The 60,948-nt window shown below is 46.4% G+C and overlaps 1 protein-coding gene and 1 non-coding gene across 4 annotated transcripts; both read left to right on the forward strand.

Moving 5' to 3' along the window:
- Positions 1-12,160: 12,160 nt before the first annotated feature.
- Positions 12,161-12,233, forward strand: TRNAK-CUU. Its single transcript has one exon. It is a non-coding gene; the product is annotated as a tRNA-Lys (tRNA).
- Positions 12,234-21,048: 8,815 nt separating this feature from the next.
- MORF4L1 (mortality factor 4 like 1) lies at positions 21,049-48,497 on the forward strand. 3 transcript variants are annotated; one of them, XM_040970114.1, is made up of 13 exons: positions 21,049-21,336; positions 28,593-28,639; positions 30,506-30,573; positions 34,503-34,619; positions 35,884-35,970; positions 36,924-37,004; positions 38,918-38,943; positions 39,316-39,404; positions 41,007-41,108; positions 41,904-41,992; positions 42,503-42,675; positions 42,891-42,975; positions 47,706-48,497. In XM_040970114.1, the coding sequence occupies exons 1-13, from the start codon at positions 21,297-21,299 to the stop codon at positions 47,788-47,790; spliced, it is 1,089 nt and encodes a 362-aa protein (XP_040826048.1). In that variant the 5' UTR covers positions 21,049-21,296; the 3' UTR covers positions 47,791-48,497. The 3 variants fall into 3 exon arrangements, with proteins under 3 accessions (XP_040826048.1, XP_040826049.1, XP_040826050.1); XM_040970115.1 differs by having other exon boundaries at positions 34,506-34,619; XM_040970116.1 differs by lacking the exon at positions 34,503-34,619.
- Positions 48,498-60,948: the final 12,451 nt, after the last annotated feature.

The following is a 60,948-nucleotide window of genomic DNA, read 5'->3' on the forward strand; positions in this document are numbered from 1 at the left end:
GATAGGAAATGGAATAGCTGGAACACAAATCGACATTCATATAGGATGCTGGTACTTTCAGGTAGAGGATTGGCCAACTGGGCCATTGTGCCAGCCTCTGGCTTCCTGATGTGTCAAGTGTGCAGGCATCTTTATGCCAACTCCCCTGGGTGTGGAGTAGAGTCATGTTTTCAACACCTTTCTGTTGTGATTGAGTTGACTAATCAGCTCTTACTTACTGTGTGAATGTAGTGAGTAAGGCAGGGAGAGGAGATGTCCCTTCTGCAGGGGTCTGGTTGACACTCTTCCTTCTCAACATTGCCCCAGGGGCGCAACAGAGTCAGCACGAAAGTTAGCAGGATGGATGTAGATTCAGAACCTGCATGATGTCTCAAACAGAACCCCGGGCAGGTGTTTGACACAAAGACTAAAACATTATCTAGGGAGCTGGCTTCCAGCAGTCACAGAGTAAACTTCTGCTTGTGGCATATCACAACTTCTGCACTGGCATATCACATGGGTGCCAGTTTGCGTCCTAGCTATTCCACTTCCAATCATGCTCCCTGCTAATATGCATGGAAAAAACCGCGGAGGATGGCTCAAGTCCTTGGTCCCTGCACCCATTTAGGAGACCCAGAGGAATCTCCTGGTTCCTGGCTTTGGATTGGCCCAGTTCCAATCACTGTGACATAGGAGCGTTCACGGGAAACTGGATCAGAAGTGGAGCAGTGAAGATTTGAACTATCATGCAACATGGGATCCACTAGAGCAGGTGGTGGCTTATGCTTATGAGCCATAGTTCCAGGCTAAAACCAAATGTTTTTTTTTTTAATTATATGTTTGACAATCTTTACATAGTTAATTAGGGTAAAACAGTTCAAGGGCTACAGGAAAGTGGATAAGACTATTATTTGCACATTGTTTTTTTCATGTATCTGAGGTAAAGGGGGATATTAAGGGAGAAGCCCCACCCAGTCTCCCACCCACCCCAGGTCCCTGATGTGGGGCATGCTCCGAGGCAAAACCAAATGTTTTGAATGAAACTAGAGAGAATATCACGATGGCTCAATTGACTAATCCCTGCCTGTAAGCACCAAGATCTCTTATGGGCATCAATTCATGCCCCAGCCATTCCACTTCCCATCCAGCTCTCTGCCTGTGGCTTGGGAAGACAGCAACGGATGGCCCAAGTCCGTGGGCCCCTGCATTCATGAAGGAGACCCAGAAGAAGCTCTTGGCTTCGGATAAGTTGAACTATGGCCATTGTAGCTGTCTGGGGAGTGAACTGAAAGAATTTTCTGTCATTTTTTCTCTGTGTAAATCTGCCTTTCCAAGAAAAAACAATAAATCTTTAAAAAATATTAAACTAGAAGTACCTCAGGGATCCTATGCAATGCCCCTACAGGGAGCTGGATCAGAAGTGGAGCAACCAGGACTAGAAACAGCTGGAGCTTGAAGGTGGAGGATTAGCCTGTTGAACCACAGCAATGCCCCCCACCCCCATGCCTCTGTTTTAGAGATACAGACATTGATGTTCAAGGAGAGGAAGCTGTTGAGATTACATGGGGAGGACCTGGTGTGGTGGCCTAGCAGCTAAAGTCCTCGTCTTGAACGTGCCAGGATCCCATATGAGTGCTGGTTCTAATCCCGGCAGCTCACTGCTTGTGGCCTGGGAAAGCAGTCAAAGATGGCCCAACACCTTAGGACCCTGCACCCGTGTGAGAGACCTGGAGGAAGTTCCTGGCTCCTGGCTTCGGATCTACACAGCACTGCCATTGTGCTCACTTAGGGAGTGAATCATCGGACAGAAGATCTTCCTCTCTGTCTCTCCTTTCTCTATATCTGTCTTTGCAATAAAAATAAATAAATCTTAAAAAAAAAAAAAGAGTACATAGGGAGCTGATGTCAAACTTGCCTCTCTCAGTCTGGCGGGTCCTCAGGGGAAAGCAGGGTGATCTGCCCAGGGTGATGAACCATCTGATCTGCCCAGCACTGGAGGAGGAGAACACGGTGCTTGGCACCCAGAACTTTAAAAACTGAAGCTGAATCCACCCAGCAAACCTGGGAGTTATGGCTTGTCACCGGTCCCCAGCTTCACATCTCTAAGACAGTTGCCAGAAAAAAAAAAAAAAATTAGAGAGAGGGAGAGAAAGAAAGAAAAGACAGAAGCATGGGAGGCGCCACAGCACCCAGTGGCTTGGCTGGGCATCAGGATGGGTTGGCATGGGAATGCTGCCTACACTGCCCTATCATGGGCACTCCCCGTGGAGTACTAGCTCTGCCAGCCTTGGACCTTTTGGCTCTGTTTGTATAAAGCACACAATTTTAAACAGCTCCCTTGGGGCTCTTTCACTGTGGTCTCTGCAAACATTGCTCGTGATACATGCCGGGATCCACGTGGCGTGTATTCATAAAAAAAGATTAATTTATTTTTATTTGAAAAGCAAAGTTATATATAGAGAAGGAGAGACAGAGAAGCCTTCCATCCACTGGTTCATTCCCTAAATGACCACAACGACCAGAGCTGAGCCAATCTGAAGCCAGGAGCTTCTTCCAGGTTTCCCATGTGGGTACAGGGTTCCAAGGCTCTGGACCATCCTTCTCTGCTTTCCCAGGCCACAAGCAGGGAGCTAGATGGGACGTGGAGCAGCCAGGACATGAACCAGTTGACATATGGGGTGCCAGTACCACAGGCAGAGAATTAGCTTGTAATGCTACCATGTGGACCCCATGACATGCATTTTGAGAGATTGTTTAGCAGTGTACTGGTCTGTATTTCCACAGTTTTGCACTTTGCAGATACAGGCAGCTCTGGTCCCAACTCCATGTGACCTTGAGCAGACCCCTTCCTCTCCCTAGGGCTGCAGTTCCCCATGGCTGGAGTTAGGAAATGCCAGGGTGTGCTTTACTGAGTTGCTTGGAGAAGTAAGGGAGAAAGGCTGAAGATTGCCTGTCTTGGGGCCTGGTATATATCCATACACGTCACCATCTCCAGTCCCCTGGTGCCTTGGATCCTGGTTGTCCATTCCAGCCAAGGGCTGGTAAAGACACTGGGGTTTCAGGCCTGGCACCGTGGCCTAGCAGTTAGAGTTCTCGCCTCAAGCGCCCCCAGGATCCCATATGAGCGACAGTTCTAATTCCGGTAGCCTCACTTCCCATCCAGCTCCCTGCTTGTGGCCTGGGAAAGCAGTACAGGGCAGCTCAAATCCTTGGGACCCTGCACCAACATGGGTGCAGTCCTGCCATTGCGGTCACTTGGAGAGTGAATCATCAGACAGAAGATCTTCCTCTCTGTCTCTCCTCCTCCTCTGTATGTATAAATATTTAACTTTGCAATAAAAATAAAATCTTCACCATGCATGGGAGCAAGGGTTTCTCCTCTTGGTCCCTGCAAATTCAGAACTACTGCGGTGGGGGACACTTTGACCATCCATTCCCATTCTCTTCCAGGGCAAAGGTTCCAGCATGAGACACTCTGCCCCAGGAGCACAGACCTCAGGACAAGAAGGATTGAGGGCAGGATGTGTGGTCCTCTCCCTGGAGTCCCAACCCTGACTTCCTCCTTCCAGCGGGACAAATTTGCTTCTGACTTAGCTCCTCTGGAAAGCAGCCAAGCAACTGAAACCCTATATGAATTGTTGATTTGTTTGAAAGGTAGAGTGACAGAGAGAAAAGAAGAGACAGAGATCTTTCAAAGGATTCACCAGTTCATACCCCTCAATGGCCAAAACAACCAAGGTTAGACCAGGCTGAAGCGGGGAGACTGGAACTCCACCTGGGTCTCCCTCAGGGGTAATAGGAGCCATCAGCCCCTGCCTCTCCAAGAGCCTTAGCAAGCAAGAGAGTGGCTTGGAAGACCAGCAGCCTGGACTCAAACCAAATCAGCATTCTGATGCTGGAGGCTGGCGACATAAATGTCCATGTAATCCACTGAACCACAGCAAGGGCCCCTCCAAGGCCTATTATGAACACCACATGGCCACAGCTGCCCCACCTGATGGGGTAAATGCTGATGAGCTGGGTCTTGGTGCCCAGATGCTTGAGGCCACAAATAGCAAGGGTGTGTTGGAGGAGAGACCAGCTCTGGCATCCCTTCTCCAGGGCCAGCTTCTCTCCATGACCTGCCCCTCACATGTATGGTGGTTTAACTCCCAGCTACTGGCCGGCAGGAAGAGGCTTTCGGGTCACAGGATAGCAGAAGGGCGATGACGACAGCCAGTGTTTCTCCTGGGACACGTCCTCACTCATGCGCTATGGCCACATCCGCCTTCTTTCCTGCAGTGACTCACTCCTGTAGCTCCCTTGCCCTCCCCGGGACATCCCGACCCTGTCCTGGGACTGCAGTGGACGCCTGCAGGTCTTGGCTGCAACCAGACCTTGTCAGAGCCAGGTGGTGCTTGGTCATCCCCTAGGATTTTCCAGTTCAGTGCTCTTTGTCGTTGTTCTTGCTTTCTGTCTGTGTGTCTGGTGCACCCCTCCCGTTCATGGATTTCAGGTCTTTTCCATCACTATGTTCCTGACATCCGGTCATCTTTCAATTTCTCGTTTGCCCCTCACCCCGAAACTAGCATAACCTCCCCAGGTTTATTTTTGGTGACTCTTTGCCAGGTATACCTTCTTCTGTGTTTCTCTTATATACAACATACGGTTTAATTTTTTCGGTTTACTTGTCATCTGTGTCTCTTATCTTCCAAATTTAGTTCATTTATGTTTATTATGGCTTCTGTAGTAATTAGATATATTTCAGGGCTGGCACAACGTCTCAATATGTTGACCCTCCACATTGTAGCACACCCTGTGGGCATTGATTCTGGTTCCAGCTGCTCCACTTCCCACCTAGCTCCCTGCTAATGTGCAGGGGAAGCCAGTACAGGATGGCTCAAGTGCTCGTGAGCTCCTGCACCCACGTGGGAGACCTGGAAGAAGCTCCTGGCTTCTAGTTTTGGATCGCCTCAGCTCCAGTCATTGTGATCATTTGGGGAGTGAACCAACGAATGGAAGAGCTTTTCTGTGCATTTCTCCTTCTCTCTGTAAACTTGCCTTTCAAATAAAAATAAGTAAATAAACATCTAAAAATGAATTTGAATATAGTTTCTATCTATCTCATCTTACTTTTTTCTTGTTTCAGTATCCTCTCTTTTCCTTTAGATTTAGTCATTTTTTGCAGCACATTTTCCCCCCACTAGCAGCTTGAAAGTAGCTATTCTATAATGTTGAGCATTTTTCCTTGTATCTTAGCCTAATAAAAGGATACCTTTTTTCTTTTTCTAATTACTTACTTACGAGGTTCTCTCAAAGAAAGTTTGCTGGTGTATACCTATCTCAAAACACCTGATTTTATTACTATCTTTGATAAAGAGTTGCACTGGTTCTTTTCTCCCTCAGCTCTTTGAAGGCACCATTTCGCCCTCTTCTGGCTTTGCAATGTTGCTGCAACAACATTGCAACAGTGAAATGTTGATTTCATTACTGATTCCTTATCAGTCATCAGTTCCTCCTCCCCGCCTTTAAGACTTCCCATTTGCACTTTTTTTTTTTTTAATGAAACAGTTCTGTAGGCTCAGGGATTTCCCCTTTCACTTTCCCCATTCCTCCTCCTGTCTTCACTGTTTTCACTTCCCACCTTTGGGGAGACTGCATAGGCCAGCACATCCGGAGTGCAAGTGCAGAGCCTTGCCCTGCAAAAGCCATCTTCATGATCACAGTTTCCCCCTGCCAGGTAAGTATCCCCTTGGCTTTCAATGTTCCATATTTTTAATGCAATGTAGTTAGGTGTGGATTTCTTTTATTCATCCTCCTTGTTACTCATTCTCTCCTCAATGTGAGAAAGCACATCTGCGAGACCTTCTGAAAATTTCCCAGGACTTCTCTTGTCACATCTTGCTTCTCTTCCATTTTCTCTTTGCATCTTCTCTGATCAGTTCAAGCTCACATCTTTTCACACTATTTCATAAGCTTGCATTTTCTACTGTGAACTATGTTCTGAATAATTCAGATTTACCTTCTAGTTCACTAGTTTACTGTTTAGCTGTACTTAAGCTGTTTTTGAAAATTTTATTTATTTGTTTTTATTGGAAAGACAGATCATATTTATGGAGAAGAGTAGAGACAGAGAGAAATATCTTCCATCTTCTGGTTTACTCCCCAAGTTGCTGCAATGGCTGGAGCTGAGTTGATCTGAAGCTAAGAGCCAGGAGCTTCTTCCAGGTTTCCCATGAAGATTCAGCATTCCAAGGCTTTGGGTCATTCTCTACTGCTTTCCTAGGCCACAAGTGGAAAACTGAATAGGAAGTGGAGTAGCTGGGACATGAATCAATGCCCATATGGGATCCTGGTGCTTGCAAGGTAAGGATTTAGTCATTGAGTTATCATTTCAGGTGTTTTTTTTTTTTTTTGAAGATTTATTTATTTTCTTTGAAAGGCAGATTTACAGAGAGAAGAGACAGAGTGGAAGAAAGAAGAAAGATCTTCCATCTACTGGTTCACTTCTAAAATGGTGACAACAGCCAAATCTGAGCAATCTGAAACCAGAAGCCAGAAGCTTCTTCTGGGTCTCCCATTCTGGTTTAGGATCCTGAGGCTTTGGGTCAGGCACTACTGCTTTTTCAGGCCACAAGCAGGGAGCTGGATGGGAAGTGGAGCAGCCAGAATACACCTGTGCCCATATGAGAATCTGGCGCATTGAAGGCAAGAATTTAGCCACTGAGGCTTCATGCCAGGCCCGAAGCTCCAACTCTTCTGTACTTCAGCTGTGTGGCCTTCCACAAGTTCCTTAACCACTCTGGGCTGGCCTTGCGATGCTAATAACCATTCATCTCTCCCTTCCTCCCAGAATCCTCATGAGATTCTGGTGTGGGCCACAGGAGGCACTGACAATGCTATAGTGCTAGCATCGAACCCTGTGCCCAGGGTTTTGTAGGGCTTGAAGCGCCCATGGCCGCCTGGGTATGGCAGGACCAGCAGCTGCTTGTTACTAGACACATGCTCAGGGGCCTCGGTGTTCCTTGTGGAATTCCCTGGCGCCCTACTGCCTGCTGGAGCTGGGCAGTGGGTATGGATATGGAAGACAAAGAGACTGTGCCAGCACAATAGCCCCTTTGTGTATACATGGGGGACTCACAATTTCCTTTCTGTCTGTTCAACCTGAAGGGATGCCTCTGGGGTCTGGGTGGGAATGGCATGCTATGGTGGGGGAGCTGGAGCCCGAGGTCTCAGGGCGGGTCAAAGTGCACAAAGCCAGCAGAGGCCCAGCCCTGCGGTTGGCAAAAGAAGTTATGCAAATGAAGTATCCCTCACAAATGGAATGGTGAATGGAAGATGGGGTGTGGAGTAGGGGCTGGAGTTGGACCCTCCTACAGAGGATTCCTCCCCAGTTCCTCCAGGACTTGCACCCTAAAAGAACACCATAGGCATGGAAATTTTAGACAGTTGACCTCTCCGAACCAAGTTGTATATTCTAGCATTAAACACGCTGATAGGTTGAGAAGGCAGACAGCTGTTTTGCAACTTAAATATTTAGAATCCATCGAGACTCTGACAATCTTGCACTGGCGGTTCTTGTCCTCTTTGGAGTAACAGCCTATTGGGATGGAATGTATGTCCCACAGAGTTAAGCCCTCAAGGCTAGACAGAGCGGGAGCTCCAGTGTGCAGACATGCAATCACCACCACTATCTAATTTTAGAATGTTTCATCAGCCTGTCTCGCAGTCCCTGGCAGCCATCCAGCCACCTCTATCTCCTCCCAGCATTTCATCCCAACAGAGTTGTACAGTGCGTGGTCCCTGGAGACTGGCTTTGCCCCTGAGCACATATTCTTCAAGATCCTTGCGCGCTGCAGTATTAGGACTTGGTTCTTTGGATGGCTAAATGATATCTCATTTACACGCAACAGAATCCTGGTAGAGCACCTTTTGTTTCTACTCATTGATGGACAGAATATTTGTCCCTCCACCCCCCACCTTTTTTTTTTTTTTGCGATTATATGTAACACTGCTACAAACACCCATGTGCCGTGAACCTGGATTCTCTTTCCCCCTGCGTGTACACCCAGGAGCAGAATTGCTGCATCTTAGGATGACTGCTCAAGCCTCCGAGGCACTGGGGAGCTGCCAGCGGCATCTGTGACATTCCCAAGAAGCAAGAGCCCATTATTCCTGCTCTGTCCCCTTGTAGGATCTGCATTAGCAGGAAACTGGAGTTGGAAACTAAAGCAGGATATTGAAGCCAGGTTCCATAACGTGGGCAGTGAGCGGTGTTGGGAGATGAAGAGGTCTAAGTGCTTGGGGCCTGTGCTGTGGCACATAGTGATGAAGGAGCCTGCTGAAGGCACACAGCTGGTGCACAACATGGTTGGAGCATGGATAAGACAGACTGATACCCACCCCAAGCTCCTGCTGGGATGTCCCACTCACCTTGGGAGGGGCCTATGAAGCATTTCCTGATTGTTAGAAAAGGTGTTTAAGCAGAGATGTGGATGAACCACGAGGCTAGGCAGATAGATGAGGCCAACGGGTACTCATGAGGTGAACTGGAAGATGTAGCTACTACTGGACACACCCACCCAGGGCCACCAAAATTCTTCTGACAGTATTTAGAAAGGAGTCAGAAGTTGGCATCATAAGTGAACATCTAAAAAACCCAAACCAAACCAAACCAAAACAAAACAAAAAAGTAAGTATCTCTGATTTGAATCTGGACTGTCAGGCCAGTCTCTCTGAGTCAACAGGAAGTATGTTAGGTCATGGGTGCACAGGAAATGCATGCAAGCAGAAAACCTTCCCAGAGAAGGTGCCTCCTGATGGAGTCTTCTGAGATGGAGCCAAGAAAAGTGGTTGGAAAGTTCTCTAAGCTAAGGGATTGCCAAGGCTTGAAAATGCCTGGCTGTGCTCTTTCTGGGGAAGAACACCCCCCAGCTGACTGGAGGAATTCCTATGGAACCCCAAAGTTCATGCCAAGTACTCTGGCTGGCCCACCATGTTCATGGCTTCCCCTGGATTGGTCAGTGATGGGATGCCAGGGTGTTCATCTAAAGATGTGGTCTTGATAATCTAGGCTCTGGCCTGTCTAAGCTGGCCCATCAGATTGGTCACCACCATGTTTGATGAAGACCTAAAGTTTCCTGTGAAATAGCTGCAGGTAAAGGTTAGCATTATGATGCCAGCCATAGAGGTGATACTTGAATTATGAGTCTCAGGACTCATGGAGAACATTTGAGGTTCTCCAGGGGTGGCCCCATCATTGTATCACTGCCTCAACAGAGCCAGTTAATCTTTTAAAGAAATCTGTTTTTATTTATTTATTTGAAAGGCTGAGAGAGAGAGAGAGAGAGAGAGAGAGAGAGAGAGAGCTAGTTCATGCTGGCCTGGAATTCCATCTGGATCTCCTGCACAGTTGTCAAGGGCCCAGGCAGTTGGGCTATCCTCTGCTACTTTCCCAAGTATATGAGCAGAGAGCTGGATCCAAAATGAAGCAGGCGGAACTTGAACCGGTGCTCTTAGGGGATGTCACTCAGGCCCTGTGTGTGAATGAGTCATTTGGAAGTTGTTGACTTCTCATCATCACAGGGAAGCCAGAGGAGCTGTCAGCCAAAGGACAGAGTGCCCACATCCACATCAAAGCCATGAGAAGTTGGCGGGAGGAGTGGGAGGCGTCTGTACTTCATTTCCAATGGTTCAGTGGTTGGCAGAGCGTGGGCGATGCATGAGGCTGCACAAGTCGGCTGGAGCAAGATCACACGTAACTGCCAGGCTGGAGTTAAGGAGTTTGGACTTGGGACTTGGTCCTGTGGCTGCGGACAGAGTTTTGGGAGGAATGGCAAAGATTGCAACAGCTGCAGAGGGTCCCCGGATGGCTGAGGCACTGAGGTTAACTGCAGGGAAGATTCTAGGAGGTGAGAAGGGGGCACAGCTCAAGCTTCTGCCCCAGCTTCACTGTCTCCATGGTGATGCTGGGAGCCAATAACAGCTCCTTTGAATGCGATCTCCTTGCTGACATTGTTAGGCTTTCAATAGATTTTTGCACAGCAGTGCTCACAAACATGTGGAAACAGATGTCCATCAACAGCTGAGTGGATAAGCAAAATTAGCTGTCTCTAGCAGTGATACACAACACAGAATGATCCTTGAAAAGGCAATGTTAGGAAAAATCAGAAAGACACAGAAAAGCAACTGTTATAAGGGTTTGTTTATATGTTATAAGAGGGAAATTCTGTCCAATGATTCACTCCCTTACTCCCTAAATTGCCACAATGCCGGGAGCTGAGCTGATCTGAATCCAGGAGCTCTTCTTAGTCTTCCACACAGGTGCAGGCTCCCAGGCCACAAGCAGGGAGCTGGATGGGAAGCGGGGCTGCTGGGAATAGAACTGGAGCCCATATGGGATCCCAGAGGAGGACTTTAGCCTTTAGGTTATCACACTGGCCCAAGGAATTGGTTACTTTCAATGATGTCATCTCAGCCACACAGTGACCCAAAGAACTGATGTTTATGGGAAAAGACAAGGAAGGAGATCTCGGTTCTGGTCTGAGGTTTAAGAGAATCTCACGTGGTCAAGGCAGATTTATTTACGTCTGCCACAGCAGCCACAGAAAGACCCTGGCCACAGGCTTTGGTGGGGTCTTCTAAACACAATGGGATGAGCAGTATAATTGTCAGCAATCTGAGGAGAGACAAAACCCATCACAGGATCGGATTGTAATCCTGTTTTAGCAGGCTCAAGATAAAACAGTCATCAGAAGGGTGGGGTAGGTCACTTCTTTCCAATCTCATGATAAAAACTAGAAGCTCAGAAGGGTGGACTGACCCTTTTGTCTTGCTGTAAGAGCTTTCTGGGCAGAAGAAGCGTGTTGTCCATTCATCAAGGGACTTCTCTTTCTCACCCCAACAGGGACCTGAGCTAATTGTTTACTCATTCATCTTGCTCCCACTGTCTCACAGGAGTATCTAACACTTGGAATCTCACTTCACCAGACTTGGCTGTTAGCCATAGCTTTTATCCTTGCTGATCTACTTTGAAATACTATTATTATTATCAGAAAGGTTATACACATGCAATGGAGGGAAAAAAAAAAAGGTCAACAAGTATCAAGACAGTAAAAGCTTTGCATTTCCGTAACCTGGTGCCAACCGTTCATAGTTAAAGCCGTGACTATTGTTTCACTAAAATGAAAGTTTACATTTCTGTAACTTGCCTTTTTTTTTTTTTTTCTGAGCAATAACTCCCTTAGTCCGTTCCAGTACGCGTCCACCTGGTGAACCACCAACAACCTCAGAGAAGTCTGGGGCGGGGAAGGCAGCCTGACTGTCAGATACTGGGACTTCAGGAGGCAGCGAGGGCTGCCCTGGCTTGCTGTGTGAATATCTGGTCAGTGTTAAGGTTAACCACAACTCGCATTCCCGTTAAGAAGGGTTTGGCGAAGAAGGCTTTTTCGAATCCTGCATGGTTTTTGTTTTTGTTTTTCTTCTTTCCAAGCAGAGACTTCATCCGCTGGGAGTATTTGGTTACTGTGAAACCCATTTCCTCTAGCAAAAGCAGAATAAATCTTTGTTTCTTGTCTGGGGAAGAGAGGTGGAAGGTTCTGTCCGACTCGGCCTTTCAAACACATAGGATGTAAGTTCACTTGCTAGTTACGTGTTTCTTGTGTTCAGTTTGTTTCTAAGATTGCTGCAGCTTTCTCATCTACTTTTTTTTGTGAACGATACGGCCTGGGGTGGTTGTACAACTGGGGCGGGGGAGTGGGGGGAGAGAAGGGAGAATCCCAGAAATCTCGAAGCCAGGAGGGGCTGGACAGCCCCTGCAGCCATCGCACCCCTGGATGGGCTGGTCATTCTCGCGCCCGAGGGGTGTCCCGGAGACCCGCGAACTCGGGATCAAGCTGGGGCGCCCCGGGCTTGCTGCAGCAGCCAGGGGATCGCCTGCCTCGGCCGCCTGGCTCGGGAGGCGGCTGGAAGATACTAGCCGCTAGAGGGCCGATCGCAGGGGTTTTTTTGTTTTGTTTGTTTTTCCATTTTCGGCAGAAGTTTGGATGCAAGGGGTCAAAAAAGCAAGACGATCTCGAGATTGTCGAAGAACTTCACCGTCAAAAGTTAGAAAAAGATCATTAACTGTTTCCTAGCGTTTTTGTAACAAAGTAAGATGGTCTAGTTGCTTTGAAAATATCTGGGAGAAACTCAAACTTCAGCTGCCCGGCTAGCTCAGTCGGTAGAGCATGGGACTCTTAATCCCAGGGTCGTGGGTTCGAGCCCCACGTTGGGCGGTGTAGTGATATTTTTTTGTCAGCTTTCAGATTAGCGACAAATTTCAGTAATAATAATGTATCGTATCTCCGATCTTGCGCTTCGTATTTTCCAACACCCCAATGTAAGAAAACTTACCAAGGCTAAGTAAGGTGGAAAGTTTAATCTTGCAAAGGCATACAATTAAACGTTACCTGATATTGAAAAACAATTCTTTTTGCCGAGTTGTGTATCACAAGCGGCCAAATACCAACAATAAGGGGGAAAAGAAGACATTAAACTGAAAAGTTCCTAACTATTGCTAAAATGATTTCTGTCCAAATGTTGGACACGTTCACTTTTCACTTTCAAGGACATTTGGAGGTAGCCTGGTCACGTTCTTAAACCATGGTAAGGTTGCGTTAATGATGACTTCTTAAGGTATGTATTGTGAACCCAATCTTAGGAACAATTTTATTTTTTTTTAAAGAAAGATTTATTTTATTTGAGAATAAGATACACAGAGAGGAGAAGACACAAAAAGGAAGATCTTCTGTCCAATGGCTTACTCCCCAAGCGCCTGCAACAGCTGGAGCTGAGCCGATCTGAAGCCAGGAGCCTCTTCCGGGTCTCTGATGCTGGTGCAGGGTCCCAAGGCTTTGGGCCATCCTTGGCTGACTGCTTTCCCAGGTTACAAGCAGGGAGCTGGATGGGAAACGATGCCCATACAGGATTAGAACTGGGGCTCATATGGGATCCTGACGCACTCAAGGTGAGGACTTCAGCTGCTAGACTACCGCATAAAGCTTAAAAAAAAAAAAAATCAAGTTGTAGAATTTCCAAGAGCCATTTTGGGGCTTCAAAAGAAATAATTCTTTCCCTTCATATGTTTTCCTGAAAGAACCCACTTTCTTTGGGCCATACTTTGCTTTTGGGTTGATTGCCGTAAATTGTCACTTTTTTTTTTTTTTTTTTTGCGATTCTATTTTTGCCATATGCTATCATCTAAATATCAATTTAAAATACAATGTCAGCTGTTTGAGGAAGATTGTGGACTGTATCCACTGGGCAAAATAAAAGTTCAGGGGACTCAGTGACACTCAGACATCCATTTGAAATAAACCAGCGTCCTAGGTTGAATGTGTCCCCTCCCTGCCCCAGCTGTGGAATTTGATTATGGCAGTCCCAGCAGATCAGCATGCTAGCTAGCAGGTGATTTTGTTTTCACCTTTAGGATCCCTCCTGCTCCAAGTGATTGTTGTCTTTGTCTTGATTCTGGAAAAAAAAACAAAAACAAAAACAAAACAGGTTCATTGGGATGTCAAGTGGGGAAGTCAGGCTGATGTCTGCTTCAGAAGGAAGATGGGAAACTGTTTGCTTGTAAGGGATATTTTCTCCTTGCTGGCACCTGATGATTGGTATTGCAGATAACTGGATGGATTACTGTCTAGTAAAAAAAAAAAAAAAACGCCAAGCCAAGACACACCAGATTAATTGCATCTTATTCTTCATGGAATGCATATCTGAATACCTTATGTGCAATAACTAAACCACTGAAAGGAAAGGTTTTAAAGAAGTGGACCAGCTTGTTCAACAAGCACAAGACAAAGAGAAGAGAATTGAGGACTCATAGTCATAAGAAATGCGTAGACTTGGTCTGGATCCTGTTGGAAACCAATCACCCCCACCCCACCCACACAGACACCCCTACACACAGAAGGGGAGACCGCCAAGCAGTCAGCACATTGACTGGTTCCTTCACAACACCATGGATCACTTGTTTTTCAATCTTTAGAGACACATGTGAAATTGTTTATAATGAAATAGACCACACATCTGGGAGTTGTGGGTTTGTACCTTTTTGTGAGAAAGGAGGAGGAGGAACCAATGAAGTAAGATGGGACACTTGTGCATAACCGTGGAAGCTAGTTGACACACACAGCAGAATTCGCAATACATCACCCTCCCTACTTCTCTACAGGCTTAAAAATGCCCACAAAGTCAGGAACCCTTTGATCATGCAGAAACAAAATGCTCTTAATCCCCTTTAGCCCAGTGGCCTCACTAAGCTTTACTTATAAAACATTTTTGGGGGTCTCAGGACGGGGCGTCTCATGCCTGGATTCCGGACGGCCGCCATGGGCACATGGTGAGCCGTCCTCCCCGGGCCTGCTGGGTTTCGGGGGCCGCTTCCTTCGGGGTGAGTAGACCGAGGGGGGGAGGCCTCCGGGACTGGGCAGGTCCGGCACCCAGCCACCGCCCTCATTGGGCGGTGAAGGGGATTTGGGAGGGGCGCGACCTTGGGCCTGGGAATTTTAAACCTCCAGCAGCCTCCCGGCAGCTGGTGGGTCTCAGGACGGGGCGTCTCATGCCTGGATTCCGGACGGCCGCCATGGGCACATGGTGAGCCGTCCTCCCCGGGCCTGCTGGGTTTCGGGGGCCGCTTCCTTCGGGGTGAGTAGACCGAGGGGGGGAGGCCTCCGGGACTGGGCAGGTCCGGCACCCAGCCACCGCCCTCATTGGGCGGTGAAGGGGATTTGGGAGGGGCGCGACCTTGGGCCTGGGAATTTTAAACCTCCAGCAGCCTCCCGGCAGCTGGTGGGTCTCAGGACGGGGCGTCTCATGCCTGGATTCCGGACGGCCGCCATGGGCACATGGTGAGCCGTCCTCCCCGGGCCTGCTGGGTTTCGGGGGCCGCTTCCTTCGGGGTGAGTAGACCGAGGGGGGGAGGCCTCCGGGACTGGGCAGGTCCGGCACCCAGCCACCGCCCTCATTGGGCGGTGAAGGGGATTTGGGAGGGGCGCGACCTTGGGCCTGGGAATTTTAAACCTCCAGCAGCCTCCCGGCAGCTGGTGGGTCTCAGGACGGGGCGTCTCATGCCTGGATTCCGGACGGCCGCCATGGGCACATGGTGAGCCGTTCTCGGGCGGCCAGTGCGCCATTGGTGCCAGGCTCCGCCTGCTGGCCGCCCGGCTGGGGAGCTCTGGGGATTTGGTTCTTTGAGTTGCTGCTTAATTAGCTCCAGGTTGAACCCATTGTGCTTCTTGGACCTGAAAGAGGCAGTAACTCTTCCTTAGCAAAACTTGTAATCACTAATAATTCTGAGCACCAAATACCAGTCATGCAGAAGCTATGGCTTGGGGCTTGCCCTGCACAAGTAGCTCCAACAGTTGGCCAATGTGTCAACTGGTAATGGAACAGAGTAGATTAGGCACGACTGAGCAAACCTTAGCCCACAAGTAAAACTAGAAACCAGGAGGGAGCAGAGGTCATGCCGAGCTAGGCTCTTGTACCTGCTGGTCTGTGGGAGCCTGGGACGCTGAGTCACAGTGTCTAAGGCAGAGTTCGGGACAGGGGAGGGGTTGTGCCAAGCTGAGTCAGAGCATCCATTGGCAGGCATGTGATCTATGCCTGGGAACGGACCCGGTTGGGGAGCAAAGGGGACAACCCTAGCTGGGCTGAGGTTCCCACCAAGAGGCGCGTGGCCTGGAAGGGGGCTGCGTTCTGATCTGGAAACAGTTGTAGTCTCCCTTGGCACAAGTGTGGACTGGGATTGGATGCACCGAACTGGGCCGGACCCCGACTCCCCCTGGTGTTCTGGAGGACCAGGGCAGATGTGGGATGGACTAGGCAGGGTCTCAAACCCCTACTGAGCCATGTGTGAGCCATACGTGGGTATGGACAAACCATGGCTGGGCTGGAACATCCAACAGCAAGCACCAGATTGGGTTGAAGGCCAGTCAGGAAAAGCCACAGTTCCTGCTATGACAGGAGGTGGACTGAGTAGGGTTGGCTCATGGACCCACTGGTAAGCGTGAAACCTGGCATTGGGAGAGGTTCTGATGGAGGAGCCTGGGCAACTCCTCTGGCAGGACACAGACCCAGCAGGTAAACGCAAGAAACATGATAGGAAACAGCCCAGAAAAGGCCATGGAAACCTACCCACTGGCATACAGTTGGCAGACGTGGGGGCAAGACCAGGCTGAATCTGTCCACATCATCCACTGGCAAATCCAGGCACCAGTGTGGGTCGACCCAGGGTCGGTCGCAACAAAGACTAGTGCACATTATGGAATGCCGAGGTGAGGTTGCCTGTACCAGAAGGGACCGCAGCGCCCAACCAGCCTGAGAACAAGAAAGGAAGTGGGCAGAGCTGGCAGGGGAATAAGGGAGGGTTCCTTTGCTGGACAGCTACTTCCGCAGGAGAGCATGGGCTGGGATGGGGGCAGACCAGACTAGGCAGAGCTACCACACCTGTGCGCCTCATGTGGACTAGATCAGGGAAAAGCCAGGCTGGGCGGATTATTCCTACTGGTGCAAACAAAATTAAAGTGGGCGAGGTTTGTTTGGGCAGCATCAACTGGAATCTGGGAGTGGGAGAGGCCTGGGAGGGAAATAGTGGGCTCATCCCTCTTGGGTTACCACTTCCACGGGAGGACATAAAACTAAGACAGCGGCTGGGGTGGAATGGGATGTGGGACAGACTGGATTACTGCTACACTTACTGGCAAACCAGGGTAGGGGGTGGGCCTGGTTGGGGTTATTGTGGGTCGCTCCAACCTAGGCTACAGCTCCCGCTGGTTTATGTGAGGGCCAAGTATGTGCTGGGCAGAACCAGACTGGACTGCAACACCCATTGGCTCCAGTGGAAGACGGGAGTGAACACAGAACCAACCCAGGAATTGCAACCACCAGCTGATTGGAGCGATGGACGGTGCCAGGCCCTGTACTTGTTAGCACATACAAGAAGTTTCTTTGGAGATCTTCCTAATCTAAATGCTGGACTCAGAACCATAACAAAGAAAAGAGCGAAGACAGACCGGGTCAACCAACCATCTAAGCTATGATGGACTATGTCAATCAGTGGATTTTTCAAAGACCTCATAGTGCTTGGAGCGGCAAGATTGACAGCGATTCATAACTGTTGCAATATCAAAACCACTTGAGCAAGAACCTCAGAGCATGCCCTACACCCGGGACTTGGGGAGGGTGGGAAATTGGGTGGGCCTTCTCCCTTAAAACCCCCCTTTTAAACATGAAGGTAACAATATGGAAAACATATTAGTATTATCCACTTTCCTGTAGCCCTTGAAAAAACATTTTTGGTAAGAACATTCAATTTGCACTTCAGCAAGTCTGTAGACTTAATTTGACATTTCTAAAAATACAAGGGAAAGGAAAACCGATGAAGAAACACAAATCCAGAATACCCAGCATTCGAAAAGTCTCTGACTCTTCAGAAAGCAAATGTCAGAAGCGAAGTCCAACACCACTACTACGAAAGTGTGTGTGTGTGTGTGTGTGTGTGTGTGTGTGTGTGGCTGTTGTTCATATCCAGGGCTCCCACTCCAACCCCAGTGGATCTGTTTGTGAAGCCCACGAAACCTCTCCATAGAATGTGCTTCAATGCACAAAGTAAGAGACACAGGCTTGGAAGGGAACACGATTCTGTTCAATTGCACTTCTGCAGTTATTTCTGCAGGACAGAATGCTGACATTTGCAACAAAGTCAACCGGAGACCGTTATGCTAAATGAAATAAGCCAGAACCAGGACGACAACTGTCCCATGTCTTCTCTTGTGGAAATGAATGTAGTTAGCAAATACATACTCATGGTATAGGGTGGTGTATTTAGTTGAAAATATTGCTTCATTGAATCGTCACATGTAAATGATAATACACATCCCTTTTCTAATGCTGTGATCTTTTTTTTAAATATAAGATTTATTTATTTTTACTGGAAAGGCAGATATACAGAGAGGAGGAGAGACAGAGAGGAAGATCTTCCATCTGATGATTCACTCCCCAAGTGGCCACAACGGTTGGTGCTGTGCCGATCTGAAGCTAGGAGCCAGCGTGGGTGCAGGGTCCCAACACTCTGGGCCGTCCCTGACTGTTTTCCCAGACCACAAGCAGGGAGCTGGATGGGTTGTGGAGCTGCCGGGATTAGAACCAGTGCCCATGTGGGATCCTGGCGCGTTCAGGGTGAGGACCTTAACCGCTATGTTATCGCGCCAGGCCCAACGCTGTGATCTTTGTCAGGAAATTCTCACTATGTTTTCAGGAAAAAAAAATAATATAAATCAACTATGTAAGATTATTAAAAATTAATTTAAAAAGAAAAAATTATTTATATATATATATTTAATGTCTACATTTGGTGTAAACAGCACTATGTTTACCCAAAGGTAAAATAATAAATAGTTATCCAAACATTTTAAAATGTGATATGGTAATGTAGATGCTTAATTATTATAGCAACAGCAGGTGTAACAGAAGTAATTTCAAAGTGATGATGGATGTCAAAGATATTTCTGAGATAGCTGCAGGAACTGCGTGATTCAAAACACATTATTTGTATTGGTAACAAAGGCATAGTTGCTGCTAATATGATTTCAGTTTGTTACTTTGGTTTGGAGTAAAAGTAAACATGGACTTTCTGTTAGAGATCGGGGAAAATATGGATGTCATTCTTCCCCTAAGTTCCTGAACCTTTTGGATAGCATGCATGGATGTCTAGATTAAGAACATCTGGATTAATTTTAGGGCCAGTAACCCATATGGGCGCCTGCTCATCTCCTAGCTATTCCACCTCCTATCCAGCTCTCTGTTTTGTCCTGAGAAAGTAGTAGAGGATGGCCCAAGTCCTTGGGATCCTACACCTGAATGGGAAACCTAGGAAAGGCTTCTTGCTCCTGCATTTAGATTGGCTGAGGTGTAGCTGTTGTGACCACTTGGGGAGTGACCCAATGAATGGAAGATCTCTCTGTCTCTTCTCTCTGTACATAAGTTTCTCCACTAAAACAATAATTAAAAAAAATATATATATATGTATTTATTTATTTTTATTGGAAAGTCAGATATACAGAGAGAAGAGATGCAGAGAGGAAGATCTTCCATCTGATGATTCACTCCTCAAGTGACCACAATGGCCAGAACTGAGGAGATCAGATGCCAGGAGCCAGGAGCTTCTTTTGGGTCTCCCACGCAGGCGCAGGCACAGGGTCCCAATGCTTTGGGCTGTTCTTGTCTTTCCTATGCCACAAGCAGGGAGCTAGATGAGAAGTGGGCCACCGGGATATGAACTGGTGCCCATATGGGATCCCAGTGTGTGCAAGGTGAGGACTTTAGCTGTTGCTAGGCTTCTGTGATGGACCCAAAAAACAACACAAATAAATAAATAAATAAGAACATCAGCACTAATTTAAAAAGGCTTAAGAGATCTATCAGGGTCAGTGCGCTGGCTCAACAGGCTAATCCTCCACCTTACAGCACTAGTATCCATACAGTCCTCAGTTCTGGTCCTGGCTGTTCCATTTCTGATTTAGTTTTCTGCTTGTGGCCTGGGGCAGTAGAGAAGGCTCAAGTCCTTGGGCACCTGCACCCACATGGGGGACCTGAAGGAGGCTCCCTGCTTCAGATTGGCTCAGCTCTGGTTGTTGGAGCCATTTGGGGAGGTGAGCCAGTGGATGGAATAGCTCTCGTCCTCTGTCTTTCCTCTCTGTAAAATTTGCCTTTTCAATGAAAAGATATCTTTAATTTAAAAAAAGCAGTTTAATTACATTTAATATAGTGCCAATGACTGGATGTTGTTTTTAAAAAAACAAGACTGTACATATAAAAATATTTTTGGGAAACAAATGAAGAAATGGGGCTATAATGATAGGATTTTAGGGAATTGCTGTGTTGGGTATTTGTGGTTTGTAGGAGAAAGTCTATTTTGGAAGCACATACTCAATAAATTAGGTCCTGAACACCTTTGTGACCATTTGTGGAGTGAAACCACAGACAGAACTCTTTCTCTGCACCTCTCTATAATTTTGGTTTTTCAAATAAACAAATATGTAGTGAAAAGCGAAAGAGAAGTCAAGCATGGAAGATCAGAGTCTACATACACACATAACACACGTATTCATAAAGAGAAACACAGGAAACCCTTACAAGATGACACACACATGTGTTTTTAAAAGATGTTTCTTTTTTATTGGAAAGGCAGATCAGATTTATAGAAAGAGAGATAGAAAGATTTTCCAACTGCTGGTTCACTCCCCAAGTGGCCACAACAGCTAGAACTGAGGCGATCAGAAGCCAGGAGCCAGGAGTTATTCTGCGTCTCCCACGCGGGCGTAGGATCCCAAGACTTTAGGCCATTCTCGACTGCTTTCCAGGCCACAAGCAGGCAGCTGGATTAAGTGGAACAACTGGGATTCCATCTGGTGTCCCTACGGGATGCCAGTTCTTGCAGGCAGAGGACTAGCTAGTTGAGCTGGTGAGTTCCACGAAACAAAACAAAATTAAAAGAGGGATAAGGCCTAATTTTGGTGGTTCTGGGATCATAAAAAAGGCTCTTGCTTGTCTTCCATGCTTTAAGTGGAGGGAAGATGAGCTACGTATTCGAGGGAACAAAGAGTTGTTGCAGTTCAAGGGGCTGTATTTAAATGAGGACTGAAGGAGAAATCGCAGTGAACTGAGGCCATGCCAAACCGCCTCAATGAGGGCTTAGGAATGCAAAGAGACCAGGGCGTGCAGATCGGCTGGGGACTATTTGAGGGAGAACTCTGTCCTGGACTCAGTAAGCACTGGGCCATCGTGTTGATTGAGCCTAGGGCCCCACGTCGGCCATGAACCTGCTCAATAAGGAAGCTTCCAGAAGGCGACCCCCAGGCAGCTTCGCACATCTTGGCGGCCAGACTTAGGGGAGTGTCCTCTTCCACATCCATTCCTCCGACCTCTCTAGACCCCGTTTCCAGAACCCACCAAGGTGGACCCGCCGGGCCTTTCGCAGCAGCCCGCGGGGTTGGGGGGAGGGGGTCGGGTGCCCCTCCCCGGCGGCCTTCAGGCCTGCAGCTCGGAACTACCACTCCCGGCGTGCCCCGGGGCGGCGCCGGCGCAGGGGCGCGTGCGCGGCGGCCGGCCGTTGGCTGGCAGGGCGGCTGCGCGGGTCGCCGGGCTGTGAGGTCTGCGGCCGCTGGCAAATCGGGCCCAGGATGTACAGCCGGCGGTGCCTGACGGCGCTTGTGACGCGGACTTGGGTGGCGTAGAGAGTAGGGGGCGGTAGTCGGGGGTGGTGGGAGAAGGAGGTGGCGGCGACGAATCACTTATAAATGGCGCCCAAACAAGACCCGAAGCCTAAATTTCAGGAGGGTAAGCGTGCGTCCTTGGTTGCAGAATACAAACACCTAACGGGCTGGGAGGAAGGCGGCGCGGCATGGCGGAGGCCGGGGGTCGGGTGGGCGGCGGACAGCGCTTTGTGCGGGGCAGCGCATTGCGGAGGCCGACACCCGGGCGGCGTGGGCAGGGAAGGCTTTGTGGAGGCCCCGGCAAGCAGGCGGGCGACTCGCCCGGCGCGTGGCCGCGAGCCTCGGCCGTGCGTTTGTTTTTGTTCGGAGGAGGAGGGCGCGGGGCCCAGGCAGCCTATTGTGGGCAGGCGACGGGCGCGCCATGGCGGCCGTTAGGGGGAAGTGATGTGGCGTGGGATGGGGAGGGAAGGGGCCGGAGCGGACGGCGGGGTGCGGCTCTCCGTCTGCGGCCGTCCCAGTCCCCCTGGGGGTGGACGCCGAGCTGCGGCGGGGTTGGGGGTCCGGGCGGCGGCTGCGGGGGTGGAGGATGGGGCTCGCCGCCCCGGGGCGGGAGAAGTGCGTTGTAAAATGGCCGCCGCAAGATGGCCGCGCCAACATGTCCGCCGGCGTCGTCGTGGGCGACCGAGTTCGTGCGGGAGGAGCCCGGGCGTGGGCTGGACGCTGCCCCGCGTGGGCTGAGCGCTGCCCTCCGTGGGCCTCGGCGCGGTCGGAGCGGGCTGGACCCTTCCCCGCGTGGGCCTCGGCGCGGCGGGCGGACGGGGGCCGCGGGGCCGGGTCGGGATGGTGTGGCCTGCGGGCATCCCTTTTGGCGTCCGGGATGGCGCGGCGGCTCGCTCGCTCCGCGTGCGGTGGTTGGTGTGTGGAAACGACTTTTGGCGTGGGCAGAAGTGTGTCTGGTTGTGATAACACCTGGGTTCGTTCCTGGCGGCTGGAACAGGGCCTTGTAAGTATGTCTGGGTGTGTCGGTGCCTGAGCCATCTACGAGCGTGGTCCACGGAGCCTCCGTTGTGCGTGTGTCTGTGGGGGTCTCGTGTGCGCTCCAGTGTCTTTAGGGATGTGAAGTTGTGCTTGCCTCCCCCACTTTGAGAGGCTGTGGCTGTCTTCTCCGGAGTCGTTATTTTACTAGATGTTTACAGCAAGGCTTCTTAATCCAAAGTCGATGAATAGAACTTAAAGTCTTTGAGCTCGAACGGCGTAAAAAATTTTTTTATGTCAAGGTTGAAATTTACTGTTTCAAGCAAGCATCAATATAAACCGTTTGCCTCTACAGAGAAACACACGGTACAGTAGTGTTTTTTACATCCCAATACTGTGTTGTGTGTATTTGCAGAAACCTAAGAAGTGGGAGTGGCAGACGGGGGTGATGGAGAGAAAAGGGAACAGGGTACCCCAGCTGTGGGCTGTGCACTTCCGGGGGTTTCTCAATTGCTCCAAAACTGAGTGTATAGGCTTCTTCAGGAGACCTTCAGCTGTTCAGGAAATACTGTGGTGAGAGGATACTTGTTCAGTGCTGGCCGAATTGAGACATTAAGGAGTATGATGCAGCCGGGGAAATTGGAAATGGCCGAATTTATCACTTAACCGTGGAGGCAACATCTCAAGGCAGATGAAAATTCAGTAAGCAGTTTTTCTGCAGGATGACTACAGTGGGCTTGGGTCTTCCCACTTAGGATTGTTTTAAATACAGGGCTGAGAAAACTGGGTGTCTTTCCCTCTTTGTCAGTGATGAACTTACTGGCTGATCTGCCCTTGGTATTAGTGAGTACAAAGCAGTGGAATATGGAATGTCAGAATCTACTAATCTTGATTTTGAAAAGGTTGGAGTGCGCTTTAAGAAACCATACCATATGTGGTGGCTTGTATTTTTCAAATGACCATTCTTCCTGGTTCACTGAAAAAAAAAATCAATGTTTTGTTGTCCAAGGTCATTCTGTTCAGCTAACTGTGGTTTTTCCACAGAATAGTACGACCAGGTAGATAGCTAGGATGTAGGTCAGAAGGTGTCAGCCTTCCTGTAGTAGTTTTTGGCAGTAGCCATCAAGATAAGGAAAAAGGAGTAGCCATTTTTATAGGACTTTTAAAATATACTTACAGAGTGGACCAGGAAACATAGCAGTAGCAGTTCTTCGTTTATTAGAAATGTAGGTTTTATTTTTTACCTATAGACTGAGGAATCATTGGTTTGGGCATTCAGTTTCTATAGAGTGGAACTGTGCATGTTTTATGTAGGTGAAAAGAACAGTTACTGAATTCCTGTAGTGAAGGTCTTTGGTGAGGGTTGGAGATGCTTTGTTTTGAAAACCACTCCCAAAGAATTATTGGTCAGATTGTCCTGAATAAACGACATCCAGCTTTGATAACATGGTGTAAATGGCAAGATCTGTTTAACTTTCATTTGTTTTTCCTGTGTTCCAGGGGGTATGCTTTCGTGCGAGCTTTTTTCTTCACCTGGGTCTTCCTTTCCTTGTGACTGATCTGTCATTCTCATAAAAATGACCGTAATATAAAGTCTAGGGAATTTTCACAACTGTGGGTTTTTTTTTTTTTTTTTTTGGTTGTTTTGTCAGTGCCCCTTGTAAATGTGACATTGCTTGACAAATCAAACCCAGGAAAGACATTGATAAATATATTAGAACCAGAAGACTTGGCTGTAGAACTGTTGTAGGCAATTTTGAAGACTTAAGTTTAAAATCAATATTTCCCAATAGTTTACAAATTCAGCTAGTAGGAGTTTTACTTTTAGAGCTAAGAGAGCTGATCGTGTTAACCCCTTTAACTCTGGGTTAGTGGACACTAAGTGAGCTGCATGGATGAGATCTGTTTCTACTGCTTGCTGACAAATGCCTGACTTGCATGCAGGGTTGAGATGGCTTCCAATTCTTACTCTTACTAGATGCTAGCGTATTTTAATTTCTAATTTTCTTTTAAGAATTGTTGACATAGTTGAGAAAGATGATTGACATGCCTGTGAATCTCTGATTAGGGTGGGTTCAAGTATGGAGGAAGGTGTGTGGGACAAATGTTTGCTAGTTTTTTTCTGTGTCATGACGCAGGTGAGGTAAGGTGAGGGGCCACTGCTTGCTGTCAAATTACATCAGCACTTGGGAATGGGGGACAGTCATTTGGTAACACCTTAGAGACCCAGTGTAAGAAGAATGTTCCAAAGATGTGATTGGAATACTTATTTTTATTGGCAAGTCAGATTTACAGAGAGGAGAGACAGAAAGATCTTCCATTGCTGATTTACTCCCGAAGTGACCCCAGTGGGTGGAGCTGAGCTGATCCAAAGCCAGGAACCAGGAGTCCGCTCTGGTCCTCTCATGCAGGTGCAGGGACCCAAGGTCTTGGGCCGTTCTCTGCCACCTTCCCAGGCCACAGGCAGGGACCTGGAAGGGAAGTGGAGCAGCTGGGATGCAAACCAGTGCACATATGGAATCCCAGCATGTGCAAGGCAGGGACTTTAGCCACTAGGCTACCGCTCTGGACCCTGGATTGGTTTTGAGTTCTGAGACATTAGTTTTGTTTTGCACCAGGGCTGAGAAAAATGTTTTAAAGCTCTATTGACTGACCAAGTCCACCTCAGTGCATTCACAGGCCCAGGAACATAACTACAAAGCCTGGTGGGGAGTAGTACAACCTGTTCTGCCTTCCATCCTCTGTCAAGGCACTTGGTGTCCATGAGCTGGCTGCTATGTCCCAGCTTTTCACTAGTGGAAGCAGTGACCCAGTGGGGAAGTCCTGGAGGTTCTCCTACTAGGCCCAACCCCGTTCTTGACATTTACCAGCAGGTGCTGTGGCCTGGCTCAGTCTCAGCTCCCCCGTGGATGCAGCAGCCTAGCCCAGCCTGGCCCACTCCCAGCCGTAGCCCTCATGTGAACTGGTGGGTGTTGCAGTCTGGACTGGTTTGCCCCCAGCCCCAGCTTTGGCAAGTGTCAAGTGGGTTCCTGAAAGTGATTTTTGTTATCCAGCCTGGCTCAGCCCATCACCACCCCCCAGCTCTTGTAAACTAGTGGGTGTTGCAGTCCCGTAGAAGTGAGCCCACACATCCCATACAGAAACTGCCATCATATCCAGTTCTTTTGTGTTTTGGTGTGTGCTTGGCCCAGGCTGACATCACCCACAACCTGCTCCCAGCACGGGGGTGGGGTGGGGGGGTGTTTCTTGGCCTGATCCAGATATGCCACCTGGTTTATCCCCTCTAAACCACTCCATCTCCACTTTTTGCCTGCCTGTGAGTGCAATGGCCAAGTTCATGAAAGCCCCCAGAAATAATTTCCTTCCTTGTCAAACATGCCCTCAGCTGCTTCCACTCCAGTATGTGCTCAGAACCCCTTCCCTGGGCAGTCTGCAGCTCCCCTTTTCCTTGGGGGTCTAGGTGGCACTTCCCTGCCCCTGCCTGGTGTTCCCTGCCTTCCCTACATACCTGTTGTTTTTCTTTTATTATCATTTTATGATACATTTCCATAGGCCCTGGGATTTTTCTTACCCCCTCTCCAAGTGATCCCCCCAGCCCTGAGTTCTCCTTTATTATTACTACAGCATAGTTCTTCATACACAGTCATATGTCCATCATTGTGGACATGGACAATGGCAGAAAGTCCGGCATCCTATTGTCAAGGTATAGTTAACAGTTCATTGGGAGTCCATCTTTGATCTGCAAATAGAGGTGCATACTGCATTGTATCCTCACATCTGGATATGATAGTCTCCATTACACAGTTACTATATATCTCCTTAAATGAAAAGCCACAATATAAAATCAACAGCAGGAAGAAAAACATAGGAATTTACAACACTGTGAAGTTAAATAACATACTACTGGATATGATAGTCTCCATTACACAGTTACTGTACATCCCCTTAAATGAAAGGCCATTATATAAAACTTATTTAATTAAGTTTAATAAAGATATATTCATTTTGATTTTTTTTCCTTTTAGTTGAGGAGGTTTATTCCAGTGGGGCAGGAACAGGACGGGGTAGTGGAAAGGCGAGGGGGAAGGGGGAGGCAGAGGAGAAGAGAGGCATTTTGATTGTAAGGGCAGATTTACAGAGAAGAGAGAAGGCAATGGCCTGAGCTGAGCTGATCCAAAGCCAGGAGCATCTTCTGGGTTCCTGTGTGGGTGCAGGACCCCAAGCCTTTGGGACATCTTGCACTGCTTTCCCAGGCCACAAGCAGGGAGCTGGATGGGAGGTGGAGCAATTGGACTCAAACTAGTGCTCATATAGGACCCAAGTGGTTATGATTTGCTAGTGGAGGATTAGTCAATTGAGCAGTTACCCTGTGAACCTCCCCCCAGTACCTTTAAAAGAGGGGAGGAGAAAAAAAAATAAGCTATGCTGGCTCACTGGTATGGTGGATACAAGTTTCATGTTAACCCGGCTCATAGTTCCCACCAGCTGTTGACTGCTTTTCTCCCAGCAGTGTAACAGCTAGCTACAAGACAACTAGGTAGGTGACTAGCTGGGGTGGTTCCTAACATTTTTAAAAACATATTTAAGGTTGCTTTGGAAGACAGAATTTGAGAGCTTCCATCTGCCAGTTCATTCCCCAAATGGCTGTGATGGTGGCCAGGCCAGAAACCTCATCCTTTTCTCCCGTGGGTGCAGGGGCCCAAGGACTTGAGCCATCTTCTTTCCCATGCACATTAGCAGGGAGCAAATGAGTCTTGAACTGGCTCATATGGGATGTTGGCAGTATCTAGATTGCCCACTATACCACACTGCTGGCCCCTAAGGCATTTTTAAAAAATTATTTGAAAATCAGTGTATCTCCTGTCTGTTGGTTGACTACAGGTATTGCCTGATTTGCCTGTAGAGTGGAGATGATGTCCAAGTTATTTTTGTAGACAGCTGTTTAAATTTTTTTTATTAGTTGGAAGGTAGTAAGAGGTATTATCTACTGGTTGGTTAAAGGGCTGGGATTGGACCAGGTGGAAGCTAGGAGTAGAAACTCAGTTTGGGGGTCCCACATGTGTTCTAGGGACCCAGGTGCTTGAGCCATCACTTACTGCCCCCTGGGGTGTGCATTAGTAGGAATCTGGAATTGGAAGCAGAGCCAGTACTTAAAACAGGCACTTGGCAAGCCAGGTGTCCTTTATATACATAGCCATTTAATTTCAGTCTCGAGTCCTGCTGGTGGACTCCATTGCTAGTGTAAGTTCTGATGGTTGCCAACCCGCACCCAAACATTGAATAGATTTAAGGAATGAGCAGTTGGGTCACTTAAGGAACCAGGAGAGGGTGATGAACCTGGTTAGTGGTCATGAGCCTGTGCTTCATCAGTGCTCTTGCGTAAGCTGAAAGCTTTTTTTTTTTTTTTAAAGATTTATTTTATTTTTATTGGAAAGGCGGATATACAGAGAGGAGAGACAGAGAGGAAGATCTTCCGTCCAATGATTCACTCCCCAAGTGAGCGCAACGGTCGATGCTATGCCGATCCGAAGCCAGGAGCCTCTTCCGGGTCTCCCACGCGGGTGCAGGGTCCCAAAGCTTTGGGCTGTCCTGGACTGCTTTCCCAGGCCACAGGCAGGGAGCTGGAAGAGAAGCGGGGCTGCCGGGATTAGAACCGGCGCCCATATGGGATCCCGGGCGTGCAAGGCGAGGACCTTAACCACTGCGCCACCGCGCCGGGCCCTTTTTTCTTTTTTTAATTAAGATTTTTATTTTTATTGGGAAGGCAGATTTCCAGAGAGAAAGGGAGAGATCTTGCATCTGCTGGTTCAAGTCCCAAATGCCACAGCGGCTGGAGCCAAGCCAATCGGGAGCCACGATCTTCTTCCAGATCTCCAGTGTGGGTACAGGATCCCAAGACTTTGGTCCATCCTCTACTGCTTTCCTAGGTCACAAGCAGGGAGTTGGTTGGGAAGTGGAGCAGCTGAGACACCAATTAGCACTCATGGGATCCTGGCGTGTTCAAGGCGAGGGTTTAGCTACTGCGCTATTACGCTGGGCCTGTGTAATGAAATTTTAGTGTGTAGAATATTGTATTCGGTAAGAGTTGGAAGCAGAGATAAAGGTAAAGTATGAAGTCCTAAACTTGAACCCAAGGGGGAAAGCTTAAAAAAAAATGGCGTTTCCAGATAGTTAAAAACACCCAGTCTGTGTTGTTAAAGGATCTTATTTCCTGTACACATGATAAATTTAAAGAAGCTGGCATTCTAATTTTGTTTGTTGTAGGATAGGGTTGAAGTGTGATCTGAAGTGTTGTTCATATATAGTCTTTGAAGTTTCTCTAGTTTGCTAGGAACAGTGAATTGCCATACATTGATGGTTTCCTTTATGTGAAGAGGAATTACAATGTGCCTTTTGCTTTCACAGGAGAACGGGTATTGTGCTTTCATGGGCCTCTTCTTTATGAAGCAAAGGTATGAGACCTGTTTTGTTTTGAGAATTTGATTAAAATTATAATTCAGTGTGTTTTTTCTGTTTGCTCGTGTTTACTTGAAACCTAATTACGGAAGGAGGAGAAATCAGAGATCTTCCATCTGCTGGTTTACTTCTCAGATGGCCACAGGAACAGCTGGAGCTGAGCCTGTCTCAGACCACCAGCTTCTCCCATGTGCGTGCAGGGGCCCCAGTATTTGCGCCGTCTGCTGCTTTGCCAGGCTGTAAGCAGGGAGCTGGATCGGACTGGAGCATCCAGGACTCCATGGAGTGTTGTGTTGCTGCAGCTGGTGTCCATACGGGATGCCTGTGCTGCGGGTAGGGGCCTAGCCTACCAGTTTGTAAGGTTATAAATTTGTGGGTTTTCCTCTTGATCTCTTTATGTTTATGGGTTTCTTACTGCTTGCTTAAAGGGGCAAAATATTTAAATGTTGCTGATCTATTCTACTTTTTTTTCTTAACTGGCTAAAGGTCCTGTAAGTGTTTGAAGGAAGTGATAGAGGTGGAAGATTGGTTGTGTGGGAGCAAATGTGTTTTATATTGTCAGTTACTTTTACATGCACACAAGCTGAGAAAGCATTGAACCAGTTAGGTTAAAGGTATTGGTAACATTTAAAGTGAATACATTAGATTGCTTGATGTTGCGTCTGGCAAAGCAGAACTCTGAGTTCTGCTTCCTCTTCTCCGATTGTAAGAAACTGATTTCAGTGGAGAACTGACTGTACTTGTAACTCTGAATCATATCTATTTTAATGAATAAAATAAATATGAAGCAGTGTAATTAGAAAAAGCAATTTCTGTGTAAAATATTGATGGATAGTGTATCTGAAAAGGTGGTTGTGAAAATTCTGATTAAAGAATAGCTATTTTCACTACTTTTTACTGTGGTTTAATAGATGTACTCACGTTTTAAAATGGCTGAATTTGGTTTCATGGAAATGTTTGGGAACTATTTAAAGTTTGTAAGTGTCTTGGACTGTGATGGGCTTCGATACATACAGTTTGTAATGTTAGGTTATGAGGCCTGTCTTCAGTGTTACTTTTTAATAGTAAATCTAAACTTGCTGTTTGTTCTCTTGGCAATAGCTAATTTTAGAATGACTTGAAGTAACTTATTTTTTTATTTGCCTCTGGTAGAGCTTTTTTTTTTATTTTTAGATTTACTTATTTTATTGGAAAGGCAGATTTACAGAGAGAAGGAGAGACAAGAGAAAGATCTTCCATCTCCTGTTCTCTCCCCATGTAGCTGCAATGTCGGGAGCTGAGCTGATCTAAAGCCAGGAGCTAGGAAGTTTCTCTGGGTCTCCCATGCAGGTGCAGGGTCCTAAGGCTTCCGGCTGTTCTCTGCTGCTTTCCCAGGCCACAAGTAGGGAGCTGGTTGGGAAGTGGAGTCGGGACATGCAGCATGCCCATATGGGATGCTGGTGCATGCAATGCGAGGACTTAAGCCACTAGGCTGTTGTGCTGGGCCCACAAAACCATTTTTTAAAGAAGTTCTCAATTTGCCATCTAAGTTAATTTTCTGAGACAGATAAGCTTATGAGCTAATGTCTTTTTAAAATGTAATTCAAACGCTTGTTTAAAAATCAGTGTAATTCTCAGCTGTTGTTATCCTTGGGTAGCACATCTAGGGTAAACTTACCCTGTGGCTCTCAGCTTTGCTGATTCTTTAATGACTATATTACAGTTTTATGGCCAGTACTTTACATGATCTTGGCTATAGAAAGTCCAATTTTCCATTTGTTCATTTTGCTACCAAAAAGAGTTTGATTTGTGTCTTTGAACGATTGAGTACTTGAAAGCCGTCGTACCTATTGACAATTGTTTTTCTTTTTTTTTTTTTTCAGTGTGTAAAGATTGCTATAAAGGACAAACAAGTGAAGTATTTTATACATTACAGTGGTTGGAATAAAAAGTGAGTATTAGCCGATACAAGCATTACTGCTGTTAGTGAAGTCTTAGGGGGTGATACAGTGTGCACTGAAATAAGGGTGCACTATTTGTAGTGTGATGCAAGTGTTCGCTGTTGAAAATGTACTTGATTTATGAGAGTATTTATTTCCTGTTATAATCCCTGATCATGGTATTTTTTCTGGTATGGGGTATTCTGAAGTTTTCGGCCTGAGTAGAAATCCAGTGGCATGTTATTTTGGGCAGTTACACTCAAAATGATAAATATTGTGTAAATTGGAAGTACCAGTAACATTTCCCAACCTGTTATCTGAACTTCGGAAGCATAGTTTAATATTGTCAGGGAATGGTTTCATGATCTCACCTTTTAGCATAGCATTTAACAGAGATGAAAGTTCAGTTACAGAATCTAGTTTTCCATGTACCAAACAGAAAATGGGTATAGATTGAACACTTCCTATAATACCCCCGGTGGATTTTTGTCTTTCGGGCCCACAAATAACCCTATCTAGTAATTTATTCAGGTTACCTCTTTGATACATGTTTTTTATTAGGAGAGGTTTTATTAATGATTTTGTCCTACAAAATTGCACTGCTGGTAATTTAGTTAAACACCTTTTTAAACATTTTAAAGATTGCTACATAGTTAAGGGATGCTCGGTGGGCAGGGTCAAGCTATGGAGAAAAGTGGGTGGGGCAGTTGCATCAATTTTTTTCTCCTGTGTTCTTGCTGGGGGAAGAGGCCACTCCTTGCTGTCAAACTATATCAGCACCCTGGGATGGAGGATTTGATGATACCTTAGAGACTTTGATTTGGGAAGAACATTCCAAGGGTGTGATTTGCATGATTTTGAGAGTTCTGAGACATTGTCAGCTTTGTTTTGCACCAGGGTTGAAAAAATTCTTTCCAAGGTCTATTGGCTAAGTCCACTTTAGTGCATCCATAGGCCCAGGAATGTGTTGCAAGGCTTGGCAAGGAGAGTGGGCCAACCTGTTCTGCTTTCTATCCTCTGATAAGGCACTTGGTGTCCCCTGCTGGCCCAGATTTGCTGGCTGTTATGTCTTATGTGTGTGTCTGGGTATGCTGTCCACTACACAGGCATCAGCAACTAAGGCAGCCCAGTAGCAATACATGCACTCCAAGGTTGAACCACAAATCTTGTGATTTTTCCCTGTGGCCAGAGTCTTTGGTCCAGTGGTCTAGTTGGGGAATCCCCTTGACTCTTGTGTGCCAACCATTGCAGTATCAGATTCTGTCATATGCTGGTGAATGCAGCCACCTGTTCAGTTCATCCCCAACTCTGTATCTCATGTGAACCAATGGATGTTGTTGCCTAGCCCAGCCAGCCTGCCACAAACTGGGTGTTGAATCACATCAGCAGGTGCTGTGGACTCATTGGAACAATCCCAATAACCCCTGCCACCTTGGTTTTTGTGTGTGCTAGCATGAGCTGCGGTCTGGACCAGTCTGCCCCATGCCCCATCCAGCTCAGGCGTACTGTTGGGTGCTGCAGTTTAGCTCAGATAGATTCAACTCATGTATAAGCCAGTGGCTGCTGTGTTGACCATCCTGGCCCATCTTGAGCCCTCATGAGAACTGACAGGTATTGTGGTCTGACCTGGCCTGCACCCCATCTTTGATCTTACTTGTACCAGTGTGTGCTGTGGATGTATGCTGCAGCCCAGCCAGACCTGGCTTGTCCTAGGCCTGGCTCTCTCACTCACCAGCTGCAACTGCTTAGCAGGGGAGTTCCTCAAGTTCTCATACTGAGCCCTCTTACAGCCCCAGATTCTGCCTAGCCTCATATGGTGGGCCCCCAGTCTTGTCATTACCCAGTGGGTACTGTGGCCTGCTTGACTGGCCTGTGCCCATTCTGCCTCTTGCAGGTGGGTGATAACAGCCCAGCCCAGCCATCCCATGCCCATTTTAGCTCTTATGAGCACCAGCGGGTGTTGGAGACTAGTACAGTCTGGCCAGCCCCCAAACCCAGCCTACGTGCATGCCAGTAGGTGCTGCAGCCTTGCTGAGCCCTGTCTCTCCAGCCCTGGCTGTTGTGCTTCCCAGTGGAAGCTGTGGTCTAGCAGGGGAGTTCCCAAAGTTCCTCTACTACCAACTCTCTCCCAGGCTTGGATCTGTTTTGCAGGTGGAACTGTGGCTTTGCTTGACTTGATCTTCCCTTAGTCCTGGCCTTTGCATGTGTTGGCATGTGCTGTAGTTGACCTCCAACACTGTGGGAACTATGGGTGCTACAGTTCCATGGAGGTGATCCCACAAGTCCCTACAAAATCTCCCACCATATCTCATTCTCTTGCATTCTGGTGGTTTCTGTGGCCCAACCTGGTGTGAGCCATCTCTTGCTGCACTCACGTGTGGGTACTGTGGACTAGCCGAGCCAGCCAGCATAGCCTCCTAACCCCAGTTTTTGTGTGTACCAGTGGGTGGCACTTAGCGCTATCTGGCCCAGCCAGGTCTTGACTTAGGAAGGTACCTTGACCTGACCCAGACATGACCTTCAGTTTCCCTTCTCTTAACCACTCTGAGCTCCATAGTCTACCTGTGAGTGCAGGGATCTGGTCTGTGGAAGACCCTAGAAGTCATTCCTTCCTTGTCAAACACACGTTCCCAGATATTCCCACTCAGTATGACCCCACACCCCTTCCCTGGGCAGTCTGCAGCCTCTCACTTGGAGCCTCAAGTGACATGTACTGGCCTGGTGTTACCTGCTTTCCCCACATACCTTTATTTTTTTTAAAGGTAAGAGAATAAGCAGCTGTGCTGGCATACTGTAGCACAAATTTGGCATTAGCCAGGCTGTTGGATGCTTTTATTTCAGCAGTGTAACAGTTGCCTACCAACAAGGCATCCTAGGCAGTTGCCCACAACTAGGCAGAGTTGTTTTCTACTTCAACATTTTGTCACCTGGCCTTGGGAGCAGCAGCATCTGGTTTTGATGGTTGCTTGGTGCTTGTGGGAGGAAAGTTTTGTTAGCCTGTAACTGGTCCTAATAGTTTGCTTTACAGGAGACATCCAAATTGCTTGTTAGTCTCATGTTGCCACCTTAAGAGCTCAGAACTGTCAAACCTTGGATATTTCTTCCATTAATATAACTTGGGAGTTTGAAATCTACAATACATAAATATTTATTGTGACAATACTAGGTTTCCTGCTTTTTTTCCCCCGTCATCTGCTGATTCACTCCCCAAATGGCCACAGTGGTGGAACTGAGCTGAGCTGAGGCAGTCTGTTCTGAAGCCAAGAGCTTCTTAGAGGTCTCCCGTGTTGGTGGCAGAAGCCACTTAGACCATCTTTGTTGCTTTTATCAGGCCGTTAATAAGGAGCTGGATTGCAGGTAGAACAGGCAGGATAGAAATTTGTGCCTATATGTGGCATACAGGCAGCAGTTGCCTATGTGGCTTACAATGCTGGCTCCTGAAGAATGAAATTTAAGATACTGTTTTATTAATGTTTTATTTAGCTGTAATTTGCTTAGTGACAGTCTCTGGGTATCTGGATAAAGTTGAGGGAGTTATAATGAGAATTTTAATTCTCTGTAGGGTAAATAGAATATGTTATTGGTGCATGTGTTGAAAAGTTTAAAAATGTTAACTATCAAAGGCAAACAGTACATTCATGGTGCTGGGTTTACTCCTCCACATCTGGCACACTAAGAATGGATTTAGAATTTCACTTCTAAGTTGTAAACACAGCTTTTGTACTTGGCTCCTTTCCATATGTCACGGATGTCTACAGCTCAAATATTGGAACTTGGGTGGTATTTATAAATTAGCAGAAACTGCAAATACTTTAAAATTTCCAAAAGAACTTGATGGCAGGCATTTACGTATTTCTTTTGTGAATGAATCGTAATATAGCTGAAGATGAATTCTGCACCTGGTTACTGAGATTACTTTGTGCTGTGCTGTCTGTATCAGAAGTGCTGGGAGGCCCAGGCGCTCTGAAAAAGCTTTGAAGACCCGTGAGGCTCTTGTAGCCCATTTTCCTGTTGCTGAAGGAGCTCCCTCAGTACACCACCCCCTCCTGACCTCTAGGTAAATGCATGTTTTAAAGTTTTCTCTAGGAAGCGGTACTGAGGATTGCATTAAGGAATGTTTCCTTTTGGCTCTGTAAGAGGTCGGAGAAGGGAAGTCCTGAGACTAGACCTCACTGTGTCACTAAAGGAGCTCCCTCAGCAGGAGAAAAGGGCTCTTCCTCTAAGAGAAGTTGGGGGAAAAGAAAACCAGACTGACAAATCTTAATCTTGACAAACTAGTTCTGATCAGCCTTGGAAGTTAAGTCTGGTTAAGCTGAATCAGTATAGGTGACATTTGAGCATGGTAGACCTGATGATGTTTGGATCTTGACTGCTGTGCCAGGGTTTCCAGGTGGTTTTCAGGTATTTCGCTTGGCTTATCAATTCTGGGAGATGGGTGCTTTTGTATTGTTCTTAGAGGTAATGAGAGGTATGGAGAAGTATGTAAATTTGCTTATAAGCTATTGATATTGATACTTGTTTTCGTGTTTTGAAAAGTTTGAGACTACTTAATGTATATCATCTTTGGCAATTAGAAAATTTTAAGGTAATGCTTTTGTTCTGCAAAACTATCAACTTTGGAACTCAGTGTTTATACTAGTATACTTAAATTCAGTGGAGTAATGGAACAAGGAGATGCATTAAGATGTTGCTTTGTACACATGTGTCCCATATCTGAGTGGTGGTGCAGCTGCTGATCCACTTGGGATTCCAGCTTCCTGCTAGTGGAATTCCTGGGAGCAGCAGGTGGTGGCGTGGCTGCAGGGGTTGAGTTGCTGCTATCCACAGATGGAGTTTCAGGCTCTTGACTTTGTTCAGTTTTCTGGGTGCCTGGGGAATGAACTAGCTGTTGGGAGAGTTCTGCTCTCAAGTAATTAAAACACATTTTTTAATGATTCAGCTAAAAAAAAAGCTTAAAAAATATTTTGGTGAAGAATATAATATACCTAATATATAATAGAATATAATATACCTAGATTTTAAGCTGTTAGCTGTTAATTTATTTTCCCTGAATTTTTGGAAGCACACTGTTTTCCTACACTGCGTCTGTGAAGTTTGCATCAGCTGGGGTTTGACTGGCAGTTTGTGTTTGGAATGCAGCTGAGAATGATACTTTCTCTTTTACAGAGTATGACTTTTCATTTTATTTGAGAATGGACTTTTAGTGCCAATTCATCAAATCCAAAGTTGTGCCTTTTGAATCTGTATTAAAAAAAATTGAGGAATGGATACTAGTTTAATGAGAATGTTTTTTTGAGCATTTTAACTTTGCTTTTTTCCAGTTGGGATGAGTGGGTTCCAGAGAGCAGAGTGCTCAAGTATGTGGACACCAATCTGCAGAAGCAGCGGGAGCTTCAGAAAGCCAACCAGTAAGTGTCTGGAGAGGCGACTTGAGGAATGTGTAGTTTGGTATAGACATGGAATGAATTGTGGAAATCCTGTTGGCTGCCTACCTATAAAGTGATTCTCCTGTGTTGCAGCTTTGATTTCAAGATCAGACAAGTGATAAAGGAGGTAGCATACCTGTACTTGAGTCTGTCCTTAGAGCTTGGTGGAAAACAGCGGAATAATGCTGACATTGCTGTGGGTGTAAACCCTTGGCTAGATTTCATTCCTGGTTGGGCTCTGTGGAAGGTACTGTTGGTGGGGTAAAAATGCCAGGCATCGCTGATGATATCCTGTAACTCTGAAAGTACATTGAATGATAAAGATCCTGAAAGACTTCTCCAATCTGAAAGTTGTAATGTGTATTTAAGAAATGATAAAGTAGGATTAATGAGTAGAACGAACGGGAATGGAATGTTCAGGTTTTTTTGTTGTTATTTTTATTATGGAATGTTCCATTGTATGGAACACAATCTATTTTCTATTTCAGTCAGATTTTATTTCATGGACTTCAAATCTGATAAACTGGTAGCTCTTCCATCTAATGATTCATTTTCCAATACCTCCAACATGTGGGACTGGTGTGACCAGAGCCAGGAACCTGTAACTCAGCCATTTTAGGTATCAGGGACCAAAGTGCTTGACTCATGTCCTGCTGCCTCCCAGGGCTTGCATTATCATGACACTGGAATAAGGGCTGAAACCTACTTGTTAACGTTACATATGGGCAGCTCAGGTGGTGTCTCAACCACTGTGCTGAATGCCTGCCACTTGGAAAAAATTTATTGTCTGTTTTTCCAGCATGTTCTAAACTTGGTGCTAGATTAAGTTTAGGACCCCAGTTGAATATCAATTGCTAATGGAACCAGGGTGGTACAGTATATTTTCTCACAAAGGTACGTGTGTTTTGATGATTTTACTGAACTTGTTTTTGAAGGGAACAGTATGCGGAGGGGAAGATGAGAGGGGCTGCTCCAGGAAAGAAAACCTCTGGTCTGCAACAGAAAAATGTCGATGTGTAAGCAGCTTTAGTTTACATATTGTTCTAGAAGTCTTAATTCCAATCTGTAGTTGGAATGTGGAAGCTTTGACACCGATATTCCCATTCCTTAGGTGTGACTTGTTAGTCATTGGAAATGCATTTAAATGCATTGTCCTTATTTTATGTATAATAGGTGCCTCCTTTCTCTTTTCTTGTGGTAATGCACAAGAGAGATCTTCATCCGTTTATTCACTCCCAGAATGCTGTAATAGCCCAAGCCAGGAATCTGAACATCTGAATTTTCCATGTCGGTGGCAGGGTCCTGAGTGTAGGAGTGATCTTCGGCTTTCCCAGACCCATTAACAGGGAACTTGATAGGAAGTAAAAAAATTTTTTTTTAAGATTTATTTTGTTTTTTATTGGAAAAATCAAATATATTGAAAGAGGAAGATCTGTCTGCTGATTCACTCCCCAAGTGGCCACAACGGCTAGAGCTGAGCCAGTCCAAAACCAGGAGCCAGGAGCCTCTTCCGGATCTCCCATGTGGGTACAGGGTCTCAAGACTTTGGGCCATCCCTGACTGCTTTCCCAGGCCACAAGCAGGGAGCTAGATGGGAAGTGGGACTGCTGGGATTAGAACAGGTGCCCATATGGGATCCTGGTGTGTGCAAGGCGAGGACTTTAGCCACTGGGCTACCACACCGGGCCCAGGAAGCAGAATGTTATTGGCTTTCGCTTTGACTCATTAGGAAACTCATAGGTGATACAGACAATAGATGAGTTGTATGATAACTGTCACATAATTTGAGAAACTTACATGGTTGCTTTGGTCATACTTTGAACAAAAGGTTTAAAAGCAAGAACTTTCAGTAGTTCTCACCATTAGACATGAAAGTATAGTTTACAGATCCTGTACTTCAGAGACCAGATTGGTTGTCAACATTTTAATTTTATAGTATGGGGTGGGTGAAGAATCGAGCCTTCTGCATTTATTAACTGATATGTAGGACTCAGTACTTCTGACTCAGAAGTATTGCATAGCGAATGGTTAAGATAGTGAACTTTAAAGGGGCAGGTATAATCATGTAATTCAGGCTGGCCATATTTTCATGTTGAAAACCAACTAAGTTAATCTGAGTTGTAAATTAACTCCGAGCCAATACGTTGTTTAAATGCTGGAAGGAGGAGACGTTTTTTTCTGCCGAGAGTCATTTGGATGTTTAAAACAGCCGCAGGCGGTATATGAAATGAGCAGTAATTCTGTGGGCCTTGCACATGACCTGGATGGTCTCCACCCCTGGTTTCAGTCTGCCTTTCAAGTGAAAGTAAATAAATCTGTAAAACAAAAAAAGACAAAAACTACAGAACATTCAGATGTTTGGTATGATCCTACAAAAGTAATCCATAATTATGGCTTTCATAAATGTTTTCCTTGTGTTTTAGAAGTAACTATTGATTGGGTAGTTTGGGGTGTAAATAGGCTTGTTGTTAAAGAGGACAGCCAGTATGCAGGAGCTACGTCAGCTCCATGTCCTACATAGGAGAGAAGAGTATATGATATTGAAAAGGAAGTCCTATAGTTTAGAGAAGAAATACATGTTTTGGGAAGAGGAACAAAAATAATAGGGCAAAGTAGACATTTTGAAAGTTCTTGGAGCGGGCAATGTGATTCTTTTGTAATGTAGTGTTACCTTTTCAGTGTAATTAAAAAAAATCATGCTTTTGTTTATAAAAAAGAAGGAAGGAAGTAAATCATGTATTCTTGGGTTATTTATTTTTTTTATGGAGGGAGATACAAATTTAAGTAACAAAAATCTGTGTGTGCAGGAGGCCTTGTACTACCTCATTTCAGCTGAGGCAGTGTACCTTTGCATGTAACAGTGATACGGAAGAATAGAATCAGAAGGCTATGTTACTAGAAATAATTTTTTTCCCCTCCTTCCATTCAGGAAAACAAAGAAGAATAAACAGAAAGGTAAGAATTAACTTTCATAAATTCCACTACGTATGTCTGTTGATAATCTCAAATGAGTCTCACTGCGTGTTAAGAGATTGGGACATAATGGTGACGACACATCCTAATACCAAATGGACACTGGTGAAAAATTAACTTTATAACTTCCTGGGAAAGGTGAATTTTTAAAATATAAATTAATGGAAGATAGCATGATATAGCCTCTACTAAATGCTTGGTGGAGTTGACCCTAGAAAAAATAGTAGGAAAAGAATTCTTTGACTTAGATCCAAGTAGAGTTATGTGATAGTAGAGAATCTGTTGAGTTAATTTTTATAGAATGTTCACTAACTGAATATTTTCATTCGCTCTGCCTGGCCCGTGTTTGGATAGCACCGGGGAATGGAGATGGTGGCAGCACCAGTGAGACTCCTCAGCCTCCTCGGAAGAAAAGGGCCCGCGTAGACCCTACCGTTGAAAATGTGAGTTTTTCTTGCATCATCTGTTAGTTTTTAGTCTCACAAATTCTGGCACATAAGAACAAATAAAACTTTGAATATGAGAAAATCGTTAGCATCTGTAGGTTAACTACTGAAATTAAGCACCACCGAAGCTAAATTGATTTCCTTAGGCCAAGTGTTCATCCTGGGAGAAAACACAGGTTTTGACTGGATTTTGATATTCAGTTGTATATATTACATGATCTCATGGAAAGTTGCACTTTGCATCTGAATCAATCATTTCCAAATTGTACGTTTTTAAAAAGATTTTTAACAGTTCATTAGATTTTACAGAGAGGAGGTAGAAAAGTGAAGGTCTTCCAACTTCTGATTTACTTCCCAGATGGTCACAATGGCTAGAGCTGAGCTGATCTGAAGTGGGTAGCCAGAGCTTTTATGGGTCTCCCATGTGAGTGCAGGGGGCGAGCCATCCTCCACTACCTTACTAGGCTATAATCAGGGAACTGCATCACAAGTGGAGTAGCCAGGAGAGAAAGGAAGATCTTCTGCTGCTGATTCACTCCCTAAGTGTGTGTAATCGTTTGAGCTGAGCCAATCTGAAACAAGGAGCCAGGAGCCTCTTCTAGGTCTCCCATGCAGGTACAGGGTCCAAAGACTTTGGGCCACCCCTGACTGCTTTCCCAGGCCACAAGCAGGGAGCTGGATGGGAAGCGGGCTGCTGGGATTAGAACTGCTTCACAGCCGCAGGATAATTACTGCCTAAGGGACAAGGCTGCTCACTCTGGAATCTACAAGTTTGCTCATCCTGCTTTTGGCATCATGTGTTTAGTGACAATTAAGGAAGGTCCTGAGTGAGCTTCTCCATGGCTGTAGTCTCTTCCCACATCAAATCTATCATATAACTCAGTCAATTAATTAATTAATTAAATGAATCAGGCTCCGGCAGCATGGCCTAGCGGCTAAAGTCCTCGCCTTGCACACACCAGGATCCCATATGGGCGCCGGTTCTAATCCCGGCAGTTCCACTTGGCATCCAGCTCCCTGCTTGTGGCCTGGGAAAGCAGTCGAGGACAGCCCAAAGCTTTGGGACCCTGCACCCTTGTGGGAGACCTGGAAGAAGTTCCTGGATCCTGGCTTTGGATTGGCATAGCATCGGCCATTGCGCTCACTTGGGGAGTGAATCATCGGATGGAAGATCTTCCTCTCTGTTTCTCCTCCTCTCTGTATATCTGACTTTGTAATAAAAATAAATAAATCTTTAAAAAAAAAAAACCCAAAGATGTGCCTGTATCTTTTTACTTGTAGACATTATACTTCCAGAAGGAGAGGAAATATTTTGTCAGAATTTTAATTTCACTTCAAAGTAGAATAGACTTAATTTCAAGATTATATATTTTGCCTACCTCCTTTGTCCCAGGGACTGGGTATGTGGTATCTCTTAATGCTAATTTTAGAAAGAAAACTCTGATTGCACATTTGGCAACTCAAAGCAATCAGTCTATACCTAGGGCTTTTAAAAGTACAAACAAAAACCAAAAATCTTGTGTTTAAGAGTTGCTATTCAGCAAGAAAGGATAGGTTTCTGATAGTTTTTTTTTTTTTTTTTTTTTTTTTTGTATTTAGGAAGAAACATTCATGAACAGAGTGGAAGTTAAAGTGAAGATTCCTGAAGAGCTAAAACCGTGGCTTGTTGATGACTGGGACTTAATTACCAGACAAAAACAGGTAATTTGGAACATCACAGATCGTAAGCTATATGATCAAATTCTTTTCACCGCATAATTTTCTACTTCAAAAAGAAAATGTTATGGTATGACTGATGAATAATATTTTAGAGACTGAACAATTAGTGTAGAATAACTTAGAGGCAGAAAACTTTGTGATAATTTTATGAATTAATGGTTTAGGAAAAGTAGGAGATAATTGGAGGTTAGAGCAGGAAGGCTTCTGAAAGTTGGTAAAAGTTGTATGTGTGTTTATTGTCAGTGAGATTGGACCATCCACAGTCACGTCCCTGCTAATGCAGTAGAAAGCACATAGTGCCACCTCTAAAGGTTTGGTCATGGTCCCACTCCCCAAGAAAACCAGAGACCAGTCATGCTCCTATGTGCAATTACTAACTTACAGATATGGGGATGTTTAATAGAGCAGCAATTGGACATCACAAAAAGACTATTGGTTAAGACATTTTTTAGAACAAAAGAAGCAATTTTAGAGGAATTTGAGAGTGGGGTTGAGAATGCAGGATGATGAACACTTACTCACACTATTTGGATGTGGGGTGAGTCCTGATTGGAGTCCTCTGAGGACTGCTTTCCAGCTGAGCTGCCAGGACTGGTATGGCTCCACCAGTTCCTACCTCTGAGATTAGACAGATGGTAGCTTTAGTCTACATTGGGTTGGATAGTAGTCTCTACTTCATGTTGCTGTTAGAATGAAACTTTCGAATTGAAACTGACATGTGATGTACAGCAAGTGATTTTCTTCTTTAAATATGTTATGTGTTTTTTATTTTCATAGCTCTTTTATCTTCCTGCCAAGAAGAATGTGGATTCCATTCTGGAGGATTATGCGAATTATAAGAAATCCCGTGGAAACACAGATAATAAGTAAATATATTCTTTACAAATTTATTTGTTTTACTGGAAGGTCAGATTTAAAGAAAGAAGGAGAGATAGATCTTTCATCTGCTGGTTTACTTCCCAAGTGGCCACAGTGGTCAGAGTTGAGCCGATCCGAAGCCAGGAGTCAGGAGATTCTTCTGGGTCTCCCACTCAGGTGCAGAGTCCCAAGGCTTTGGATTGTCCTTAACTACTTTCCCAGGCCACAAGCAGGAGATGGAAGGGAAGTGAGGCAGGGGGGACACAAACTGGTGCCCATTGGGATCCCAGGGTTCCCAAGGCAAGGATTTGCCCTTGGGATACCACACTGGACCCAACTCTTTGAAATATTTTTAAAAACCAGGACATTTTGAGAGTTAGTCTGCCATATCCTAGGTTGTACATATTTGACGTTTATTTTACATTACCTTGTTAGTTTTACTGCTTTGCCTACATGTTCGTTGAACTATTTGAGTCTTTTTCCTGTGACCTCTTTTTAACGTTCTTCCTTCTTATCAGGGAATATGCTGTTAATGAAGTTGTGGCAGGGATAAAGGAGTATTTCAATGTCATGCTGGGCACTCAGCTGCTGTACAAGTTCGAGAGGCCACAGTATGCTGAAATCCTTGCCGATCACCCCGACGCACCCATGTCCCAGGTGTATGGGGCACCGCATCTGCTGCGATTATTTGGTAATACTGCTTAGAAAACATAGCTTTTCCCTTTTTTTTTTTCCTTTTTCCTCCTAAAGTAAGAAGTAATATTAACTTTCTAAACTAAACTGAGAATGCATACCATTTAGAATCTTTATGTAAAATATTAAGTAGCAAACTATGAAAATCAACAAAGCTGTATAGTTAAGTGCTGCCTTAAGTGTAATGTAGACCAAATTGTTCTTGTTAAATAGTACGAATTGGAGCGATGTTGGCCTATACGCCTCTGGATGAGAAGAGCCTTGCTTTATTGCTGAATTACCTTCATGATTTCCTGAAGTAAGTCTTATGTATTCTTAAAATTAGAAACTTGAACTAGTATAGTGTGCCAAAAATACTCTATAATAAGAGCTTAGCAATATAAATGCTAGGACTTAGCAGTGGGATTGGTGTGAATGTGTGTGGTTGATGGAACAATGCATGTGTAAACCTGTGAGCATCTTGGACACAATGAGTACAATAGTGGGGAGACTTAAATGCAGATAAGGAACTGGCAGATCCTTTGAAGAGTCTTAATTTCATGTATTAAAATACTAGAAGAATCTAAAGTTAAAACCAGTAAGGTAATTTAGGGTAACTTTTTCATAATAATATATATGTATTACACATTGTAAAGGACTCTGTTTAGTATAGTTCTTAAGATTGAAACCAGGGTAAAGTAGGACATGGGGAATTTATATAATTACAGAATAAAGGACCTCCAGAAATAATGTTCAGTATAAGAAGATAAAAGATTTCTATTTATTTATTTTTTTAGAATTATTTATTTTTATTGGAAAGATTTACAGAGAGGGGGAGAGATAGAAAGACTTCGCATCTGCTGGTTCATGCCCCAAATGGCCACAACAGCTAGAGTTGAGCCAATCTGGGGCCAGCAGCTTCTTCCAGGTCTGTCATATAGGTACAGGGTCCCAAGGGTTTGGTCCATCCTGCTTTCGTAAGTCCTACGCGGGGAACTGGATGGGAAGTAGAGCAACTGAGACACAAATCAGCACCCATATGGTTATAATATACCAGTGCTTGGAGGTTTTTCTGTATTTGAAGTTTTTTTTCGCCTCTCAGATTTATTTGAAAGGCAGAGTTCGAGATCTTCCCTGTTGGCTCTCCTGGTGACCCTATTACCCAGGGATAGGGCCAGCCAAGGGCAGGAGCTTCATTCGTTTCTCCTGCATGGTTATAGGGGTCCAAGCATTTAGAGTGTTTCTGCTACTTTCCCAGGCATATTATCAAGGAGCTGGGTTGAAAGTGGAATGGTCAGTACTCCCAGCTGGTGTCCACATGAGATGACTGGTGTTGAAGGTGTCAGTTTAATTCCCTGTGCCACAACGTCAGCCCCAGTAAAGTATTTTTTTGTTAGATTGGCTCACAATTTAAGTGAAGAAGTGTGGAAAAGGAGTCTGCAATCTTGGCTCCTCAGATTGTTGGTGGCCATTTCTGTCATGTAAGACAGTGTTGCATATTTAATTACAAGAGATTTATGTTAGAATGATAAGTTCATTAATACTAGGGTTACTTAAAAAGGTTTGTAGAAAATGATACTAGAAAATTTTTGTGAAAAAGAAATCCTGAATATTTGTATGGTTTCTTCAAGGTTTTTACCCATAGTTTTTTTTTTCCTTCCTTTTTTAGTTTTTTTTTTTTTTTTTTTTTGGTCATTTTGCAAAATGCTTTAAATTACATTTCCAACTTTTTAAAGTATTCTTTTAGATCAGGAAACACAGTGGTAGTAGGATATGGTATAATCCCCCTCATTTGTAATGAAACTTGTGGTTTTTGAGAATCGCTATAGTTAAGAATCACTATAGTTAATATGGTGGATCCGTTTTTGGACCCAATGTTGGAATTAAAGGTTTTCATTTTCTGCTTTGAACATTCTATATTTGAAACCTTCTTTAATGATGGCATATTTTTTTTTTTTTTTTTAGTTAAAATGTTTATTTATTTATTTATTTATTTTTTAATAATCTTAGTTTATTAGGGTACAAAGGGTCACGGGCTACAGGGTGAAAGTGGGTAATATCATTGTTTCCACACTAATATAATCATTTTGCCCTGTATGTAGGGTTAGGGGAGTAACAAAGGGGAAAGCCCCACCCTACCTCCCACCCATCCCCCATCCCCAACATGAGGCGCGCTCCAAGGGTCCTGCTCATACAGTTTTGATAGTTCATCAGTTCTGGATTGCTGCCAATCTCTCCGTCCCAACCGTAATGAAACCTATTCAGAGTCCACTGGCTCTCTTGATGGTTGGGGTTCCAAGATCAGCAGTTCAGTTGGAGAAATATCCAAAGAAACTTCATCTGAGTTGATCCCAGATCTGATTCTTGAGTGAGTTTGCTAGTACAGACTCCAACACTGTGCGTCACACCAATCAGCTTATGCATATGCTGGTCGTTGCGATTACTGGGTCCGTTCGGCTTCCAGCCCTGTCTTCCTTGTGAACCAATGGGTGTTGCAGTCCAGCTCGATTCTACCCACTTCATACTCGGTCTTCATGCAAACCAGTTGGAGCTGCAGCCTAGTTGAGGCGACTCCCCAAAACCCCTACCAGTTCTGCCCCCTAACCTGGTTCCCATGCTTGCCAGTATGCACTGCAGGCTTGTCCAGTCTGTCCCACATCCCAAGTAGCTCTCGCACACGTCAATGGACATTGAAGCCTGGTTCAACCCAACCAACCTATTATCCAGCCCATACACCCACTGGCAGGTGCCTTTCTGTCAAGCCACCCCTGCTCCTAGCCTGGGTTTCCTGCTGTCCAGTGAGGGTGGTAACCCTGAGGGAGGTGCCCACTATTTCCCTACTAGGCCACACCCACTCCTAGAGTATGCAGTCTCCAGGTAGTTTTGGCATTTGACTTGTCAGAATTGGCTCCTAGTACCAGCCTCTGCCAGCTAATGCTGTGGCTAAGCCCAAACACCCCTCAACCCACTCTAATTTTAACTTGCACCAGTCAGAACAGTCAGCTCACCGTGAGGCCCACAGGTGCTATAGCCCTGCCTAGTCTGAACTGCCCCCATCCGTATTCACACTTTCCAATGGAAGTAGTTATCCAGCAGGGGTGCCCACGTTCCCCTGTTGGCTTTGCCTCCTCCCTGATTGTCACATGTGCTGGTTGTGTGCTGCAGCCACATCTGGTACGGCTCATCTCACCTTGGCATTACTTGTTGTGTACTGGTATGTGTTGCAACCGAACCTGGCTCGACCCACACTCTGTTCTGGTGCTCGGATTCACCAGAAGGTAATGTGAACAGATTCAGGCTGGTCTGCCCCCAACCCATGCCATGTGTATGCCAGTGGGATAATTTTCATTGCCTGTTTTGGGTTGTTCCCTATTGTGCTTGTTGCGCTTACCTGCATGGGACTGTGTCCTGCCAGAGGAGTTGCCCGGGCTCCTCCACCAGAACCTGTCCCAATGCCAGTTTTCGCGCATACCAGTGGGTCCATGAGCCAGCACTACTCAGTTCGCCTGCTATCCTAGGAGGAACAGTGGCTTTTCCTGCCTGGCCTCCGACCCAAGCTGGTTCTTGTTGTTGGATATTTCAACCCAGCCATGGCTCTTCCATACCCCTACCAAGCTCACACATGGTTCAGTAAGGGCTGAGACCTAACCTAGTCTGTCACACAACCCTTCCCCGGTCCTCCAGAGCACCAGATGGTGTTGGAATTTGGCCTGGCTTGGTGCTTCCCAATGATGGCATATTTTATGATGATAATTTTCAGAACTGCTGTGGGTGTTGGGGAATTTAAAGTCCTTGGCTTTACCAATGCCTGAAACCTTTATTTAGACTTGTTAGTGACAGAAATGTACTGTTACTTAATGCTTTAGGACGTCTCCTCCTAAACACTTTTTTTTTCCAAGGGAGATTTATTTATTTGAAATAGCTACAGAGAGAAAGAGGTCTTATATCCATTGGCTCACTTGTCAGATGGCTGTAGTGGCTGGGTAATAAGGCCAGGAGCTAGGATCTGTTTCTGGATCTCTTGTGTGAGTGCAACTATGGCCCCAGCATTTTCCCAGGCGCCTTAGCAAGGAACTAGATCAGAGGGGAGGCAGCCAAGGGTTGAATTGCCTCCCGTAGGGATGCCTGCACTGCAGGTAGTTGCTTAATTCACAATGCCACAGTACCAGCACCCCCTCTCTTATATATATTTTGTATTATTATTTAAAGATGATTTATTCTTACTGGAAAGGCAGATTTACAGAGAGAAGAGACAAAGATCTTCTGTCCACTGATTTACTTCCCAAATGGCCACAGTGGCCAGAGCTGAGCCAGTCTGAAGACAAGAGGTTCCTTAGGGTGTTCCATGTGGGTGCAGGGTCTCCAGTCTTTGGTCCATGCTGTACTGTTTTCTTAGGCCACATGCAAAATTACATGCAAAGTGGAGTACTTGGGACATGGTCAGGTTCCCAGCACTTGCACAGTGAGGATATAGCCATTGTGCCCTTGCACCAGATCCTTTATTTATTTATGTATTTATTTATTAGGATGTGCGTATCTGAACAGCAGAAGCTCACGAGTGAAAGGACATTGCCATCTGTTGGTTGACTAACAGATCTCGTGGCTGGGCTGGGCTGAAGCCAAGGGTCACAATTCCCTCTTGGTCCTGGTGGCAGGATCCCAAGCACTGAGCCGGTCTCTGCCGCCTCCCTAGGACAGTAGGAGAGAGCTGGATAAGAAAAGAGCAGCTGGGACATGAATGAACAGGTGCTCCTATATAGGGTGCTAGTGTTTAAGCTCTTTAACTTGATATGCCATAGCGCCAGCACCCCCTCTCCCCTTTTTCTAAAGTACTGTTCATTTCAAGCTTAAAGTTTTAAGTTCTGAGTTTGTTTCAACCAATTTCAGAGCACTAAAAACATGTAGGTTTTTTTCTTTTTTTTTTTAATTGAAGCATAAAATGTCAAAGAATTGCTCTCCAGTTGGCCTTCTGAAGGAGTACATGTTCTTTGCTGTTTGTGTGACTCGACTTAAGAGAATCCTTATAATGAAAACCATTTTGTTTTCTAGGTACCTGGCAAAGAATTCTGCGACTTTGTTCAGTGCCAGTGACTATGAAGTGGCTCCCCCCGAGTACCACCGGAAAGCCGTGTGAGAGGCTTGCTCAGTCACTCACCCACTCACTCACTTACTCACTAATGTTTGCATCTCTGTAAACACGTTTTTGTTCTAGTCCTCTTGTACAAATGATGTACTTTGAAGATGTTAGTGTATAACAGAATTGATGTTTGTTTTCTGTTTGATTTTAAACAGAAAAATTAAAAAGGGTTGCAGCTCCCTTTTTTTCTTTTCTTACTTTACTCATTTCAAAGTTGCTACCAGTGTATTCAGTGGTGGACAGCAGAGGGACGTGCTGTAGAGTATTCTATTGCCTAGTTGACAAAGCTGCTTTTGAATGCTGGTGGTTCTCGTCCTTTGACACTACGCACTTTTATAATATGTGTTAATGCTCTATGACAAGATGCTCTGACTCCTAGTGCCAAAGGTTCAATTCCGTGTATATAACTGAACACACGCATCCATTTATGCTTTTCTCTCCTTCCCCCCCCTCCTTTTTCTCTTTTTTTATGGTGCTTAAAGTAAAGAGCCCACCCTTGGCAAGTCATCCATGTTGTTCCTTAGGCATTTTATCTTTGCTCAATTGTTGGAGAATGGTGGCTTGTTTCATGGTTTTGTATTTGTGTCTAATGCACGTTTTAACACAATAGACGCAATGCATTGTGTAGTTACAGTTTTCTGGAAAAGTTGATCTTTTAGGAATTGTTTTTCAGATCTTCAATAAATTTTTTCTTTAAATTTCAAGGAGTGATGTGTTATGTGCATACGTGAAGAGTTGTTTGTATGTTTCTTTTTGTTTTTAGGCAGTGTTTTTCAAGGCAAGTAACTCGTTTTTGGGTTTGATGTTTCTGGAGTGAGAAACTTAGCTAGCTCTGACTCAAAAAAGGCAGTTTGGGTAATTAGCTGAAATTTTGACATTCACATGTCTAGTTCTTTGCTATCCCCCAGACTTAGTGAAATTGAGCATTAAGGGCATTTTATCTCTGGTGACAGCTGTACTGGTAGTTGTTTTTAGAGTGTTAATCTTAGAAACATGAGCCAGTACTGCAGTTGTAATGTGCACCATTTCCCTTTGTCAGAGATCTCCAAGTGGTTTAAACTGTAGAGATGATTGTATACAAATAGAAAGCAGCAGGAACGTAAAGATGAAGGCAAAAGATGGGAGCAGTATGAGAGGTACACTTCAAACCTAGTAGGATTTTGAGTTTCTAAAGGAAACTTCCTGGTTATATTTGCCTTGCATCCTTTCTCTGCTGTTTATTGACCCATTTGTTGTAACTGCTGATGGAATGTTCATGGGCTGTTGGCTGGGAGCTCTCCTCTGTGAATACTGCTTTCTTGGTGTGATACTTCATACGTAGCCATAGTCCTTGAAGATAAATGCTGTGCGGTTAGGACCGGTGCAGAGGCCTAGTGGCTGAAGTCCTTGCCTTGCATTCATCAGGATCCCATATGAATGCCATTTTTTATCCCAGCCGCTGCACCTCCCTTTCAGCTCCCTGTTTGTGGGCTGGGAAAGCAGTAGAGGATGGCCCAAAGCCTTGAGACCCTGCACCTGTGTGAGAAAGCTGGAAGCAGCTCCTGGTTCCTGGCTTCAGATCAGTACAGCTGTGTTAATCTGACAAAATGAATTTTTTTTTTTTAAAGGGTGTATGTGTATATAAAGATTTGTGGAGAGAAAGAAAAACATCTTCCATACACTGTTTCACACCCAATCCACTGATCCACGCCCTAAATAGCTGTGGAGGTCAGAGGAAGCTGAGCCTATCCAAAGCCAGGAGCCTGGAGCATCTTTGGGTTTCCCACATGGATGTAGGATCCTAAGACTTTGAGGACCCTCTACTGCTTTCCCAGACCACAAGTAGAGCTGGATGAGAAATGGAGCAGCAGAGGGTGGTCCCGAATTCTTGGGAACCTGTACCTACCTGGGAGACCCAGGAGCTCCTGGCTCCAGGTAGGTTTAGCTCCTGCCATTTTAGCCGTTTGGAGAGTGACCAGGTGGAATATCTTCTGTCTCTCTGCGTAAACTTGCCTTTCCACTAAAAATAAATCTTGAAAGGACAATATAAACAGCTTTACTGTCTGCAGACTCCCTAATATCAGATATTGTGGGAATCTGGGCAATTCTGAGAACTCTGACCACTGTGAGTAATCGGGGTTTTGTGTCCAGACATTTCTAAAACGTCACACAGCCACGAATGTCAGGATTTCAATTCACCACCACCCCTCTTTTTTTTTTTTTTTTTTTGTAAAAATTTATGTGAAAGATTGGGAAGAGACACATTTTCTCATCTGATTGAATCCCCAGTTGGCTACGACTGCAGGAGCTTCTGTTGGGTCTCCCAAGCACTTGAGGTTGCCGTTCTTTCAGGCTGGGTTACAAGTGGAGCAGCTCGGCCTTGGTCTGGTATCCATATTGAGATGTTAGTGCTACAGGCGGCATGTTTGCCCAACATGCCCACGGTGCCCCAACATTGCTTTTTATTTTAGAAAAAAAAAAAGGGTAATTTTTAGAAATTTTATTTTGATGATTACAGTTCTGAGGAGGATGCATGCCCACGTAGACCACTGACTGGAGTGGGAGAGATGGAGGAATAGGGGCAAAGAGGGGTGGAGGAAAGTGGACACAGCCATTGTTTACAATTTTCTCTTTGCAGCTGGGGAAAAGGGGCAGAGAAAGGGAGAAGCCACACCCAGGATTCAACCACAGTCGTAACCAGGGATGGGGAATGGGCCACGTCGTGTTATCCCAGGGCCTGAATCGGAGCATGCTCCGAGGGTACTGCTCAAGTGCTTTGGTAGTTCTGAAACATGGATGGGGAAGCTCAAGGGCCGTTGACTGACATAGTCCACATTCAGAGTTGCCATTTCCCCAGATACTTCCTGTCAGTGCTTTGCTGGGAGAGCTATGCAATTTGTTCTTCCCATCCTCTGCTGTAATACTAGATGTCCTCTGCAAATCCCAGTGAACTGCTATACCCCCCGCCCCCATGTGCATCTGGACGTGCTATCCACTGCACGGCGTCAGCAACTGAAGAAGCCCAGTTCTGACACATGGACTCCATCAACAGACCACAAATCTTCCAATTTTTATGGTGCTATCACCCTTAGCCTCCTGTGATCCTGCACCCCCCAGGCCCCCATGAGCTTACCAGAGGAGGATTAGCCAACTGAACCATCATGTGCAGTGTCTGCCATTTAGCAGTTGATGTTTTTTCAGGTTTTGAAGCTGTTTCCCTAAAAATGGATGTGGTGTACTTCAGCTTGGCCTTCCTCTGGCCTAAATGAACAGGCTGTTTTGGACGTGAAGTTAAGTAACTTGCCAGTGAAGTTGTAGAGGCAGGTTTAGGCATCCCGTCCCACAGCGTCACACAATCTGATCGTTTATCAAGTACTTTGTCTTTCCCTTTGTCCTGTATTTAGAAGTTGTTTAAAGCACAGAGCTGTGTCCTCTGCTATTTCACCACGTTAGCCAGGGCGGGGCCAGACCAGAGGCAGCCGTGGAGAATTGGAGCCAGCTTTCCCATGTGGTTGGTGTGGAACTTTCACCAAGCGAGCTGTTGCTTGCAGCTTCCCAGGGGCCACTGGCAGGAAGCTGGGGGAGGGAGAGACAGCTGCTTGGGTGTGCCAGGGAATGAATTCCGACCTGAATTCCAGCAGTCATCATGGTTCTGTTTCGGGAAGCTGTGCACTGCCCGCTCGACACACTGTCCTACCGGCTCTGGGCCGTGTTATCTCTGGCTGCTGCTGGTGGCCTTTCTTTTTAGCCTTTAGTCTTGCTTTCACTATACTGTTGAAAAGGCAAGTTGGGAGATAAGAGCACAGATGTGAGGATAACCTTGTTTTCTGGGAAGCTGGCAGCTTTGAGAGGCTGAGACGAGATCTCTGCTTGTTCATAACAGCCAAGACTGAAGCAAGAAGCAGGAAGCAGTGCAGGTTCTCCCCCTGTGGAGCTGTAAAAGGAAGCTCATGTCAGGAATGGGAACTGGCTTCTTCATTGACGAGGGCTCTATAATCTGGAACTGCTTCTGTTTTAAGATTTATTTTTAGTGGAAAGTCAGATATACAAAGGGAGATGAAGATCTCCCATCCGTTGATTTTACGCCCCAAGCGGCCACAATGGCTAGAGCTGAGCAAATCCAAATCCAGGAGCCAAAGCCTCTTCCAGGTCTCCCACATGGGTGCAGAGTCCTAAGGTTTTGGGCCATCCTCCACTGCTTTCCCAGGCCACATGCAGGGAGCTGGATGGGAAGTGGAGCTGCCAGGATTAGAACATGTGCCCATTTGGGATCCTGGCGCATGCAAGGTGAGGACTTTAGCTGCTAGGCTCTCACGCCAGACCCCTGGAACTGCTTTTGTAGAACGCCTAGAAATGGAAGAGAACACTTGGCCACTGTGTACAGGAGAGGAGACAAAAGGTTGACCTAACATTCATTTTCATCTAGATGATAGCCACCTGAAGTATCTTTCAAATACTTAGAAGGAATTGGAAACTTGAAGGTACAAGACAGCGTGTAATTGGTAGTTCAGACCACTTTTCTGCTTGGGATGCTTGAAAACAAGCAGAAATACAGAACATGTGTTTTTTGGAGGTGTAGAGCTGAGAAGATGGTGAAGACCCGAGGGCCGCTGTCTGCGTGGCTACCATCCTGGGGGCGTCAGCCACACTGGCTCTTCTCTCACAGGTGTTTGCCACGGTCAGAGGCGAGAACTGCTTGGTCACCTACCTGGTGCGGTAGACAGTCACAGCATTTGGGCTCAAGAACATGAATCGGGATTTGAAGCCTGCCAAGGAATTAGGACCTTGGAACTGGTGCCACGATGCAGCAGTGTAAAGCTGCCACCTGATGCCAGCATCCAGAAGGGCCCTGCTGTGAGTTCTGCTTGTCTCCTGGCTGATTTCCCCAGCAAGCAGATGACTCAAGTGCTTGGGCCCCTGCACCACATGGGAGTGGCTGGCTTGGGTTCCTGGCTTGGGTCCTGCCCAGCCCTGCCTGTTGGGGCCATTTGGAAGTGAACCAGCAGATGGACGGTCTCTTTGCCTTTCAAAATGAATAAATTAATTTTTAAAATATGCCCTGCAAGGTTATACCAGGGGTAAGAACGAACAGATTTGTTTTTTTCTGCACTTTTTTTCCCCCAAGTTTATTTCCTTTCATGGAAAGGTAGATTACAGACTGAAGGAGAGACAGGAAAAAATTTCATCTGCTGGTTTACTTCCCAAGAAATTGCAGCCGCAAGAGGAACTAAACCAATTTGAAATCACGAGCTTCTAGGTCTCCCATGCGAGTGCAGGATCCCAAGGCTGTGGGCCGTTCTTTGCTTTCCCAGACCACAAGTAGGGAGCTAGATGGGAAGTGGAGCAGGTGGGACACGAACTGGCACCCATATGCGATTCAGCCACTTGGAAGGTGAAGATTTAGACACTAAGCCATTGTGCCGGGCCTTTTCTTCACTTTTAAAATACAATATTCAGCAAATAATATCTGTGTATTTATGAGAAAACTATGTGAAGGAAAAAACTGGTTTGAGATGGGAAATTTGGAATATAGATAATTAGATCCAGTTTAGTTTGATAAATGACATGTCTTTCAGGAATGTTGAACATTTCTATTATAAGCTGCTGTGGCCCAGGGGTTTTGTTGCGTAGGTTGCAAATCTGGCACTGCACACGACCCCGGTTGAGTCCCAGCTCCTTCACTTCTGATCAAGTTGCCTGTTCTCGAGTCTACAAAGCAGTGGAAGATGGCCCACGTGGAGACCAGGGAGACCCGGATGGAGTTCCCGGCTCCTGGCTTTGACCTGGCTACCCCAACTGTTGACAGTCATTTGGAGTGAACTAGCAGATGGAAGATACCTTGCTCTCTGTAACTCTTGCCTTTCCAATAAGGAAAATGCTAAAAACAAAAAACAAATAAGAAAAAAACCAAGATGGCCAACATTTAAAAAAAGAACAAAATCCAGCTATCTGCTGTGTTAGTAACAAGGGGAATATCTAAAAACACAGGGAAAAAGACGAATGAATAGAGGTGTACGAAAGCATTGTGCCAGTTACCTGTTGCTGCATGAGCTGTCCCAAGACGTAGTTGGTTGGAGAACAAGGCTTTCTCACAACTGTAGATGAGCTGCCCTTGGCGGAGAACGTCAGGGGGTGGAAGATAAAGCCGTGATTATTTTTAGCAAGAAGTTTGCAATCTCTTTATGAGTGAGAAACCCTGTTGCTCCTCCCAACCCAGCCTCAGGCAAGATAAAGTCCTTTTAGAATGTTCCATTGGGATTACATGTGTTATGTGTTGTGGATTCAAGCTGCCTCGCATCTTATTTTTTTTTTTAAGATTTATTTATTTATTTTTATTGGAAAGTCAGCTATACAGAGAGGAGGAGGAGAGACAAAGATCTTCCATCCATTGATTCACTCCCCAAGTGGCCGCAATGGTTGGAGCTGCGCCAATCCAAAGCCAGGAGCCTCTTCTGAGTCTCCCATGTGGGTGCAGGGTCCCAAGGTTTTGGGCCGTCCACTGCTTTCCCATGCCACAAGTAGGGAGCTGGATGGGAAGTGGGGCCACTGGAATTAGAATTGGTGCCCATGTGGGATCTTGGCGTGCAAGGCTATTACTTTTGCTGCTAGGCTTCTGTGACAGCACCCCTGCCTCACATCTTGAATGTCCTCCCACTGAGATCTTTGTCTGTGTTTCCCACGTGGGGTCAGCACGAGCTCTGGGCTTCTTTGATAAATTAAAAACAGTGGTTTCAGGGGCGGTATCTGGCCTGGAGGTTGAGACACCTGTCAAGAGGCCACACTGGCATGCCCGTTTCCCTACACGGCTCCAGCTGCTGACTCAGAGCAGAAATGTGGCTCAAGGGTGGCCCCTGCCAGCCATCTGCCCAGATCGCCTGGCCTTGGCTGGGGCTGCCCTCTGAAGGTTCCAGGCTGCAAGTTCAGACCTTTGGACGGCAGGGGGAGCTTGTTTTGTTTTGTTTTGTTTGGCTGACACATAGCGTTTGATTGCCCTGAATTTTTTGCTTCTGGCTTACATAGTAGCGCAGTCAGGTGTCCCAGGTTGGAGGTTAGAGGTCAGGATACTGCGTGCTGCTGTGGACTTCAGTTCAGGAGTGGAGCCAGGCGGGAGGAGGAGAGGCTTGCTTAGTCCCCTAAATTTGGGGCCTGTGAGACTCGCCATTCTCACTGGGAAAGCCCAGGGGATGCACGGAGCTGCCATTTCTGTGTCCTCGGCATGACGTAATTACTCTCTTTTGGCCATTATATCATTGAAAATTTCCCCTTCATTGTGATGGTAGAAGCAGTGGGCTTGTTCACTAGAGGGCTTTGGGTTAGAGACCCACCAGGTAGGCAGGAGAAAGAGCAACACCACCATTTCTTCGGCTTTTGGTGAGGACGCTTGTGACGGCTGGAGAAGATGGGATTTGTTACAATCCTGGAGTGTGGGCCCGGCGTGATAGTGTAATGGTTAAGGTCCTCGCCTTGAGCACGCCAGGATCCCATATGGGTGCCGGTTCTAATCCCAGCAGCCCCACTTCCCATCCAGCTCCCTGCTTGTGGCCTGGGAAGGCAGTCGAGGACGGCCCAAAGCCTTGGGACCCTGCACCCTTGTGGGAGACCCGGAAATAAGTTCCTGGATCCTGGCTTCGGATTGGCGCAGGACTGGCCGTTGCGGTCACTTGGGGAGTGAATCATCGGACAGAAGATCTTCTCTCTGTCTCTCCTCCTCTGTGTATATCTGACTTTGCAATAAAAAATAAATAAATCTTAAAAAAAAAAGAATCCTGGAGTGATACCTACTGAGATCTACAATGAGAAGCTGGGGAGTGGGGATGGGGTAGCGTGATGGCTCAATTGGCTAAAGTCCTCCCCAGCCAGAATCCCATATAGGTACCGGTTTTTGTCCTGGCGGCTCTACTTTCCATCCAGCTCCCTGCCTGTGGCCTGGGAGAGCAGTCGAGGACATCCCAAAGCCTTGGGAGTCTGCATCCGTGTGGGAGACTTGGAAGAAGCTCTTTGCTCCTGGTTTTGGATCAACTCAGCTTTGCCAGTTGCGGCCACTTGGGGAGCAAACCAGTGGATGGAAGATCTTTCTCTTCGTTCTGTCTATAAATCTACCTTTCCAACAAAAAAGAATAAGTCTTCAAAGCAAAGCAAGCCAAAGCGAAACAAAAATCCTAAGAAATGGGCTGGCATTGTGATGCAGAGGCGGGCAAACAGCCTTGTTTCCAGGCCCTGCTGTCCTACTTTTGATACAGCTTCCTGTCTGGGAAAGCAGAAGATAACCCAAGTGCTTGGTCCTCTGCCTCTCCCATGGGACGCCTGGCTCCTGGTTTTGGGTCTGGCCCTGGCCATTGCAGCCATTTGGGGAGTGAACATTCTCTTTCCTCCTCTCTGTAACTCTGCCTTTCAAAAGAAAAAGGGAAAATTAAGTACCTCTTGAGCTTAGTCAGGATTCGGTCACGTTGTGGGGAACCCATTCAAATGAACAGGAACTTAAATGAGACAAGTGGAGGGCAGGAACGCTGTTGCTCAGGACGGTCACGCTGGCAGCTATCCCTGCTGGGGTCACACGGTGCGGGGGCGGGGCAGAATGTAGGCGGGAGAGTTGCGGAAACGAAAGCCCAGAGAAAGCTGACTTTCCAGGCAACTGATTGTATTGGGGATAATGAGAAACGGGAATTGAAAATGAGGAAGTGTGAAGCAATTTCAGAAGAGCAGGTGTAAGCACTTTGAAAGGCAGCCTTGAGTGTGTGTGTGTGTGTGTGTGTGTGTGTGTGTGTGCGCGCGCGCGCGTGCGTGCATGGGAGACAAAGTGGCTGTGACAGAGCTAAGGGCAGGACACCGTGGAAATAGCAGCGCTCCCTGGGGCCCACGCAGAACACTGGCTTACTTCCCATCCTGCTCACCTCCTGAGCAAGCCATCCTTGGCTTCTGGGGCCCCTGGACCAGACACAGAGATGCCCACTTTGGGGCCCTTTGTGTTCCTGGTCTCTCCTGTGTCATCAGCTTGACGATTGCTCAAGCGTTCATCTCCCTAAGAACCTCCCACACCTCTGTCTTGGTCACGTCTCTTCTGGTTATTGTCCGGGAATGCCAGGGATCACTTAGCCGTTCCCATGCCAGACAGGGAGATAAGAAAATCAGCTGTGCAACAGTAATTGACTGAGGTGGTCACAAGGTGTCGCCCGTGTCAAGGTTTCCCCGCAACTCCTGGGTGCAGCCTCGCTGTGGAGACACCTGCCCCAGCGAGGTGGTTCCCCGCCCTACGCACTGTGGTGACTTTGGCCCAGGAACTTTCAGAGCTGGAACTTGGCTCACTCTCCAGGATCTTCCTTCCTACTGTGCACTCTGGAGTCAGGGGAGCAGCAGTGCTTGCTTGGCTGCTTGTTCTTAAAATTTTTCCCCTTGATTGGCAGTTACAGATATTTGAGCTATTTACCTGTCACTCCCCAAATGGCCTCACATCTGGGGCTGGGCCAGGCTGAAACTTGGAGCCAGGAACCCCATCCAGGCCTCCCATGTGTGTGACACGGACCCAAGTACTTGGGAGAATCTTCTGCTGCTTTCCCAGGCAGACAACACTGGCCGAGCAGTCGATATCTCGTTCATATCCTGCCGGTCTAAAAAGAACAACCAGTGAGCACCTCTCCAAGGAATGCTGATGCATAGCTGGGAACGGAACACAGGGATATGTGGGCTGTGGTGCAGTGTGCGCATGGGTCAGGAGGCTGTGGCAGGGGCGGGGGTCAAAGGACAAAAAGAGGTGTAGGTGTTATGAGACCTCTAGAAACCATCATCAAGCCAGCGCTGTGGCACTGCATGTTAAGCCTCTGCCTGTGATGCCAGCTTCCCATATGGGTGATGACTGCTCCCTGCTTATGGCCTGGGAAAGCGGTGCAGCTGCCTAGGAGACCTGGTAAAATCTCCTGTCTCTTGTCTCCTGGCTTTGGCCCTGCCCAGCTCTACCTGTGGCAGCTGTTTGGGAAATGAATGAGTGGATGGAAGACCATCTTTAAAAAATATATTTACTTTAAAGAGTTGGAGAAAGGGAGAAGAAAGAGATCTTCTGTCTGTTAGTTCACTTCCCCAACGGGCCACAACAGTCAGAGCTGGACCAGGCCGAAGCCAGGAGCGTCTCCCGGGTCTCCCCGACTTGGGCCATCTGCTGCTGCTTTCTGCAGGCACATTCGTAGGGAGCTGGACCAGGAAACGGAGCAGCCAGGACGTGCTGTGCCACAATGCGGCCCCGATTCTAACAACTTTGATATTTGTCTCACAGCTTTTCCTCCAGAGCCTCTGAGGCTGAGTTTGCACTCTCATAACTTTGACTTCCCCCATAATGAAATTCATTCTCTGTCTCTAGCTTAAACCCTCTACCACTCTAATTACAGACCATCCCTTCTAAGTGCTTTAAAAATACATCAAGATCTATAAAAAAATGATTAAAATAAAAAGCAACAGGTTAAGCTGATGCTTGTAATACCCACATCCCACATGACAGCGTCGGTTTGAGTCCCAGCTACTCCACTTCCAACTGAGCTTCCTGCTGATGTGTCTTCAATGACATCAGGTATGGTTCAAATCCTTGGGGCCCTGCCATCCACATAGGAGTCCCATATGAAGTTTCTGGCTCCTGGCTCCAGCCTGGCTCAGCCCTGGAAGTTGCTGCCATTTGGGGAGTGAACCAGCAGAGGGAAGATCTGTCTCTCTGTTTGTCCCTATGCCTTTCAAATCAGCCAATCAAGTTTTAAAAATACTGCTCTTGTGAATTGCCCAGGCACCCATGAGAGACAGAAAGAGGGGCCTGAAGAGAGATGGATCTTCCATTGTCCTGTTCACTTCTCAAGTGGTTGTAACGGCTGGGGCTGGGGCAGGTTAAAGCCAGGCGCTTCACCGGGCCTTCCATATGGGTGGCAGGGACCCAGCTACTTGCATAACCTTCTGCTGCATTTGTTATTTTATAGAGAATCTTCCAACCGCTGGTTTACTCCGCAAAGAGTCACAATGGCCAGAGCTGATCTGATCTGAAGCCAGGAGTGTCTTCCAGGTCTTCCATGCATGTGCAGGTTCCCAAGGCTTTGGGCCATCCTATTTTGCCTTTCCAGGCCACAAGCAGGGAGCTGGATGGGAAGTGGAGCAGCTGGGATTAGAACTGGCAACCACATGGAGTGCTAACATCACAGGGTGGAGAATTAGGCCGCTGCGCCATTGAGCCGGCCCTGATACTGGAGGATTTTTGGTGATCCTTCTTGGCTCATAGTTTTGTGGCTGTTGATGACACATTTGCCTCAGGAATTCTACTGCTTTTAATTCTGAGATTTGCCATGTCTGTGTGAATAGCCACTTCCCAGCCTCTGTCATTAGCGTTGAGTTTCCTGTTAATGCCTTTAGGTACTGGTGACCCCATCATCATGCTGTCTGCATCCACCAGTGGCCTTGGTCCTTCATGGTCACACCAGGACTTCCATACTGGGGCCCAGGGGCCCAGGGGCCCACTGGTACTGACTCTGTCGCCAGAGGGCGCCACCGACACCGCTGGCCATCCGCAGGGGACTCCATCACGTCTAAGTTCGCTGTGGGAGCAGCTCCAGTCCCTGCCTGGGAGCCTGAGTGGAGTTCCCGGCCCCTGACCGTGGCCCGACTCACCTCCAGGTGTTGTGGGAGTTGTGGGAGTGAATGAGCAGATGGACCACCTCTTTCCCTCTCTGTGACTCTGCCTTTAGATAAATAAATCCTTTTTTTTTAAAGATTTATTTTTTTTTATTGGACAGTCAGATATACATAGAGGAGGAGAGAGAGAGCGAAAGATCTTCCATCCTATGATTCACTCCCCAAGTGACCACAATGGCTGGTGCTGCGCTGATCCGAAGCTAGGAGCCAGGAACCTCCTCTGGGTCTCTCCACTTAGTTGCGGGGTCCCAAGGCTTTGGGCCGTCCTTGACTGCTTTCCCAGGCCACAAGCAGGGGGCTGAGTGGGAAATGGGGCTACTGCAATGAGAACTGGAGCCCATATGGGATCCCGGAGTGTGTGCAAGGCAAGGACTTTAGCCTTTAGGCTACGGTGCCGGGTCCTAAAATTTATTTTTAATTTTGGATAATAACACAGAGTGGGATGGATCAAGGATTAGGGAAAAGTGGGTGTGATCATTGTTTCTGTATTTTCTGTTTCCCTGTTTCGGGGGGCAGGGAGGGGCGTGGAAAAATAAGTCATGTAAATAGCACTCCGCTTTCAACACTTTGACTAGTCTAGCGGAGTTACAGTGCAAAAGAACACAGAAGCTGGTGTTTATGTTTTCTTTTGGTGACACTGTTTTCTTTCTTTCTTGGAAACTTGTCTGATTTGGAGAGTGAGCTGCAGTCTTGCACCTGCACTGAGAGTGGAAAGGGCACTGACCAGCAGCGCTTTATCTCGTGGTCCTGTTGGCTGTTGCCAAGCCCGCGCATGGTGGGAGCGGCTTGGATGGAGCGAGGTGTGGTGACAGGCAGGCTTCTGCAGGAGCTGGGGGCCTTGGGGCAGGTCCGTTCCGTCCCTGGGGCTACCTTGGTTTATGTATTTCCCAGTGGGGATTGTAAGCAGTGTGCTGTCATCTAGATATTAATTTGGGTTCCCCCAAAGGCTTTGGTCTCTGAAGTTTTATGTTAATGGCAGCAATAGGTAAACAAAACAAAACAAAAACTAAGCTAAAATTGTACTCTCAAGGAATGTGTCTTTTCTGTTAGAAGTCAATGAGTGCATTTTATTATTATCTTAAAGATTTACATTTATTTTTATTGCAAAGTCAGATAGACAGAGAGGAGGAGAGACAGAGAGGAAGATCTGTCCAATGATTCACTCCCCAAGTGCCTGCAATGGCCAGAGTTGAGCTGATCTGAAGCCAGGAGCCAGGAGCTCTTCTGGGTCTCCCACACAGGTGCAGGGTCCCAAAGCTTTGGGTCGTCCTCGACTGCTTTCCCAGGCCACAGGCAGAGAGCTGAATGGGAAGTGGAGCAGTCGGGTTAGAACCAGCACCCAAATGGGATTTCAGAACGTTCAAGGCAAAGACTTTAGCCTCTAGGCCACCACGCCGGGCCTGGTCGCACTTTCTATCTGCTCTTCAGTCCCTGTTCATGGGCAAACTTGATGCGTCGAGTCAATAGTCATATGTGTGGACTGCTGACTGTTGGTCAATAGCCCCATTACTAGAATTTTCT

Source organism: Ochotona curzoniae, unplaced genomic scaffold, assembly GCF_017591425.1.
Source record: "Ochotona curzoniae isolate NIBS_2020 unplaced genomic scaffold, NIBS_Ocur_1.0 scaffold_4701, whole genome shotgun sequence".
NCBI classification, from domain to species: domain Eukaryota; kingdom Metazoa; phylum Chordata; class Mammalia; order Lagomorpha; family Ochotonidae; genus Ochotona; species Ochotona curzoniae.

Bases quoted from the DNA above. Each gene is read 5' to 3' on its own strand.
- MORF4L1 (XM_040970114.1), top strand. From the start codon at position 21,297: ATGGCGCCCAAACAAGACCCGAAGCCTAAATTTCAGGAGG. The intron at 28,640-30,505 runs GTATGAGACCTG...TTTTTTTTTCAG, and splicing joins CTCTTCTTTATGAAGCAAAG to TGTGTAAAGATTGCTATAAA. The intron at 30,574-34,502 runs GTGAGTATTAGC...TGTCTGTATCAG, and splicing joins TACAGTGGTTGGAATAAAAA to AAGTGCTGGGAGGCCCAGGC.